The following is a 72,089-nucleotide window of genomic DNA, read 5'->3' as shown; positions in this document are numbered from 1 at the left end:
AATAAACAAGGCCCACACAGACCATTATCAAATAACCTGTTGTGAACAAAGACAGTGAAGCAATGGTTAGAGAAATGAGAATATAAGACTGTGCAGCAGCAGTGGTGACTGGACGAGAATGACTTATGCGAGCTAAGAACTGATAAGAAGAAAGATGCAGAATTCGTGGGGACTGTGGAGTACGAGAGAAAAAGACAGGGAGATATGGAAGTATGTTGGATAGAGAAATGATAAGACGGAGAATTAGTGGATTTCGCACGTGAGAATGTCACGAATGGGAAATGGAAAACGAAGTGTTTATTTGGGTTTAGGGCCAAATTGGCTTTGGGATTTTAGATTTTTAGTTTTACTCTTTTATTTGTTTTTTTAAAACCGGTTTTGGGTACCCTATTTATATTTTAAATATACCTCATACCGCCGAATCATCACCTACTAATACTACCCAATCGACCCATTTTTTGGGTACCCAAAAAATTCGGTTTTTGTTCGGTTTGTGGGTATTTTGTCCACCCCAATCCTATAGTGTAATATTTACGAATCAATTAGAGTTTACGACTAAAAGTAAATTGCTACCACAAAAAATTACCCTGAATTTATGTTCTCATATTAGCGAAACAACTCAACATTTGCTATCTACATTTAGATTAGTGCTTTGTATAAAGAATTGCGTATCTTCAATCAATTACACAAGTCTTTTTTTTTTTTTTTTGGTAGCCGGGTGTTTAGCCAAGTTGTTGACCCTCAACTATTCTTGAGATCCATATTAACATCCTACAGTCCAAAGGATCAGAGAAGTCACAAAATGGTAGTGGTCTCAAGGTTCGAACCCTGACTCAACTGAGCAAACGTCCTTGACCATCAGGCCCCCTTAGGATAATTCACAACAAAAGTCAAAGATTAATTTTTGGATATAATCTTCTCATCTTTGTAAAGCTTAGTTCTATATGATAATATTTTTCTCGTATTTGAAATGAACACGTTTATAAACTTTGATATCAAAATATCGAATGAGTAAGCTTTTGATATTTCAAAATCCTGATGTTTCTTATCGATCAAATAGGTGAGCAGTTCCGAGTACCCTGCATTTTTCAGGGGAACCGAACCCTAAAATGCAAGTTCCTTCCTTCCGCGGTACCCTATAAAAAGTCAATTACCCTCCTATTAGTTTAAAAATGACCAAATACTTAAAAGTTTACAAACACCCCTTAACAAATTTTGATTACTCTTTATTTGTGTCCAATGTATCATTAAACCCTAATCTCTAGGCAACACTTGAATTCATCAATTCATCACAATTCACATAAAATTCCTCAATCAAAACCAAAACTTCACCAAAATCATTCAAACAAACAATAATATAGAAAGTAGAAACTGTCACCAACTTCTTTGATTTTCCACTATCATGATACAAATGTAGTAATTTAAAGTTTTTGCTGACGCAAGTTTTATTTCGCCGTGCTAGATCTACTTTTCCGAATTTTGCTACGACGAAGGTTTTAATTTCTTTGCGGCCATTCTTTTTTCATCTTGCCACGGTGAAGTTTTTTCGCCACGACTAACGTCACAAAATAGTGAATCAGGCACATTAACGTCTTGTTTGCAATTTTTCACATATGGCATGATCCAACTCAAATCGAATGCGTAACACTTCGACTAGGACCACCAACCACACAATACACAGTTCATCACATTATTAATCAATTGATTATTAACATTCACAAAATTTTTCCAGATTTTAAAAAAAAAAAAAACACTTCAAATCTAGCAATAACATGTTATCAAACAAATATACATGTTATCAATTGTTGCAAACACCTTCACAGTGAAGATTAGTCACTGCCGCTTTCGATAGGTTGTTCAACACTAGTGATAGTCTACCATATTATTGTGTCCTTAGTTAGAAAATCATGGACGGACGTTTCTAGAATGGCCACCATATGGATCATAGGGTTCTCACTACAAGATTGGAAACACTTGATACCCTCGTCACTGTTCTACACATCAAAGTATATCTACATTACATACAGATATAGAAAATATGTCTTTTATTGACAAATAAGCTATTACTACAATCACTCTTACAATATTGATTGGCTTTAGGGCACTTACTCTAACATCATATATGTGGGTACCCGAATTTTCGTTTCGGTATTGGGTACCCAAAGTAAAACCTAAATTCTGCATATTGCATCCAAACAAAAATGCATATTTTCTCGCAAAACCATCAAAAGAAAAACAACATAACGTGTAAAAGTTAGTAAACCAATGAGCAAAAAAATATAAAGATAATTCTTCACATAAAAAGATCCCAACACAGACAATTCTCAATACCTTTTGTGACAAAAAGTGAAGCAATCGGTAGAGAAATGGAGAATAAGAACTGATGCAGCAGTGGGACTGGAGAGAACAGAACTGATAACGAGCTAAATGGAAAATGATGAAGAGTGCAAGAATCAATGGACTAGTGGACTGGGAGAATACAGAAAGGAGCAGCTTAGTGGAGAAGTTAGTGAGAGAATGATAAATGAGAGAATAGTGGAGTTTTGCGCCTTGACAATTAGAGAATGGGGAGAATGTAAAAACTAAGAAGAAGTTATTTGGGTTTAGGGCATGGATTTGGGATTTTAGATTTTTAGATTTTACTCTTTTTTTTTTTTTTTTAACAACCCGGGTTTTTGGTACCCTATTTATATTTAAATATAACTCGTACCCAACCGAAAAATCAAGTACCTACTTAACTACTACCCATCGACCGATTTCTTTGTCCACAAAGAATCGGTTTTAGTGTCGGTTTGTGGGTTTTTTGTCCACCCTAATCATTCTAGTGTTAATTATACAATCAATTAGAGTGTAGCACTAAAAGTAAATTGCTACCCACAAAATTACCCTGAATTTATGTTCTCATATTAGCGAAACAACTCAACATTTTGCTTCGACTACTTTAGATTAGTGCTTGTGATAATGGAAATGCGTAATTTCAAATCAATTACAACAAAGGTCTTTTTTTTTTTTTTTATTTGGTAGCCAGGTGTTTAAGCCAAGTTTGTGTACCTCAGACTAATTCTTGAGATCCATTAACACCTACAAGTCCAAAGGATCAAGAGTCACAAAATGGTAGTGGTCTCAAGGTTCGAACCCATGACTCAATGAAGGGAACAAACGTCCTTACCAGCAGCCAACCCCTTAGGATTAAGTTACAACAAGTCAAAGATTAATTTTGGATTAATCTTCTCATCTTGTAAGCTTAGTTCTATATGACATATGTTTTTGCGTATTGAAATGAACACTTATAAACTTTGCATATCAAAATAATCGAATGAGTAGCTTTTTGATATTTCAAAAATCCTATGTTATTCTTTATGCTATCAAATAGGGGGAACAGTTACCGAGTACCGGCATTTTTCAGGGGAACCGGACCTAAATGCAAGTTCCGGTTCCTTCCCGGTCCCTATAAAAGTCAATTACCCTCCTATTAGTTTCAAAAATCAAGAATACCTTAAGTTTCAAATACACACCCTTAACAATTTTGATTACCATTTTTTGTGTCCAATGTAACTCTAAGACCTCTAATCTCTAGGCAACCATTGAATCATCATTCCTCACAATTCACATAAAGTCCTCATCAACCCAAACTTCACCAACCATTCAAACAAACATATATATAAATTAGACAACGTCACCAACTTCTTGATTTTCCCCTACTTATATACTAATGTAGTAAATTACTGTTACGTATTATATGTTTATAATATACTATGTTGTGAATTAATTAAGCTGAAGTAATTATATTATTAATGTTCTAATTAATTAAGTAAATCAACTATACATTTATATTATAATTTTATTATTAATTTCTAATGATTTATTAACTCTTGTACTAATGTTTATAATCTATGTTAAAATTATTAGTAATCATATTATAAAATTTAAAAGTAATCGTTATCCATATGTAGATATTTTAACCATTTAATTAAGAATGTACTAATGACTTATAGTAAATTAATAATGTTGTATACTGTATTTTATAATTTATAGTTAACTGATTAATCATTTACTTGCTAGTTATACATATCTAAGTGATCATACTATAATGTATGTTTATATTAATTAAGGAATTGTTTTATTTAATTTGTATGTTATATTAATTACGTTAATCATACTCAATGTGAAATTAAATGTTATAGTTAATTAAGTAAATATGTATTAACTATAATGTAATATTATTATTAATTAAATTTCTAATCATTTAATTAAATATGTACTAATGGTTATATACTAAAATGTTATAATTATGATACTATACTATAAAGTTAATAATATGTTATATTAATTAAATTTATCATTTAAATTGGTATTGTTAATTATTAATGTTTTATATTATATGCATAATCAATTAATGTAATACTTCATTATTTAAGTTTAATTAATTATTTATGATATCTATAATTAATATTATTGATTAAGTAATCATACTATAAATCTATAATTGTATATTTTTAATTAAATTTCTAATCATTAATCAATGTACATGTTTTATGGATTTAATTGATAATAAATCATACTATAAATCTATAATTTAATATTGTAATTAATTAAATTTCTAATCATTTATTAATGTATTCAATGTTTATATTAGAATATTATATTGATTAAGTAATCATACTATAACTATAATTCTGTTATAATATACTGTGTTATCTTAATTAGTAATGTAATATTAGTAATTGCTAATGTTTATATGTATTTATAAATTTATAACTAATTATATCATTTAACAGTAATATAATTAAGTTAACGCTATAATATAATGTAACGTAATAGGTTAAAAATAAAAACAAAAAACAAAAAAAAAAAAAAAAAAAAAAAAAAAAAAATAATTAATTACGTAATATTATTAAGTATCATTGTTTATACTGAATGTTATAATTAATTAGTAATCTACATAAATTTAATAGTAATGCTAATATGTTATAATTATTAATTTATAATCATTTAATTAGTTTGTGCTAATGTTATGTAGTAATTACTAATGTTTATAATATAATGTCATAATCATTAGTATATTAATATATATGTTATAATTAAATGTATCATACATAATGTATGTGTAAAGCAAAAAATCTACCGTCATAAAATGGGGTCTGATCCCGTGAGATTAAGGCCACTGACTCCCTAGACCTGCACACATGAAGGGCAAGCGTGAAGCTGCTTCCGGAAAACACCGGGTGGTGTTTGCCGTAGGCACTCCGACGCTCAGTTAGCAACGTTGAAAGAGATTATTTGATAAGATTAAGGAGATGAAGAATTACCAGAGAGTCTTGTCGGAAGGTAGGACTACGGCGGAGGCGCGGGCTCTCGAGAGCAAGAACTTTAGGACAAATAGATGGTTTTGAGTAGTATAGATGCTATGAGAGTGCCTCCCTAATGAGAGGGCAAGCCTCTGTTTTTATAGTGAACTCAAGGGATTAGAATCTTAGGAGGACATTGAGTCCCATTTTTTGGGAGTAATCCTATCAGAAGATGTGATTTTTGACCTTATCAGATTAAGTTTAATAGTTTAAATAGAGTTGGAATCTAGTAGGACACTAAGTCCATTTTGGGAGATAATCCTATCATGAAAGATATGATTCTTGACCTTATCAGATTGTTATTAGTTTAAATAAGATTTAGAATCTTAGTAGACACTAGTCTATTTTGGAGATAATCCCTATCATGAAAGAGATATGATTTCTAACCTTATCAGATCAAGTTTAATAGTTTGACAAGATTTGAATCTTAGTAGAAAGAAATAGAATGGGATTGTTTCCTATTATTAGACTATTGCAGGCTAATGAGCTCAAACCTAGTTTAGCTTAACTATGGATGCCCAACTTATAGAGTGGGTGTCGCAAGGTGATTTTATAGCCCCATCAGGATTGGGTTGAGGCTTTGGGCCGTGACACGTTTATTTCGTTATTGGGCCTCGTCAGCCCAAGACGATTTTTCGCCCTAACATAATGTTATAATGAATTAAGTAATCATACTATATCTATAATTTAATTGTAATTAATTAATTTTCTAATCATTTAATTATAACTAAGTTTTTATAAGGAAATGTTAAATTGATAAGTAATCATACTATACTTATAATGTAATGTATATAATTAAATTTTTATCTTTTATTAAGTATGTAATCATATAGTAATTACTAATGTTTATAATGTAATGTTATAATTTATAACTAATTAAAAATCATTTAACTATGTTGTTATAATAATAAGTGAATCATATAATAATGTAATGTAATAATGTTATAATTTAATTAGTATATTTAACTAATGTAACTTAATTATTAAATTCTAATCATTTAATTAAGTATCATTGTTTATAATGTATTATAATTAATTTTTAATATATATGTCATAATCAATTAATAATCATCAAATTATGTAATTTATATATATGTAATCATACTATAATGAAATATTATATGAATTAAGTACTCAACTATAAATCTTTAATAATATTATAATTAATTAGTAATCATTTAATTATAATAAATGCTCTAATTAATTAAGTAATCGTACTATAATTTATAATGTAAGGTTATAATCATTTATTAATTATTGTGCTAATGTTTAGTAGTAAATTATAATTACTACTGCTATAATATAATGTCATAAATAAGTAATCATTTAATAATTATTATAATTAATTAGGTGATATAATATACTATTATGTGAATTAGTAATCATACTAATAAGTCTTTAATGTAATATTATAATTAATTAAATTTTTAATCATTTAATTAAATATTATACTAATGTTTATAATGAAATGTTATAATTGATTAAGTAATTATACTATAAATCTATAATGTAATGTTATAATTAATTATATTATAAATCAATTAAGTAATGTTATAAAATTATAATTAATTAAGTAATCATTTAACTATAATGTAATATTATAATTGATTAAGTATGATATTTAACTAGTAATTAAATTTATTAATGTTTACTAATTTATCATATGTAATTAATTAATTGCTAATTTACTATAGATATACTTAGAACTTGATAATTAAAGTAAATAACTAAATATATTATTTTATTCAAAAATAATTATTTTAATAACATTAAAACACTTTTAATTGGATCCTAATTCTAATTATACACTTAATTAATAAAAAATTTAATATTAATATATTATAATATATTATAGTTTTTAATATGGTGTAGTTTATATGTAATAAGTATAATTGTATATTTATTTGATTAGATTATTCTAAAAATTTAACTTTTTCTATTTTAATTTTTTTTATATGTAAAATAATGAAACCCCTCATTATTCACAAATATTTCATTATAGCCCAGGTTCCAAAATAGGTTCAAAAAATCGGTTCCAAACAGGTTCTATACCGGGTACCTGTTACAGGTTCCATGCAGGTTTCAAACTGGATACCCATTTCAGGTTCTTTTTCTAGGTTCCGGTTCCGGTTCCTCCACACATAAGAACCGGAACCGCACAATGTCAGTTCCAATAAAATGGAATCAGAACCCACCTGTATATTACCAGTTCTGGTTCTACTCGCAGGTTCTGGTTTTACCCGCTACCCATGTTCACCCCTGCTATCAAAGCCAAAATCTCAAACAAAAAATAAATAATAAAAAAAGGGTTCTTTTTTATGTTAAACTTATTTTTAGTAGGATAGTGATTAATTTTTTAGTCAAAAAAATGGCTTCTCAAATATCTAAAGCTATACATTGAATGTGCGCTGTCTAATCTATGTAGGTCATGGTGACCTCATATCATATGCACCTATAATTCAACTCATGGAGTCGTAGATATTTAATTGCAGCGGGGAAACTTTATTTCAAAATAAACACAATCCTGTAATGGAAGGGAAACAAAATGTTAAAATGATTTATAAACGGGGGAACACTTTCTATTGAGGTAAAATGCAAATCAAGTGGATACACACGTTAAAAGACAAAGAAGCGAAGCCCAACCCTATCTATTAATGCATCCTACTTGTCAGCATGTATAATATAAAGCACCTGTTCACATAGAAAACAAAATTGTTATTCCGTTTATTTATTTTCATTGTTTCTTCGAGTGAAAGAAATAAACTAGCTAATCAAGATGACCACCGTTAAACACTTAAACTACCATTGGTAGCTAATGGTTAAAAAACAAAAGAGGATCTAAGTTTACATGTCTTCAAGTTTGAGTCCCGACAACCTTAATAGGGTGACACTAGAGTTCGTACCGACGATAGTTCAGGATTATAAAATAATAAGGTACCGTAAGCTGTTCAGACACTCTGTAAAAAAAAAAAAAAAAAAAAAAAAAAAAAAAAAAAAGCACATGACCTTGTTATTAGTGCTGCTCAGCCATTGTATTAGTGTGTCTCAAGCAAATTTGGGTCCTAAGCCAAAAATAAAAAATAAGGTCTCTATATTTAATATAGTTTAAACATTAATAATTGTTTGAGTAAAAACAAAATTAGTTAAAAATACTTGATAACTATTTCTGAAAATTTTAGCAAGAATTTCATTTGGGATCGACGAAGTAGTTCTTTAGTCTTAGTATTTTCTTAAGTTTTTCAATCTATGTTCCTAGCTATTAAGATCTTAAATTTAAAAGACAATTACAAAAAATATATGATCATCAAACAAGAAAATCGTGATTATAATGGTAGTGCTAGGATTTAGCAGGGGCAAATCGGTCACATACTTAGGGAATACTCTAAGCAATCCCTAATTATATATATTGCTTAACAATATAATATATATTATAACTGGGTATTGTATCATATCACAAGGGATAAGATCAAGGGAAAGGTGTGATAAATATATCTTGGATTATATCCTAAATAAAGGAAGACATATTTAGGTTATTCATCTTGAAATTCTCAATTAGACTAAACACTTATACTAATTTTCGTCTCAAATATCTCATTGACTTGAATGTCAGAGTGTCAACGCCACCTATCGTGCACCCTTGACTCTGTTTCTCTATACGTTGACTGTTCTCTATCGTAGGATCATGCCAACTCCACAAACAATTCCCAAGTCAATCAACCACCAATCTGACCTAAAACTCAACCATCAAAAGAGCTTTTTGGGGATTCCGTGTTGGTGCAAAATCTTGTATCAACATAATAATTCAAAATATTTATAAAAGAAAATAAAGTAATAGAACGCGAATTCAAATTCTATTAAAAACGATATACAATCATTTGTACTCTGTAAAATTTAAGAGAATTCAAATATGAAGTGAAATATAAAATATACATAAAATTTGAGTGATATAATATATAAAGTTAAAAGAAAATGTAACTTAATTTTTAATCTTAAATGGTATAATATTTACTTTTGAATAATACAGTTATTATTAATTTAATAAAATCTCATTGTGCAAGAGTTTAGAATTAAGAGAATTATCATGATTTTCAAAAATATTAATAGAAAGATTGTTTTACATATTATGAAAGTTGATAAATGTTTAATGATAGTCATTTCTCCAAAAAGTGGTTATATAAAGCAAAACAATTAATAGAGAAATTATATATTTAGCTCAAATTGGGGGTGGGTTAATTGAAATAGCCCCAAAGTGGAAAGTGTCTCACAAATTAGCCTAACCCATTTTCCAAAATTTCAAGGATGAAATTGCCCCCATTCACAATTCCTTAAACCCTAAATCAAAAGTCATTCTTCAAATCTTCAACTCTACCAAATCTCGTTTAATGATTTGAATGAGGTGTATTAAACGGTTTTGTTTGCTATTGTGTTATAAAAGCTCCACAAGAGAGAAATTATGTTATGTTTGAAACTTGAAACATTTCATTCTTTTAACATGTAAATTTATGTCTGGGAAAGATGTAAAAAAAAAAAAAAAAAAAAGTATTTTTAGTTAGTTGATTGTTTTTATATGTTGTTTTAATTTATGTCTGACTGAGCGTGATGAAAATGAATGGATTTGAGTGTTTTTTCATGAAATTTAGGTATGAGTGTTGGTCATTTGGGTCAGATCAATAAAAAATGGGTCCTAAGGTTAAAAACGATATTTAACCGACAAGGGTATTAGTCACTATCGATCACCGTCGTTCACTATCGGTTCTTGCTGGTCACTATCGGTTCTTGTTAGTCATTGTCGATCATTTCTACTATATGTCTTGATGGGTATCATAAATCATCGTAAATCAATCGACACTTGCTAAATCAACCAATGCCATGATGTCCGTCACTTGACTAGAAGGCCAACATCCCTTATTTGATGAATTCCAATTAAAATCTAGTGAAGTTGTAAGCAAGTCAAATGATTTTAGAGATGAGGCAGAGAGTATTAGCGTTAGGAAGGGTTAGGAAGGTGACTTGGTTGAATGAAGCCTTTGTATGGGGGGGCAATTTTGTCTTTGAAAAATTGGAAAATTGGTTTAGGCTAATTTGTGAATACTTTTCACTTTGGGACTAGTTGGTAATTCACACCTCCGACTTGGGCTAAATATTTCTCTAATACATTAAATTTGTCAAGGAATACAATAACTTAACTATATTGTTTTTTATTAATAAAGACAAATTTATGGATAAATCTTAATATTGGGGCCTTCACTACTTAGAGGTGGGAAAAAAGCCTAGGCCCAAAGGGCCCGGGCCCAAAACCCGGTCCTAAGACCGGTCTTGGGACAAGACAAAACCCAAGGGAGGGACCATGCCCAAGCCCGTCCCTCCTCCAGGGCCAGGCTTAGGACCTCATTAATTTTTAAAACCCCCTGACAAATATTCAAAACCCCTTATAATATATGAAATATATAATAAATTTAGAGGTTAAAATGTAATTTTACAAAAAACAATTAAAAAAAAAATTCTAGGCCATAGGATCGGTCCTAAGACTGGTCTAAGCCCTAAGAAAACTCATGGGCCTAGGAGCAGTCCTTGAGGATTTGGGCCTGATCCTTTAAGGATCAGTCCCAATTTGGGACTGGACCTTGAGGGCCTAGGCCTTGCCTACCTCTATCACTATTATTGGGCCCTAGTGTAACGAATACCATATCGGAAGCATATTGGAGAGGTCTTGGGGGAGTCCCTCTACCTAATAGGTTAGCCTTTTGGGTATGAAACTCCCAGTCCGTGACAAGTGGTATCAGAGCAGACTCGATTCGTCTTTCGATGTCCCACCAAGCGTCTACGCAGGGACGTCCAAGTGTGATTGTGGGTCCACACGAGAGTGATCTGGAGGTAGGGGGCCCCACCTGTGACGAGGGTGTCACAGGATTGGGTGGGGGAGAATGTAACGAATACCATATCAGAAGTGTATTGGGGAGGTCCTGGGGGAGTCCCTCCACCTTATAGGTTAACCTTTTGAGTGTGAAACTCCCAGCTTGTGACACTAGGGAGTTGCCTAGGGATTGACTCGTCCTGACTGTTATTTTTCTTTTAGCAATTCCCTTCACACAATACGTTCTAATTTTGTATAACTATGTGCATATAACTTCATTCTCCCATTAATGTGGTTGGCATGTAAATCAACAACTATGTCATTTAACATGCGAAATTACTATATTATTTTATAAAGAATAACACTAACCATGTGGTATGATATAATAACAAAAAACTCCTTGAGATTTCAAAAATAACATATCTATTGATACTATTTCCAAAATACACGTTTGTTTCCCTATTCTAAAAATACTATTATATTTTATTCAACTATTTTTAAACCCCTTAAGTTTATTAATTTAACAAAAAACCCCCCAAAAAAGTTTAAAAATTGATAAAAACACCCCCACCCACCCACCCACCCACATTTGCCAGATTCTGGCTATTACCATCGAAAGGTGGCCAGAATCTGGTATAATGGTGCACTACCAGCTGGATCTAGCTAGTAGTGCGCCGATCTATCATTTAGCGACTAGATCCATCGTCGATATGGCCAAAAAAGGCTAGATCTTTGGCCATAGCTGGTCTTCAATGATGGCCAAGATATGGCCGTCGTTGACCATCAACGATAGCCATTTCTTTGGTCGTCGTTGACCATCAACAATGGCTATATCTTTGGTTGTTGTTGACGACCAAACATGGCAAGATTTGGCAGTCAACGGCCAGATCTGGCTGTAGAGCTGGCTAGAAAAGGTTATCTTAGCGCACAACTGGCCAGATTCAGCTGGTCGTACACCGATGCGGTGACTCTGGCCACCCTTCAACGATGGTGACCGGCTACCGATATCTAATGGGTGGGTGAGGGTGTTTTGTAATTTTTAATGTTTTTATTATAGGGGCGTTTAGTAAATTACCAAACTTAGGGGGTGTTTTTGATAATTTTTAAATCCTATCTCATTATTGCCACCCAACTCTAAAAATATTAAAAATACTATCCCAAATACTAAAACAAATGCACCCATAAATCCCCCTACTATTAGTGAATCGTTAAAATTTACACTGTTATAAGTTAGTAAATATTACCTAATTTTCCTCCTACCATTTATTTTAGCACCTAAAACTTAGCTACATGGAAATTTTTGTTATTTTTAAAACCTTAAGAGAATTTTTGTTATTATATCATAAATCAAGGAGATTAACTCGTTAACTCTTTTTATAAATAAAGGAAAATTTAATATAAAATATATTTTAAGTAACTTTTTCATTTCTTTTAATAGTATAGAGAAGCAGAAATCTGACTATTTAGCATAGATATAAGAGTGCAGAACATGGCAATAGTGGCAACAATTGCTAGGAGTAGGCCTGTTTTCGAGCCGAGTTTTTGGCTTAACAAGCTTTGCTCGTGAAAAGGGAGGGGGAAATGAGTCCAAGCTGAGCCACTGATTTCCTGGCTTGGCTTGTTGAAGGAAGAGGGGTAATTCAAGCTTGGCTCACAAGCCAGCTTAATGAGCCGCGTTCGACCCGGCTGCGAGCCAGGAAAAAAATGCAGTTTTTTTTTTTTTTTTTTTTTAATTGAATTGCAACTAGAATGAAGTTTTATTAAGAAGAAGAAAAAAAAAAAGTTTCCAATTAATAAATTCTTAGCCAATACTCATATAAGGTAACACAAACAAGACAACACTTAATAGCTTTATTAATTTTACTGACAGTTTAAGAAATTAAAAAACAAAAGCGTTGAAAATGATATAACAAACTTCCTGCTTTTCTTCCATCAGAATTTGGTTCAGACCACTAAATGTAGAAGAGTGAAAATGTCTAAGCAGATTTAGGCATGCAGCTGACTGTCCTTTTAGTTTGCCGCAGGTAATATTATCCCAAGTTTTATGACTTTGGTAATGAGTGTTGCTATAAGCCTCCAGGAATTACATTCATTGAATCTCAAATTTCTGGATACTGTTCTATTTTGATCGGAGAGAAGGTTTCAAAGAAGAAGAGTAAAGTTTCTTATTCAGCTCAAGTGAAAAATTAAGTACTATAAACCAATTTATTACACTCAGTTAACTATAGTTAATTGGTTAACTATAGTTCAGTCAACTAACTAATTACTCCTACAAACTAACTAATTTAGTCAACTAACTACATACTCTAACAAACTAACGAATTAAACTTTAACAACTTTAATAGCAGCAGTAACAATACAACTATATGCAAAAACTGAATAATCCTACACCCCCCCTCAAGTTGGTGGGTGATGAATGTCAATCACTCCCAACTTGGATAGTAAATGTCGATGAATAGGGCCAAAAGAGCCTTAGTAAACAGATCCAGAGTAGAAACATGAGTAGGAACAATCAACCCTTCTTTGATCTTGGTATGCACAATGTGGCAGTCAATATCAATATGCTTCGTACGCTCATGAAATATCGGATTGGAAGCAATATGAATGGTAGATTTTTTATCACAGCAGAGTGGAATTGGCAGTTGAAGTGGAAGAGCTAGGTCATTCAAAAGCTGTGTCAACCAAATAATTTCACAAACAGTGGTAGCCATAGCTCGATATTTTGCTTTAGAAGAGGATCGAGAAACAGTAGCCTACCTTTTTGATATCCATGAGAATCCAGTAATAGATTTACGAGTCATAAGGCAGGAAGCCCAGAATCTAGTAATAAATTTACGAGTCATAAGGCAGGAAGCCCAATTCGAATCACAAAAGGCTTGTAGCTGAAGTGAACCATGAGTAGGAAAGAATAAACTAGGGGTGTTCGGTTCCGGGTACCCTGCACTTTTTGAAGGAACTGGAACCGGAATCGGAACCAACAGTTCCTTGAAATTTGGAACTAGAACCAGAACCGACGGTTCCGGTTCCTAGGTACCCAGAACCAGAACTTGTAACAACGGTTCCGGTTCCGGTTCCGGTTCTAGGTACCCTATAAAATTACAATGACCCCCCAAAAGTTTTTAAAATGGCAAAAAAACCCTTAAAACTTACAAATACCCCCTCACCTGACACTTGTTAACAAAAATAAAATTACAAATTATAAATTACAAATTGCAAACTCCATTACTTTGTAAAGGTAGATTCTCAAAAGTCAAACTAACTTACTTTAAATGTTATGAAATATAAATATAAATGTAATCACATTATTTTTTCTACAAAAGCTTTTATTAACCCCCCTAATCTTTAATTTTATTTTATATTATTCTCGGTTCCTAGTTCCGGTTCCAAAAATTTGGAACCAGAACTTACCCATTGACGATTGGTTCTGGGTAGGAACTAGAACCAAACCCAGGGTACCCGCCAGTTCCGGTTCCAATCGGTTCTTTTGAACACCTCTAGAATAAACCCTAAACCAGGAGAGTGTTTGACATACCTTACAACCTTTAGAGTAGCCCGAAGATGAGACTCCTTAGGCTGATGCATAAACTGATTGAGAAGATTCACTACAAAACGAAGGTTAGGTCTGGTCAAACATAAATAAAGCAACTTACCAATGAGCTTTTGGTATATTGATGGATCTGGCAAGACAGAATCCTATAGACCAGGAAATTGATCATCACATGCTATAGTAGTGAATTTGAGATTTGGATCAAGTGGAACCAAAGAAGGTTTGGCAGTAGCCAGTCTTGACTCAGCAATTAACTCCAAAGCATATTTCCTTTGACATAAGCTAATCCCCTTGGAAGATCTTGCAACCTCAAATCCTAAAAAATATCTAAGAGCACCCAAATATTTCAACCTAAAATGGGAATGCAATAGATCTTTAGTAGCTTGGATAAGTGAAGAATCACTACCAGTAAGGACTAAATCATCAACATAAATGAGTAAAATGAAAATATGACCAGTAACCTTCTTAAAGAAGAAGGAATAATCTGATGGTGATTATTGAAATCCTCCTTTCATTAAAGCAGTAGTGAGCTTGGTATTCCAAGCTCTAGAGGCTTGCTTCAAGCCATCTAAAGACTTGTGTAGCCTACAAACCAAAGAGTTATCATGTTGTTTAGGAAATCCTTCAGGTAGGTGCATGTATATTTCCTCTTGTAGATCTCCTTGAAGAAATGCATTGTTAACATCCATGTGATAAAGTGGCCAATTTTTCATGGAAGCAATAACCAACACAAGCTTAACAAAACCAATCTTAACCACAGGAGAAAAAGTCTCCTCATAGTCAATCCCAGCTTATTGTGTAAAGCCCTTGGCAACTAGTCTTACCTTATACCTTTCTAGAGTGTCATCTACCTTATACTTCAATTTATATACCCATTTACAACCGATTGGTACTTTTCCAAGAGGCAGGGGAACTAAGGACCAAGTTCCATTTCTTTCCAAGGCCTGAATTTCCTGTTGCATTGCAACAATCCATTGGGGATCTTTGGATGCATGGGTGAAGGAAATAGGTTCTGTAAGAGCTGAAATACTAGATAGACATTTTTGGTAAGTGGGGGACAAGTGTTTATAGGATATATAGTTGTCTATAAGATATGGAGTGGCAGCTGTCAAATTGGACTGAGGTAAAGTTGGACAAACAAAATCTGTGGTCCAAATAGGTGGTCTAGTTGTCCTACTGGATCTTCTAAGTTGAGCAGATGAATAAGTGACAGAATCATTATGTGAAGGTAGTACATCAGGATGGGATGATGGCAAAAAATCTGTTGGTTATGTGTCTTGCAGGATAATTGCATTGTTAGGATAGGTATTTAAAATAGGATCAGAATTATCAAAATCTTGTGCCATAAAGGAATCCAAGAAAATAGGTTTGTTAGAAGGATGCCTAGTGAAAGGAAAGATGTGCTCATGGAAGACTACGTCTCTATTAATGTAGATGGATTTAGTGTGTAAATCGTATAAGATATAGCCCTTTTTTTATGGGAGAATAACCAAGGAAAACATAAGGTGTGGATCTTGGAGCAAACTTATCATGAACAGTCAAATTGGTAGCATATGCCAAGCAGCCAAAGACCCTTAAATGATTCAATTTAGGTGTAGTTCCATAGAATTTTTCATATGGTGATAGACCATCTGAGACTTTTGTAGGTAACTTATTAATGATGTACACGGAAGCCTTGACAGCATAACCCCACAAATAATTTGGGATACTAGACTGAAATTTAAAAGCTCTAGCTATGTTTAGTATTTGTCTATGCTTTCTCTCTACCACTCCATTCTATTGTGGAGTGTATACATAGGTACTTTGGTGTATGATTCATAAACTAGCCAACAACTCTTGACATTGATGATTAAAGAATTCTGACCCATTGTTAGACCTTATACATTTAGGTGTTTGGTTGAATTGAGTTTGGATCATGTGAATAAAGTCTTTTAATGTTTGGAAAACATCTAACTTATGCTGCATCAAAAATAACCAGGTAATCCTAGAGAAATCATCCACTACAGTAAGGAAAAACCTGACATTTCCTTGTGTAGGTATCCTATAGGGCCCCCAAACATCTAAATGCAGTAACTCAAAAACATGTAGGGAACTTGTATCACTTGATACAAAGGGCAGCCTAGTTTGTTTAGCTAAAGGGCAAACATCACAGTGGAAATCATGTTGTTTTATCATTTTGAGAACTGAAAGTGGTGCATGTCCTAATCTTTTGTGCCAAAGGGCAATATCTTTAATATGCAAGGCAGTAGATAAAGCTGATGACAAATAGGGGTTCTTTATTAAAGAACCAGTAGGTACATTTGATTGTTTACTAACAATTGTTTCAAGTCCTAAATCAGAAGAATGCTTACAAGCAACTTCCTTTATTCCTAAAATAGAATGCTTACAAGCAGCTTCCTTTATTCCTAAAATAGAACTATACAATTTTATTTGTGAACTAGGAACAAAATGGTATAACCCTTGGCATTGCTTACCAATCCTCTTCAGGTTGCCACTCCATAGATCTTGAATAACCCAAAAATCAGGATAAAATGTAACAAAACATCTACCTAATGAAGTCAATTTAGACACTGACAGTAGATTGTATTTAAAATTTGGTAAGAAAAAAACTTTATCAAGACACAAGTTTTCTTGCAATTTCACTGAACCAACATGTTTAATAGGGGTTTTTGTGCCATTAAGAAGTCCTACATAGTTTACTATGGGTGATTGGCTAGCAACAGTGAATTCAAGACTTTGAAAATTACGGGTCATGTGATCTATGGCCCCTGAATCTAATATTCAATCCTCATTATTAAAACTGGAGTATAAATAGATGGTTTTACCTGCTAAGTTTGCAGATGGTGTCAAGATGTTCTTTTTGCCCAACAATTGTAACAACTGTGCATATTGTTCTAGTGTCAGCACATTTCCAAGATTAGCTCCAGATTCTAGATTCACGGTTTGAGTTTGTGGAACAGATTCCTGGTTAGATTGGGCTTGATTAGCCTTAGCCTTTGTCCCCGATTTTCCTCTGGTGAATTGAAAATCAACTAGATATCCGTGTAGCTTATAAAAATTTTCCTTCTTGTGTCATGGAGCATGACAATAATCACACTCAATATAAGGTTTTTTTTCCCTTATATTTTGTGTTCTGAGTTTGATTCTTCTGGTTTCCCTGCGAGTATAACGCAGTAGTGACTTCTATGCTACAATTGAAACCAGTGAGGATCTTTTGACTCTCATCTTGACTAACTATTGAGTATGCCTGTTTCACCGAGGGTAGAGGAGCCATCAGCAAAATTTGACTTCTTACTAAACTGTATGAGTCATTTAGCCCAACCAAGAACTGCAGTAGCTTCTGCTGATTCAAATGTGCTAAATAAGCTTTAGCTGATTCACTGTCTGGTGTTGGTAGACTAACTAACGAGCTTAATTCATCCCATAAGGTTTTGAGTTTGTTGTATGCAATCGAGTTGGTTCCTTGCACCAAATTCATAATTTCTCTGTGAATTCCAAAAACTCATGTACCATTAACTTTGTTATACTGTTCCTTTAGATCCTACCACACTTGATGCGCACTACTCTAATACACAATACTATTGAATATATCCTTCGAGACCGTGTTAAAAATTCATGCTAACACTAAGGAGTTACATCGCTCCTATTGTGCATGTAACGCTTGATTGAAGATAGATTTCTCACAAGAACCATCCACAAATCCTAGCTTATTCTTCGCTCTTAAAGACACAATCATAGCTCTACTCCATATTCTAAAGTTCTCCATTCCAATGAGTTGTTAGGATGTAAAGAGGCGGGCTTGAATCTGTCGCCATTTTGCTTGCTCTAAATCACTTCTTTAAACAATTTACAGAGAACTTACTTGAATTAAGCAATCGTCGAATCTTCGATTGATTTGTAGAAGAGTAACCTAACTTGAGCAATTGTTGAATTAAAAACCAATCCTCAACTATACGATCTCTCCTTTCAACATTAGCTAAATTCTTGAAAAGAGATGGTGATTTCGCAGCTTGATGAACAACTCTGATACCATGTTCCATTTTGATCAAAGAGGAGGTTTCAAAAAAGAAGAGTAAAGTTTCTTATTCAGCTCAAGTGAAAAATTGAGTACTATACACCAATTTATTACATTCAGTTAACTATAGTTAATTGGTTAACTATAGTTCACTCAACTAACTAATTACTCTAGAAAACTAACTAATTCAGTCAACTAACTAACTACTCTAAAAAACTAATTAATTACACTTTAGCTACTTTAACAACAGCAGTAACAATACAACTATATACAAAAACTGAATAATCCAACAGATACAGGACATGACTAAATCGAAATGACTGGTTTTCATATAATATAGCAAAATGCAATTACTCCTACTCTTTTTTGACACCCAAAAAAAGAAAAAATTGAACATTTAAAATTTCTTTATCAAATCATATTTAGTTTTCAAATAGCATCACAATCAAACAACCAAAGGACTGTCTGTGTCACCTTGTATAGAGGAAAGGAAAAATTATTATTTGTAACAATACAACACCAGCACCGTCTCCAAAAAGAATGCATGTTCCGTTATCTATCCAATCCGTAAATCGAGAAAGAGAATCAACCCCAACAACTAAAACGTCACGAAACCCACCTCTTGTAATTTATATATCAGAGATGGTCGACGACGAAGCAGATGGGTTTCACAGCAACGAGACAAAAGGAAAACAAGTTGCAGCCAAGCGTCAGCGAGATTTGAAGGGGTAGATGGCTTTGACGGTGGCGAGTTTGCGACAACACTTCGGCGAAGCAAATGGGTTTGACAGCGACGAAGAAACACACCGGAGGCGGCTAAACACTTGGCTAAAATTGTTGGGTTTGGTTTGGTTTTACAACAAAGTGTTGGAGTCGACATTTTTAGGGCTTTAAAAATCTGGGGGTTCTTTTTCCTTTTTGTAAACTTTTTGTTTTGAAAATTTTAGTTTAATCCCCCATGCTTTAGAAAACCCCTAAAAAGCCCCTACTTATTCAAGCTATGCTTAGCTCGCAGCCTAACGAGCCGAGCCGAGCCCAGTCAGGCTCGAACTCGACTCGTTCATTCTCATGAATTGAACCAAGTTAGCTCAATTTCAGCTGAGTCGAGTTGTTATAGCTGGACTCAAGCCGAGCCAAGTCGAGCCGGCTCGCGAGCGGCTCGGTTCGTTAAACAGTCCTAGCTAGGAGCTTATAGATAATATTAGGAATCTAAGAAATGTAAAAACAATAACAATTAAGAAAAATTAACTGAGTGTAGTAGCATTTAATTCATCTAAACACTATGTTTCATATGTTATAATACAATTATAGTTACATTTTCATTAGATTTATGGTTTTCTAATTCCTATATATGTATTCCGATGGAATAACATAGAACCATTAAGCACATATCAACGTCATTGTGGTTAATGTAGATCATCTCTTCTTAATATATAACATTAATTAAATTGCCAGTTATTGTATCTTTTAGATTTTTAATCAAAATTAGATAGAATAATAAAGAAAAGTAAAAGACTATGTAGAAAGGGGAAATATGCATAAAATTTTTAAAAAATATACAATTACGAAGTAACTTAAATCAAGTAGCAAAATTCAAGTAGCAAAATTACAAACTAGTACGATGATACAATAAATCAAAGTACGATTAAATACATTAAAATTGTCCAAGACCAAGAGCTTACAAACACGCTTATACATATAAGATTAAACGACTGTTCCCACCCAAGGTTTGGCTAAATGGCAAGCTTCCACCCCTAGTTTCATGAGTTCTAGATTCCTACCCTTAACTAATATGTTAGTGATTTTTAGATTCTGACACATGTATAGAGAGTGTTATTACCATATTGCCCTTGACAAAGAAAATCAATAAACTATTTTTTAACCCCCCAATTAATAGAAAAGAAAAAGAACCCCATCTTACTTTCAAATTTATTTCAATAACACCCTCTTCTCCAACCTTCACATCATCCCCATCTCCAACCACCTAACCACTGTCACTGCTGCCACCACCACCTAGCCATAGCATTAGTTAGTAAATATGCGTATAAACGTATTTTATAAAGGGTCGTCGAATTATTCACGTATAATTGGACCAGTTGTATAATTCGCGAATTTTTGAAAAAAAAAAATAATTGAACACCCCAAAACGACGTTGTTTTGGGGTGGGTTTGACTCAAATTACTCACTCTCTTTTCTCATCTTCATCCTTGGTTCTTTGACATCTTCGGCAGTTCTCTTCTCTTTGAAGTCTTTGGCAATTCGACTCTTCCTCAAATCTTCTTTTCTAGCTTTCTTCATCTCTTAAATCTTGATCTCTTCTTTTCTCTTTAGTCTTTCTGTTTAACTCTCTTTTCCAAGCTTCAAGCCCAAGAGTAAGACTTCAAGGTACACACTTCTTCTCTTTTCTTTGAATCTCTTATGTTGGTTCATTGCTTGTGTTTGTGTTGGTGTGTGAGTGGTAGTAGTAAGGGGGCTGATGGATTTGTTTGAAACCTATTTGACGAAATGCTTGTGACAGTGAAATTACTACAACACATTGCAAAGAGTGAAACTGAAATTGAAAAAGAAGAAGAAGAGAGATTCCAAATTAAGTAATTAACATGAAATGCTCTAACCTGGATTTTATGATTTTTTAGCAAAGGATGATCAAAAGCTGGTTGTTTATTGATGTTGACGCAGTTGATAATATCACCTTCTTCAGTCTAGTAAATGATAAAAATTAGTCTGAATCTTAGATCAAACTAATTTTATAAAACTTAAATCTCGTAATAAGGAATTCAACTATAGGAATTGGAATTATGTTAATATCTAGCTATAGTAGAAGTGACTAAATACCTTGATACTTTTAACATAGGGCTTGTTCAATATCTTGAGTTTTTCATCTAACCGTTTCATAGCAGACTCAAATGAAAGCCTAGTTCGAGTAGAGGGCTCATAAAACAGAGTAGCCATTAAGTAACCCTTAAGTATTTGGCTTCCAGGTGAATTCTTCTCAATCTTCTCCATTTCACGTGCAATGTCAAATGTAGCACTAAGAGTATCCCTATCAAACTGTTGAACCTCAATCACATCACCCAGTTGAAACTTCTTTCCTATGGTAAATGGTTTATTCTCAATTTCAAGTGCTCGGCACTGAACTGAATTTTTTAAGGAAAACTTTGGGGTTTGCTTCCATTTCATTGATTTCTCATTTAGTAATAACAATCTTGATGGTTTATATCGGTAGTTGCAGAAAGTGACTTACAATTATATGAAGATTTACAACAAAAACGTGAATGATTGAATGTCAAAATGCGGTTAAGGTCAAATCTTGATAAGAACCACTGGTGATTCCTAAAGCAGCCATGACTTGATCTCTTGCTTTCTAGCTTCTATGCAACAGTGTCGGTTATATATGTTGTAAGAGATCTTAATTAAAATTTAAAACCACCTTAATTTACAGTAACTTCATTTTAACTTATTAGCTAAATATATATTACTTACATTAAATTTAAACAAATTGATTGATGCAAATGCTACTCTTATTTTAAACAAATTAATTCATATCACTACCCTTTTATTTACTTGTGGTTCTCTTTTATGTTCTTGTAAATGCATACTTAAATCAATATGGTACGAAAAAAAAGATCAAATTTGGGAGCATGTTGAGGAGCTCCAAGGGAATAAATGGAAATGTAAATTCTGTCAAAAATTATTTAGTGGTGGGGCTTACAGAATTAAAGCACACTTGTCGGGAATTACTTTTCATGATGTTAAGATTTGTAGTAAAGTCAATCATGAGACACAAGCAAGTGCATTCTTGGCTATGTCTGGAAGTGGAAGAAACCAAAAAATTAAAAATTTATATCGGTTCTTCTACCGCTTTATACTCTAATGATCATGAGGAGGAAACAGATTCACTATTTTCACCACTTTCTAAAGGTAGCCAAAGACGTCAAAGTCAAGCATCTTTACTAGAAATGAATAAAAAAAACAAGGAGTTTGTTGATAAAATGTTTGCTAAGTGTTTTGTGGTGAACAATATCGCTTTTAATGTTGTTCAAACCGGTGCGTTTGGAGAATTTGTTAAGGCAGTGGCTGAATATGTTGCAGCATACAAGCTTCCATCTTACTCAACTCTTCGAGCTAAGTTAATTCCAAAATCTAGAAAAGGTGTTGATGAGTATGTTTCTATGGTAAAGCGTTCTTAGGATACATCTGGATCTGGTTGCACTATAATGTCTAATATATAGACTGATATTAGGCACCGATCTTTCATTAATCTTGTGGCATATTCACCTGGCGGTCCAGTTTTTTTAAAATCATTGGATGGTTCCCGGGAAAGAAAAACTAGGATTTATTTGAAAGAAATCATTGTTTCTGTGATTGAATCAATTGGATAAGAACATGTTGTGCAATTCATAACTGATAACAATTTCACATCTACTGGTGACATGCTCATTGGATTGTATCCTCGAATGTATAAGATGAGGTGTGTTGCTCATGGAATTCAGCTTCTTTTGAAAGACATATATGAAGAAGTTAATTAGGTAAAAGTTGCCATAGATGAAGCAAGAATAATAGTTATGTTCATGACACGGTACACGGTTCTTTATGCAGTAATGAAAGAGTACACTAAAGATAGACAATTGAGACAACCTTGTGCCACAAGATTCACTTCAAATTTTTTAATGCTTCAAACTGTGTTGGATTTAGAGAATGAACTTCGACTCTTTGTTGCTTCATCTGAATGGAGGGGTTTTGATTATTGTAAGACCGAATCAGGTAAAAGGATTACTGAAATTATTCAGAGTGATTTTTGGGCTAGAGGAAGAGAGGTTATAAAAACTATTGAGCCATTGGTTCGAGTTCTTCGTTTGGTTGATGGTGATGGATCTACCGCTGGTTACTTATATGAAGCAATGATGAGAGCAAAAGTTGCAATTAAGGAAAGATGTAATAGTGAGGCAAGCAAGTATGAGAGAATTTAGGAATTGTTTGAGAACCGTCGGGTCAACAACATCATTCATCTGATACATGCTGTAGCTGCCTTTCTCAATCCATCTTACTTTTTTTCACAAAATTTTAGAGAGGATAGGGAAATGAAAGATGACATCAATTTCATTTATGAAAACTTGCTTCTATTAGAAGAAAAGCATCCATTTATGAGAGAGGTTCAGTTGTATCGTAGTAGGCCAGCTACTTTATTTACTGCAACGGCAAAAACGATGTTACAAACAAGTCATCCTCGTAAGTTTTTAAAAAAACTTGTATATTTTTTTTTATACATTGCTTCTCTCTTTGTATTTAAGAAAGCTTTTTATGTCATTTGTAGGAATATGATGATATTACAATGGGGATGATCTTCCTATGCTTAAGAAGTATGCCATTCGAATTTTGAGTTAACTTTGTAGTGGTTCATCATGTGAGAGAAATTGGAGTGCTTTTGAAGCTGCTGAAACAAAAAAAAGGAATAGATTGTCACATGAAATGCTAGACACACTTGTGTATGTGAGGATGAACATGATGATGATGGATAAGTTCACTTCCACGATAAGTCACGACTTAGAACCTATAGATCTCGAGAAATTGGGGGAGCTTCCAGACTATGAATATGAAGAAATTCATATGGACGAAGATGCTAATTCTACACCGACGGTTGAGGGTTACATGGATGACTTGATAGATAATGATGACATTTCTTGGTTGGATGATGCTTTTTTTTTTTTTTTGAGTTGTTATTGTTGTTTATGTACTTTGTGAGTTTTTGTTATAAACTATAATTTGAATCTTGGTTGTATTATTTGTGTATTTTATTTGTTTGGAGCTCTAATTTGACTTTGAATTTTGGTTTTGTTATGTGTTGGTTTGACATTATAATTGAATCTTGACTATTTATTGTGTTTAAGTCTGGAGACTATAATTTGAATCTCAATTATATATTGTGTATTTATGTTATATTATTAGGTCTAATTGTTATTAGTTAATTGAATATTTTGCATTTGAAATGCTATATTGATTTTAACCAGGTGCTCCATGAAAAGTGTTAAAACCAGGATTGATATTGTCATAGCAAAACATATTTTGATAATGTGCCGTATTAAACCTGTATATACCTGTACCATATTTTTCCCTTATCGGATTTTTATTGCCGAATTTTTACAAACATATTTTTCACGTTTTGTCGTATTATACCCGTAAAATTCCCATACCCTTTTTTTGCCATACCTGTATTTACTAACTAGGGCCACAACCACTATCACCATCCAATCCAATTAATAATATTTCAAGAAAATCTTATACATCTCAAATTCATTCACCAATACCCTCTTCAATCCAAACCCACCTAACCCTCTAAATTTCCTTTCAATCTAAACAAACTTCATCACCAACAATCAAATCCACAACACAACAACCACTCAACCGCACGAATGCACCACACACAGCAAAGGTGTGACTCCAAGGGCAACGACGATGCAAATCACGCTAGGGTTGCTTGCGGACGTGAAGCTGGGAGTGCCGATCTGGAGAAGAGGCACGGCGGGTCGCGCACTGGACTTGTGTACAGGTGCGCGCAACGCAACTGTACTAGGGATGTTGCTCAAGTGAAGATGGCAGCGGCTGGAACTAGGTGAAACCACGTCGATGTAGCTGAATCGGAGGGCTAGATGATTAAGGAGGGTGAAAGGAGGGGTGAGGGCTGTAATGGGCACCGAAAAATGTCAAAAATGACCAGCAATAGCGGCAACTATGGGTTAGGGAAGGAGAGAGGAGTGTGGCTGCTGGTTAGGGAGAGAAATGGGAGGTTGTGGCTGAGTGAGTAAATAGAAGCGGTGGAAGAGAAGTAGTTTGAGAGAAAAATTTGAGATGTAGAGGGTTATTTTGAAATTTTTACTTTCATTTCAAATTTAATTACACCTTTAATTGTTACATTAAATGATTTTATGTTAATTTAAGGATGAAAATTTTGAATTTATAAAACCAGTGTAAACACTTTCCATTTCGCCAAACCTTGGGTGGGAACATCTCGTTTACTCTTATATATAAATATTATTTGACCAAGCTAAAAATCTACCACTGAGTTCCCTCTCCCGTAGGTTCACCAGTTCCCTCACCGCTTGGAGTACCTGTACTCGTAGTGGCGGAGTACAGGTACCCTAGATGATCAGAAAGCAATGGTAATTATATTGAATAAAAAAGTTTCTTTAGATTGAATAAACGGCTAACACAGCTGGAAAGGCCTCGTCAGCTCCTTATCAGTAAAAGAAGCCTAAAGCTTGTTAATCCAACAACACGCAATTTCATGACAAGTACTAATTAAAAACAGCGATAATAATTCAAATCCCTAATTCAATCTCATTCTTCAAAGCTTGGAAACCTTATTTCTTACTCTTATGTCAAGAGTAACCATGCTTGAAACACTTTTAACTAAAAAGCTCCAATAATTTTTGTCATTTCATGGTATGATTATTTGAAGGGATTAAAACGTGTAATAGGGTAACAAGTAAGAGGAACTGCCATTGCTCCTGCAAATCCAGACCCAACAATTATATCAATCTGTTCACCGCCCTTCACTTTCCAATCAAAGCACTGGACTAACGCTCCGATCGTTGCATGCATCACTGAATGAGCATGTGCAGCACCTGAACATCCTCTTCTTCCACCACCATATGGAAGGTAACGAAAATCCTGACCCTTCATTTCCATCTCATTATGTTCATCAATATTGTTCTTACTCAAAAATCTCTCTGGTAAGTATTCGTCTGGATCATTCCACGAATCTGGGTCCCGCATGATGGCATATAAACTTACTAGGGTTTTAGTCTTAGCCTTTACATCGAAACCTTTGATCTTGCAATCTGCGATGCATTCTCTGAACATTATGGGTCCTGGAGGGTGGAGTCTCAAGGATTCTTTAACGATTGCTTGCAAATAAGGGAGTTTTGGAACGTCTGATTCTTTGACCAGTCTGCTCAACCCCACCACTGATTCAATTTCATCTCTTAGCTTCTTGAATACTTCGGGACGGTTGATGAGCTCTGCCATGGTCCATTGTATGGCAGCTGATGTAGTATCGACGCTCGCCATAAATAGTTCCTATGCATGTCAATTAAAAGCGATTAATTTAGAAATATTGCTTACAAGAAGTGAATTATCACTATAACAAAACTGTTGTTTTCCAACGAGCTTCACTCCAACGCTGAATTTTGCTTCATCAGTTTACTTCAATTTCTTATACTGTAACCAATTAATGTTAATTAATTCAATTAACATAGATATCATACTTTCTTATTTATTATGCAACGTTTTAGCATTATAAATTTAATACTAATAGTCTTAACATATAGTTAAATTTTCATTTAATTCGTTGAGTAAAGATAACAAACTTCAAAATTAAAAAGACCTGCAGCAATTAAGAACTCACCATGAAGAAATACTTGATATTATTTCTCGTTAACTTCATTTCAGCATTTGTGTCTCTATAAGTCTCCAACACAATGTCCATCAGATCTCTATCTTCATTATTTTCTTCACCGTTACTTAGATTGTCTTCATAATCCTTCATTATCTCCTCCAAAAATACATCATATCGGCAAATTGCTTCTCTAATCTTTTTTCCATTTCCGAAGAGATCGATATTCGTGAGAAAACCAAGCACTTCATTAGCACCAAACTTGGCAGCAAGCTCCATAATCTCCAGAATCAACATCCTCATCCTTTTAGCTTCACCACCATTTTCTGAGAATTTCTTGCTCATAGTCATTCTGAATGTCAAATTATTCATCAGGTCGGATACCTCAACCCCCAAATTGCAAGCCTCTCCTTCGTCACAACACTTCATTAATGATTTCATCAACTTTTCGAATTCTTGCTCTCGCATATGATTGAATCTGTCAAGCTGGGCTCCGGCAAAAAGCTTTGTGGCGCACAATTTTTTCATAAACCGCCAATATGGGCCATAAGGAGCAGTGATAAAACCACAGCCTTTGTATATGTTGTACTGGCAAGGACCAGACTCATACCTAGAGGAAAAATTAATATCTTTAGTTTTCAAGATTTCTTTAGCAACACTGGCATTGGAAACGACGACGTATGTGGTTGCACCTATACGTATTTGCATGAGGGGGCCATAACGGCGAGATAGTGTTTGGAGACACTTTGGCAGTTGGGTGCTTAATAGATGAAGGTGACCAATGATTGGTAGAGCTGGTGGGCTTGGTGGAAAACGGATTGTGGCTTGGGAATTTGTGAATGTTTTGATGAGCCAAAGCACAATGAGTAATGAAATTATCAAAACCGCAATCAAGAACAGAATGCAATTGAAGAACATGACGTTAAAACTCGAGGCCATTTGGCAAATGAGAATTTTGAACTAACATTTATAATGTGAATCTTAAAGGAATTTTGTGAATATTTCATAAAGCCACGAATTTTTATGAATTGACCATAGCTATCTCATATTGTAAGAAAGATGTCACATGGCCAATGGATAAATTGATTTAAGTATAACCTAAGAGAAAAGTGGCTAAATTTGCTGCTATATTTGTGATATATATAATGCATTGATTTGTTAGTACTATTGACTGGGAAGGTTCCCGAGGACATGATTCCTGGAGATGATTATTGGATTAAGTACAATAGTTTTGAGTTAATAAATGTTGAGAGCTTGAGTTGCGGGTAAATCTGGGATAGATTCAAGTAATTGTTGATAATTGGGTGAATAGTTTCCTTCACTAATTAGCATGTCTAGGAACTGGAGTTGCGTGTAAATTACTGTTGAATTTTAGCAAACTAAGTTACTGATAAAAGTCTTCATCAATAAACATTGTAACTTATAATTGACTATGCACCATTGATTGACTTAGACTTCTTCAGAAAGTTATAGGATCCAGAACAAGTGATTTTACTATTTTGTAAAATAAATGAGCTTTTGATTCCAGCTGATTATTGTAAAAAAATTAGTTAAATAAAAAAGAAAAAAATAAAAAGCAAATGTTGTTACCATAGTATAAGAAAAATATAAATTTCATTGACCTGCAAAGTGTTACAAATAATAGAATATTTAAATATAGAGAAATGAATAAGACAAAAAGGAAGAAGAATTAAAACTTTTACTGCTTTGCTTGCTTATAAAAGACTATACTAATGCTCTTTGTATAGAGCTAAAAGCAATGGCTAATTCCAAAAAATTAGTAACCACTTAGTAAAAGGTGAAGATTAGGTAAGCAAACTAATCAACCCATTCCTATAGACTAGGTTACTAAAGACTAAGTAAACAATAAACTAATCAATCAATTCCTATTGACTAGGAAACAACCAGCCATGTACAGTAACAGAAAAGACTAATTCAACAATCCCTCCCTTAAACTAAATGTTTTCTGAAACATCAGATTAATAAGAATCATATGAAGTGCAGACACCAAGAGCTTTCTTAACTTTTGTAACATAGGAAATTTGAGGGGCTTAGTTAGAATATCAACAATCTGATCCTCACTTCTATAGTATATTAGATTAATGACTCCATTATTTTCAAGATCCCTCAAGATATGATACTTCACATCAATATGTTTGCTTCGACCATGTAGAATAGGACTTTTGGAGAGTTTTATTGCTTAACTATTGTCACAATAAATTGTGGTGGCCTTCTCTTGCTTGAAATGTAGCTCTTCAAGAATTTTCCTTAACCAGATAACTTAACAAGCACATGAAGTTGTAGCTACAAACTCAACTTCAATTGTTGATAAAGTGACAATTGGTTGTTTCTTTGAAGACCGTGAGACAACTATTGAACCCAACATAAAAGCATACCCTGAAGTGTTTTTCCTATCATCTTGATCTCTAGCATAATCACTATCAGTAAAGCCCATCAAATTAGAATTCTTTCCCTTCTTGTAGAGCAACCCAAACTTAGTAGTACCTACTGATAAGACTTACGGCATATATTATATCAGGCCTTGTGGCAGTTAAATACATCAAGCTTCCTACAATTTGCTTGTAAAGGGTGTTGTCAACCCTCATCCCTTCAGAATCTCTGATGAGCTTCAAACCCACTTCAGTTGGTGTGCTAATAAAATTGTAGTTCTTCATTTGAAACATGTTTAAAATTTCTCGCAAATACTTCTTTTGAGAAATAAAAATTCCAGTAGCAGATTGTTTTACTTACCCAATAAATAATGCATTAATCAGAGATCAGTCATTTCGAATTCAACCATCATGGACTGTTTAAAATTTTCAACCATGGCTCTATCATTTCCAATGTAAATAAGAACATCCACACATAGGCACACAATTAGCATCTTTCCTCCATCACCAATCTTTGTAAAAAGTGTATGCTCATATGAACATTACTTAAATCTCTCGTTAGAAAAATAAGCATTTATACGACTATACAATGCTCTCAGAGCTTGTTTTAGTCCATATAGTGCCTTTTTAATTTATACACCTTATTCTCTTCTCCAATCTTAACATAACTAGGAGGCTGATCAATAAATACCTGTTCTTCCAAATCACCATGCAAGAATGCAAATTTCACGTCCAACTGGAAGATAGGCCATGAGTTATTTGTTGTCAAAGTGATCACCAACTTGATTGTGTCGTGTCTTGAAACCGGAGCAAATACTTCTTTATAGTAAATGTCAAACTCTTGTTTGTAGCCTTTAGCTAGTAACTGCGCCTTGTATTTGTCAATTTCGTCATTCTCCTTCAATTTTGTTTGAGCAATGCTACAGTTACCAAAGAATGCGCACCGAATGACGTGATGCCATCCTGTTTTCTTAAAAAAAGAAATTCTTAATTAATCGATGGTCAGGATGGCGCCACGTCATTTGGTGCATGAATTCGGGACGCATTCTTCGGTAACTGTATTATTTTCCATTTTGTTTTGTAAACCCACTTGACACAAATTGTCTTGTGCCCTTTTGGAAGATCAATCAACTCCCAAGTGTTATTTCTTTCAATGGCTAAAATTTCATCATTCATAGCCTTCTGCCATTTTGATTCTTTGACAGCTACTTTGTAAGTGGTAGGTTCACAATCTGAAAAACAAAGCAAAATATGTAAGTTAGTCCTCGGATTGGTCAATTCCAATCACCTCATAATCCATCATCTATGTTGGCCTTTTTCTATTATGTTGAGCACGTGTGTTGCTTGGTGTATTTGATTGTTCTCCCAATTGACCATTGTTTGTTGCACTTGTTGAGTGGCTACTAGTTGTTGCACATTCTCCATAGGCGGCTGCATTTTCTCATCACCATCAAAGTCTGTTGGAGTATGTTGTCTATTACTATTCTTGCTTCATGACCATGTCTGTGTAAGTAACTGGTGAACCTTGGCAGTAGAGTAAAACAAAATTTCTTGTTCATCAGTCACTCAAATCCCATGATCAGGGTAAGATATATATATGTTTTACATACAAAATAAATAATCCATACAAGGATTATAGATCATACTGGCAGTGGAGGCTCCTTCAATGTCTCTAATCTCTTTGCAAGTCAATCCAAGAAAAGGGTTGCACTTATGATATCCACACAAAGGTAAGAACACTCACAATTGAATTAATTGACTAGATCAATTCAATTGCCCTTTGGATTTTTACTAAAGAATTGAAAAACAATTCTCACAAAATAGGAAGGGCGGCTAGGGCTAAAGGAGCAGCTACTCTCTTTTAATTATTATTATTATTTTTTTTTTTTTACTTTTGCTAAAGTTTTGCTTTTATAGCAAAACCCTAACCCTATTACATTCCACATTGGAATAGGGTTAAACCTATTCCTAAGTGGAATAGCATTAAAGGTATTTTATTTAAATAAAAATATTAATATTAATATATATACATAATTATAATATGCAATTTGCTAAATTGAATTCCAATACAAAATTGGACACAAGCAACAACCTCATCAAATTTAATTGCACAGCAAATTACCAAAATAACCTTAAATTAAAATACATAATTTTGCTAATTAAATTCCAATATAAAATGAGACATAGACAACAACCTCAGCAAATTTAATTGCATAGCAAAATTACCAAACTACCCTCACATCTAGAAAGACGAAAATGCCCTTTAAACCAAAATCCTCAAACAACCTCATATGTGTGTGACTCATAGGCTCCCTAATATGCTGATAGTGAGTAGTATTGCGATTAACCACCAATTAATCGCCTCACTACACATAGATTGGCCTCTAGCCAAGCATCATGGTCACCCAACACATATGGACTAGCGAAGTATTGATATTTATCAACGGTATGGTTACCGTGCAACCGAATCCTTTCATCAACTGTTATCTCATTAAGGTTGAGGTACATAAATAGTGTCAACCTCAGATATCTTGATATCATGGTATTCGGTTACTAGACCAACAACCGGATAATAAATTAGATAGAGTGACAACTCAATTCCACTGTGGCCACAAATTTATTGTCGTTACCAATATAACCGAATTGCACAGTGAGATAACTTCTCCCATACCCGAGAGTGATGAATCCTCTATTGATCATCCATCATTGCCTCAATACACTTCTTGATGTAACCAATCACTACCGTTTTGATAGCTCTGAATATGACTATGTTAGGCTAGTGTCTAATTAAACCAATTGGTGTACAAGGCACTCCAATGATCTCAAGTCTAAGGATCACATACACCACAATCCATTAGAGGATTTATCTCATAGACACTAGGGTTACCATCTATGTGGAATTCTCTAGTGGGTCTGTCTAGTGAATTTGGTCACATAGCAAGCACCCATGTGTTGCATGAGGTTGTCTCCATGCAACCTTGACAAGTGAGATCTATCACTGCCTCTCGACAAGGTCGTTCAACACAATGATAGCCTTACTATATTATTTGTGTGCTTGGTAAAATAATATTAAGGCTATAGATAATTCTAGAATGGCCACGATATGTACTTGTAGGGTCCTCACTATCGAGATTTGAAACAATTAGTTAGTAGAGAATCGCAAAAAGTGAGCTGAAAAACAGAGGTGAGTTTGAGAAGAAGACTAAATTTTTATTAATTGAATAACCGTGGATTTTATACATTTATAATACAAAGGAAAGGTAAAATAGTAACTTCCAAAGCTTAACTACTTTAACAACTAAGTCAACTGAGTCAACTATTCTTAACATCCTAACATCCTCCCTTAAACAAAACCTCTACTACTACTTGTCCCTACTTCCAGTAATCTATGTTACCAACTATCCTAATATCCACCCTTGAACAAAACATCAATTCGTTCGTATATTATTCACCGATTGCTCTTTGGACTAATCACCAATTTTGGTGAGCTTCATCAGTTGCTTGGCAATTAAGAGTTCAAATAGGAAAGCAACCAAACTTTAATAAGATTGCAAACAAAAGTACAAATAAGATTTCACTAGTGCTACAACCAAGATTCAGTAAAACTACACACAAGAGATGCAAATAAGACTGCTCTAGAACTTCATCAAAACTTCAGTGAATTTGCACATAAGCCAAACTTCAGGAAAACTCCACATAGGAAGTGCAAATAAGTCTTGCACAAAAGTTGCAACCAAACTTTAGCAAAACTGCTCATAAGAAGTGCAGATAAGACTTGCACCAGAATTGCAACAAAACTTTAGTAAACCTGCATATAAGAAGTGCAAGTAAGACTGAATCAGAGCTCATCCAAACTTCAGTAAAATTGTACATAAGAAGTGCAAATAAGATTGCACTAGATAAGATTGCACCAGAGCTCATCAAACCTTCAACCCTACTTTAATAAGACTGCATCAGAACTATAATCAAACTTTACTGATATCCATCAGCTAACTTCACCATAACAAAACTGTATCACTCAGCAAGTTTCAAGTAAGTATTCCCCAGAACTTAAAGAAAAGCTCTACCATATATTCTTCAGCAAACAAACTCAAAAAAACAAAACAAAATAAAACAAAAAAAGCACCATACTTCACAGTTGTAGACATGACTGAATAGCTCTTGAGCTCAAAGTTTGTCACTGCATTAATTATACATTAGCAAGTGCCTTTATAGTAAGTTTCTCTTGAAGTGTTTCAAACCTAGAAGCTGAAAGTGATTTGGTGAATATATCAACCTTTTAATACTCGGTTGGAACATATTGAACCTTTTGTAACTTGTTCCCATATGTAGTGAGTATCTAGTTCAATATGCTTAATCCTGTCATGAAAGACAGGATTGGAAGCAAGAGAACCTGCATTTTGGTTGTCACACTAGATGACAGGTATTTCATTCAATTTCAAACCACTTTCAGAAAAGTGACTGTAGAACCAAGCTATTTCAGTTGAGTCTTGTGCAAGAGCTTTGTATTCTACCTCGATGGAAGAGAGAGCCACAACTTTTTGCTTCCTTGAATTCCACTAGATTAGGTTGGAACCAAGAAATACACAGCAGCCATTGGTAGACCTTCTGTCTAGTGGATTACAAGTCCAATCAGCATTCGTATAACACTCTAGATTAAGTCTATGCTTGGGACAGAATTGAAGGCCAAAATTTGAAGCACCTTAAAGATATGACAACAGCCTTTTACATGTCTACTAGTGTAGTTGTGTAGGGGCTTTTAAGAACTGATTGAGCTTGTTTACTAATAAGAGGTATTAGGCCTAGACAATGTTAAATATTGCAATGCACCCACTGTACTTCTATAAAGTGCTAGATTGTCAAAAAGTTCACTGTCCTCAAGAGCAAGTTTAGCCCTAATAGCCATTGGACTAGAATAAGACTTACAATCCACCATATTTGTTTTAACCAGTAGGTCTTTTGCATATTTCTCCTGATTCATATGAATTCCTTCCTTATTCCTTGTCACCTCAAATCCAAGAAAATACTTAAGGGATCCTAAAGTCTTCAATGCAAATTGTGTGTTAAGATCAGAAATAGTTTTCTAAACCAGGATGGAGTCACTTCATATGAGCACGATATCATCCACATACACTAAAACATACATCAATATGCCTTCTTTTTTATACATAAAGAGACTAAGATCTGTGAGAGAATGAATAAAGCCCCAACCAAGGAATGCTTTCTTAAGCTTATCAAATCAGGCCTTAGGGGTTTGTTTTAAGACCATAAAAAGCTTTGGTCAATCTACAAACATGATGAGGATACTATGTGTTGACAAATCATTCAGGTTGTACCATATAAACCTTTTCTTGAAGATCTTTATTTAAGAAGGTATTATTGATGTCTACTTGTTGTATATCTCATCCATAGCTTACTGCCAAACTCAAAATAACTCTAATAGTTGGAGATTTAACCACTAGACTGAATGTCTCAATGTAGTCTATGCTAGGGGTCTGCTGAAACCCTTTGGCAACTAACCTGGCTTTAAATCTCCGTATAAAACCATCAGGATTAGTTTTAATCTTAAAAACCCATTTGCAACCTACCAGATGCATCTCAGAGGTGGCTGGAACAAGCTCCCCAGGTTTGGTTGGACAGTAAGGCATCATACTTAGCCTGTGTAGCAGCTTTCCAGGACGGATGGGAGAGTGCTTCTGATACAGTGATTGGTTCTTTGGTAACTAGGGAAGATAATGTTAGTAGGGCAATATTATGGGCTTTGGCTTTTGCTCTAGTTATCAAAGGATGGGTATTTGTTTCAAAAGGTAAAGGTGTTGCTAACGGTAAGTTCACTATAAGTGGTATAGTGTCAAATGAGTTATTAGAAGATATGGTTACAGGTGACATTAAGGACTCTTCAGTTTTAGAGGTTGTGGACACAAGTGAGAGTTTAACATTTTTAGGGACTTGAGAACCATTAGACTGATAGGTTATAGAAGATTGAATTGAACTTGATTGAGATAGAATTGGAGTAGAATGTGTCCTGGTTGATGTGTTCAAATGATCATGTGCAGGAGGATAGTGAGAGTTTGTAGATAATATGGGAGAGGAATCAAACACAGTAGTAGGTACACGCTAGGTTGAAACAGTAGGGTAAGGTAAATATGACTCAGAATTGAATGGTGAAATAGATGAAACTGGGGATGAAGTAGCACAATTTTGAAATGGAAAGTCTGATTCATCAAACTTGACACTTTGGCAAATATAAATTATTCCAGAAGGAGCTAAGCACTTATATCCTTTATGATGTAGACTATAACCAATAAAAGTACATTTGATAGTATAGAAGTTAAATTTGTGAGTGTTATAGGGTCTAATAAAGGGGTAAACAGCACACCAAACACTCTTATGGCAGAATAGTTAGGGATAGTATGGAATAATTTTTGAAAAGGTGATAAATTGTCCAAAACATGTGTGAGAAATCTGTTTGTGAGAAAGGCAGTTGTTTGGAATGCATGCCACCAAAACTTTAATGGCATACTAGCTTGGGCAAGGAGAGTTAATCCTTGTTCAACTAGTGTCTATGTTTTCTCTCCACCCTCCCATTTTGTTGATGAGTGTGTGGACAAGGGTATCTAAAGAGAATATCATGATCTTTTGAAATAAGGAACTAGACTGCTATATTCAAATCCCCATCCATCATACGCCCCCCCCCCCCCCAAAAAAAAACTCTCTCTCCCAATCAATTTGAACATAATTTAAGGATGTTCAAATTGTTTCTCAACAAGCCTAGGAAATTGAGTGAAGATGGTGTAAGTTTCAGACTTTGTTTTTAAAGGAAAAATTCAAGTGAATCTTGTGTGATCTACCCAAAAATTGGATGTAATATTTAAAACCTTCAGGTAAGTGGACAGGTGAAGGTTCCCAAGGTCTGTTATATGAGTTCAAGAGGTTTAGAGGCTTGAAAGGTAGACTTTGGATAGGTAGATTGATGCAACTTGCCAAATTGGCAAGCTGTATAGAATGTGAGGCCAATTTTTGTATGAAAAGGAATCTCCAAAGCTTTAAGAATATTAGTAAGAACTAAGAAATAGGGATGACCTAGTCATTTGTGTCATATCATAATATCAGTTTTCTAAACAGGAAAAGATTGAAAACCATCTGTTTTAGTTCTAAAGAATTTATCAAGAATAGAGGATTGTAAAACAGTACTTTATTGATAACAGGTGCTACATCAATAGAGGATACATTGCTTGGTATAGAAAGAACAGTGTATTCACTACAATTTTCATCCTTATTGAAAGTAAAATATGCAATACATTTATTGAAAGTTGAAGGAAACACATGCGATTGATGAGACAATGCAAGAGAATCCTTATTCGAATAACAAGGAAATGAGTCAGGGCTTGTGCTGTGATGTTGGAAATTGTGTGAAGAAGACAATGAAAGAGATAAAGCTGCGATAGAAGTAGAAATAGAGCAGGCTAGAACTTGAAGTTGATACAAGCCAGCCTTAAATACTCCTTGAGGAAGGGTTGCTTTGGATGATTTGTCCTTGATAACACAATTATCATTGAAAAATTCAACCAAGACATTACTATCTCTAGTTAATTTGGAAACACTAAGTAAGTTTTTTGTAATGTTAGGAACAAATAAAACATTTCTAAGACATAAAACCCTACGTGAACAGGCTAACAGTGTAGAACCAGTATGTGAGATAGTTAGCAACTCACCATTGCCAACCTGTAGCTGCTCCCCTCCTACGTAGTTGGAGTTTATTGTCAGTTGGGAAAAATTAGAGGTAACATGGTCTATTACTCCAAAATCCATATACCACGCATCATCTTTTACAATTGATGGTGTAGCTATGTAATTAATTGCTGCAGGAGTCTGATTATATGCCTGAGATTGAGCCATAAACACCTTATTAGACACATTTGAAAAACCAACATTAGGCTGCACGCCAGTGTTATTAGAGGAAGATCTAGAAGTTGTTGGAAACTGAGGCTGTTAAGACTAATAAGCACTATGAAATGGCAGTAATTGGCCTGTATTAGCACTTTGTGAGTAGTGCTGAGGAGGGATAGAAGAATAGAAACCTCCATGATAAGGTTCAGGTGCTCTTGCAAATCCAATTGGATTAAAATTGTTCCTTATCAATGAAGGATTTCCTGAGAAGTTAACATCAAAGCGATGGTAGCAGTTCAAGGCCAGATGACATGTTTTACGACACACATGACAAATAAACTTGTTCCTACCTCCTATACGATCTTTCCCTCTGCCACTAGAATAGCCTCTAGAGAATTGCAGTGTAAATAATTGATTTCAAGATGGTATGAATTGATTCTGAGAGGGTGCAACCATTGGTAAATTCTGATTAGGTGCAGAATAGGATTGGTTAAAAGTTTAATTGAAATTGGAAGGTTGTGAGGTAGGAGTTAAATTAGCAAGGAACTATGGTATTTGTACAGATTGCAACTTCTTTTGTTCATTATTCATAGAAAGGCTAGCAACATTAGTTGGGCTACTATGAAACTCAGTGTGAAACATGGAATTCATTGTATTATTAGCTTTTTCCAGCCTAAGTTCAAGCTTCTGTAAAACAATTGAAGTTTCTTGCACCATTATAGGATCAACCTTAGATTCAAGCCTAGTGGTTATGTTAACAACTGCCGCATCATATTCAGAGTCTAACCCATCCAATATATAGTTCAATAATTCTTCATTAGTGATAATAACACCACTAGCAAACAAAATCTCAGCATGACTCTTCATCTTTAGGAAGTAATCATGCATGCTTAAGCTATCCTTTTTCGTATTTTGCAGTAAACTCCTAACACGCACTGTTTTAGCTTTCGATTCAGTAAGAAATTCCTTTTCCAATGTTAACCATACATCGGTTGCAAATTGACACTTAGAGATCACAAGAAACATAGACTCTAATTTGAAGATAATAACCAACTCACCAACAATTTATTAGTTCTCTTCCAAAGTATATACTCTGAATTAGGTTTTTTTTGTACCTCTAAGCTCAAGCTATCCAATTGAACTTGAACAAAGGGAGTTGGACAAAGTATGAGTCCAGTGAGGTATTCTTCAAGTCCATAAGCTCCGACAGCAAAAAGAATCTGTGAATTCTAGAAGCAATGGTTATCTCTTGTCAATTGGTGAGATTACAAGAAGTGTTGAAGAAGCAAGAGAAGAAGAATTGGTGAAATTGACATAGTCAAAAGTATGTTTGAGACTTGAATCTTTGTTTGTTTTGTCAAATAAGGAAGAAATTGGTAAGGAATCGCCATTTCCAACGTTGGTCAAAGGCTCTAATACTAAGTTAGTAGAGAATCAAAAAAAGTGAGTTGAAGAACAGAGGTGAGTTTGAGAAAAAGACTGAATTTTTATTAACTGAATAACCGTGGCTTTTACACATTTATAATACAAAAGAGATACAAAGGATGAGTAAAAAAGTAACTTCCAAAGCTTAACTACTTTAACAACTAAGTCAACTTAGTCAACTATTCTTAACATCCTAACATCCTCTCTTAAACAAAACCTCTACTACTGCTTGTCACTACTTCCAGTAATCCATGTTACCAACCATCCTAGTAGAAACATTTGACACCTTCGTCATGATTCTACCACCCTAAGGACATACATCACAACATATAATGAATACGAATTACACGATGTAGAAAAATGTCTTTTATTGATTATAAACATGATATTACAATAAGTTGATTGGTTTTATGGCACCTATTCTAACAGTTTGATCTTAATAAAAAAACAACATCACGACTTATTACAATTTTCTTAGTGTGAGGATTGAGAAGCTTATAAGCTTTTGATTGATCACTAACACCGAGAAAATGCATTTCTCTCCCTTGTCATCGAGCTTTTTCCTCTTTTGGTCTGAAATATGGGCATAGGCAACACACACAAAAATTTTGAAATGATCTACCATCGGTCTTCATCCGCTCCATGCTTCCTCCGGTGTTATATTTTGAAAAGCAAGAGTGAGACTTCTATTCAAAATATGAGTGTTCTAATTGATTGCTTTAGGCTAGAAATTCTTCGGAATCTTGCTTCTTGTCAATAGGCTTCACACCATATTCAAAATACTGTGATTCTTCCTCTCGCAAACACCATTTTGTTAAGGCATATAAGCTATTGTAGTTTGCCTCTTGATGCCATGTGTCTCACAAAAATTTGCAAAATCATATGAGTGATATTCTCCACCACGATCTGTACAAATAACTTTTATTAGGTTGCTAACTTCTTTCTCAACAAACGCTTTATAGCTTTTAAAGACTACAAATGCTTCAGATCTTTCCTGCAAAAAATAAACCCAAATTTTCCGACTATAATCATCAATGAAGATGATTATGTATCTTTTACCTCGATGAGAAGATGGAGTTATTGGCCCACAAATGGCAGAATGAACAAGCTCCAATGCCTTTTTTGCTCTCTATGATTTTCCTTGCGGAAATTAATTGCGATGTTGTTTGCTAACAACACATTCTTCACAAACTTCAAAAGGAGTTATGATTTGAGGAAGACTAGTCACCATATTTTTTCTACTATAGAGTCTTCAATCCATCAAAGTTTAGGTGACCATAACGAAAGTGCCATAACCATGCCACATCCTTCAATTTTGCTAAGAAGCATGAATAAGTGGTATTGTGGAGATAAAGCGAAAACATCCAATATGTCGTCATATTGACTTGAGCAATTAAGCCCAATTTTGCATCTTGAATTTGGCATACTCCATCTTTGATAGAAATCTCGTATCCCTTCTCTTGAAGCTAACCAATGCTCAGCAAGTTTGTTTTCAAATCTAGAACAAACAAGACATTAGAGATGGGTTGAATAACACTCCCATTGGTTTAGATTGTTACCTTTCCTTTTCCTATTACAGAAACTTTAGAATTGTCTTCCATTTCACATCATCTCAGAAAGATTCATCTAAAGTGGAGAATATAGATTTGTCTCCACACATATAATTGTTGTAGCCCGTGTCTAAATACCACAAGTTATTGTTTGTCTCCTTCTTTGCATGGGAACCATCAACAAAGATATCTTCTTTTGTTTCTGCAAAATTAGACTTCTCTCTATGTCTTTTAGACAAATTAGTTCAACATTCCAACTTATAATGGCCATAATTGTGGCATCTGTAACACTCAACATTGGATTTGTCTGTTGGCTTCGGTCTATAAGTGGTTGATGGTGGCCTCCTCGTCCTTTGCCTCTTCCTCTTCCTTGAGAATCATGAAATCTATTATCTTGCTGTTGGTGTGGTTGAAAATTTGCATGATCTTTATTTCCTCTACCCTTACCTTTTCCTCTATTTGATGTTGGAGAATGGTTGTCAGTTGAGACCTTCAACACTTGCTCTTCTTTCTCCTATCGGTTAATTTTTTGCTCATGTACTTGCGATGAACATTGTAATTCAAAAATTAAAAGCTTTTCAATATCTTTGGATTCTTCTGTAGCACAAACAACAAAATTGAATTTTGTTGTCATGGATCATATAATCTTCTCAACAACGGTGACATCTTCCGTGTTGTTGCCATGGATTCACATCTTATTAACGATTGCCATCATCCTTGAAAAGTGATTTGTCACAGAATCTCCAGATTTCATTCGAAGCATTTCAAACTCTGAACAAAGTGCTTCAAGTTGCTGCCTCTTCGCCCTTACTGATCCTTGGTACTTCTTTTTCATATAATCCCAAATCTGCTTGGAGGTGTCCTTGCAAAGAATTGTTTCCAAGATTGAGTGATCAATAGCTTGGAAAAGAAAATTCTTTGCCTTCAAATTCTTCAGCTTAAGTGCTTCTAACTCTGTCATCTCCGTCAACATCATACCGTCTATTGGTTTGCTACTCCAGAATCAACAACCTGCCCAATACTCTTTGGATCTCAAGAAGTTTTCCAACAGCATGCTTTAATGGTTATAGTGGCCATCGAAACAAATGATTGGTTGCACAAAAGTTTCAGATGCCATTGTTCTCTTTTACGGTTGGCAAGCAAAGCAAGAAAAGCTCTAGTTCTTCTTCCTTTTTGTGTTATTCATTTCTCTATATTTAAATATTCTATCATTTGTAACATTGGAATCAGAGCAAGGTAAAGGGAGAGTGTGTAAAAAAAAAAGAAAGTAAAGTTGAGACTTGAGAGTGCCAATAAAAAACAGAGTTCGTGAGATAGAGTGATATAGAAGTAGTATGTTTTCTATTTCACTATTTATATAGAGCTAAAAGAAGGGACGTAGCCCCGTAGAGAGTTGTGGGTTCAATTGGACCCACTCAGATTTTAAAAAATTCAAAAAAGTATTAATGTTTTATGAATTTTATAATTTTAACCTCATTTAACTTTATGTTGACCTCACAAAAATGAATCATTAATTAATATTTTTTTAATTTTTCTCTTTTCTTCATTTCCTTTCATTTTCTCTCATGTTATTTTTTTTCTTTTGGTTGGATATTCAAGAAAGTCTACTTCTTTGGATTACAAGGTAAGATAATGCTCATTTTATTTTTATTTTTATTTTTTACTTAGAATTCTTTTCTTTTAGCTTTCTTAATTGATGAAAGATCATGAGCTATGGGTTTTTGTTGAATTTAATAAATGAGTTTGAAATTGGAAGATTAAATTCCTAGATTTTGATGTGGGTTTTGATTTAATCTTGTTTATGCTGAGATATTGGTTAATTAGTTATTGTTTTAAGTTGGGTTTGATAAATTTTAGTTAGTTATTGAGTTAATTTTGAATGGTTTAAAGAATTGATGAAACCCTAAATTGTAGAGATTTGGGGATTTGGTTTAATTTTGATATATTGGTTAATTGCATGATATTTAGAGTTTGATTTAATGAGTTTATGAGTTGAATTTTATTGGATTAATAGAAATTGTTTGAAAAGCCTAACTTATGAGTTGAATTTTGATCAATTAAGTTGTCATTGTCGTTTACATTGAGGAATTGGAAGGTTTTACAGGTAGTCCGTGTTACTTCTTGAAATATAAGTTGTTTTTTTTTTTTTTTTTTAATTGTAATTGCAAATAAATTATATTTCTGATAATTTGGTATGTATAACTTTTAAAAATGTATTTTTTATGTTTATTACTTTAATATATATTTTATTATAAATTTATTAACTTTGATGTTTTAAGCCCACTGACTAAGAATCCTGACTAAAAACAACAGCTAATTCCAAAAAATTAGGAACCACATAATCAAAGCTAAAGACTAGGTAAGTAAACTAATCAACCCATTCCTATAGACTAAGTTACTACACAGACTAGTAAACAACACAGTAACAAAAAAGATTTATTCAACACAAAGATCTTTTCAACAGCTGGAAATTGGAGGGCTTTTTTAGCTCACGAGAAGAGTCTGAAGACTCCCTTTTCTTCATCCTCACCATACAATAATATTATTAACTTATGCACGCATGGAGCACGAGCCAGTGAGCAATCGGTATAAATTTCAGTGTAATTATGTGTAGGAATATATAGTTCGAAATATAAATTATATAGTCCGAAGATTGGATTCTATAGAGTGGGTAACATACTTGTAAAAATACATATAAAAGATAGAGTACGATTCGTCTAGATAAGATAAATTATCCTATAGAATAGGTTTAGGGTTGGTGAATAAAAAAATATTGTATATATATTTATTAATAATCACAATCCTCGTGATAATTCAATAATTGAGCACTTAGGGTGATTAGGGGTGTTCAAAAGTAGTTAACCGAACCGGTTAACCGCTTTCTTGAACCGAACCGGTTTTTTCTTCCTAAACTGAAACCGAACTGATTTGGGAGGGAAAATCGGTTTTTCGGTTAACTGAAAACCGGTTAACCGCTTTGAAAAAACTGGTTTTCCCCTTTTTATTGGATAAAACTTTTTTTTTTAATTTTTTCTAAATTAAATTATAAACATCAACAATAAATATCCAAATAAAAATTAAACATTCATACATATCCATTGACCACAACTAACAATGCATTAAAAATTGATACAAATAAAAGTCTAAAATTAAACAAAAATAAAAGTCCGTAATGAAATGTTCATAATAAAATAACTAAATAAGTTCTAATGGAAAACAACAAAAGAAATTATGCAAATTTAGAAATTAAGATTTTTTTTTATTTAATATATATATAAACTGGTCTAAAAAATCGGTTTTGGTTAACCGGTTTTTATTTTACCCAAACCGAAAACTGAACCTAAAATCTAATTTTTTGAATTCTTTGAACTGTAATCAAACTGTTTTTCTAGTTGACTGATTTTTCAGCTCGAGTCGGTTTTTACATTTTTTTTGAATACCCCTAAAGGCGACAACATGAAGGCCTGTCAGCGGGTCTGTAGTATTTTCAAGCTAACAATTAAATCTAAAACTTACTTTAAATCAAATAATTAACAATAGATTTTCATAAACGGAGAATGGTTATAACCATTGGACTGCCTCCCAAATAAAGTAAAGAGTAATCAGTGGCTGACAAGGTGGGATAATTACATTACTGAATTTGTTAATAGCTTAGCCGTAAAAATTTCAATACTAAAAAAGCAAGAGGAAAAGAGGAAAAGAGAAAAAGATATTACAGTATATGCAAATGTGATCTAAACTTCACAGTAAGTAATTAAACACAGTAGTTCGTACCTGAAAGCAAAACAAACAATTTGCATTATTATTTCCCAAATAAAAAGGAGCAAACAGAGGACCAATAAACACAAAAAGAACTTTGCTTAAACACACTTTAAATAAGTAACAAACCCCAAATAGAAAAAAATAAATAAATAAATAATCCACTTATCTAAACATTTATACTAATGACTCCAAAAGGTTGATGTTTTTAATCGGATACACACAAGTGATTTGGCCATTTCTGTTGAAAATCCTGGCCCTTGGATCAAATCAACCTCCTCCCCATCATGAAGTTTCCAATCAAAACACTGGACCAACGATCCAACGGCTGCATGTATCACCAACATGGCAAGTGATGCATCAGCCCACCCTCTTCGCCCACTCCCAAATGGAAAGTAACGAAAATTTTGACCTTAAATTCCATTTAGTGCTCACCAATTTTCTCAGAGCTCTCCAAAAACCTCTCGGGCATAAAATCATCAGGATTAGCCCACGAATCAGGGTCCCTCATGATGATATATACATTAATCACAACTCGATCCTTGGACTTCACAGTGTAGCCATTGACCTTGCAATCTCCAGCGCATTCTCTGATTATCAATGGCGTTGAAGGGTGAAGTCTGAGTGTTTCCCTAATGACCGCTCGGAGGTATGGGAGATTTGGGATGTCTGATTCTTTTACCGGCCTGTTTGTTCCCACTACTGAATTGATCTCGTTTCTCTGTTTCTTCAAGGCTTTTGGATGGTAATGAGTTCTCCCATGGCCCATCGCTTGGCCGCTGATGACGTGTCTGTCCCCGCCATGAATATGTCCTGGTTTAACAAGCAGCTTGTTCAATCAGTGAATACAGTATAATTAATAAGTAGTTTATAATATGCTTCTTTATGATATTTCTAAAGATTCCTCTAGATATGGTCTTGTCTCATCTGATAATTTAAGCTTCGTAAATACTTTTAACTAAAAAGCTCCAATAATTCTTGCTATTTTCATGGGCATAATTATTTAAAGGGATTAAAACGTGTAATAGGGTAACAAATAAGAGGAACTGCCATTGCTCCCGAAAATCCAGACCCAACAATTATATCAATCTTTTCACCGCCCTTCACTTTCCAGTCAAAGCACTGGACTAATGCTCCAATCGTTGCATGCATCACTGAATGAGCATGTGCAGCACCTGAACATCCTCTTCTTCCACCACCATATGGAAGGTAACGAAAATCTTGACCCTTCATTTCCATCTCATTATGTTCATCAATTTTGTTCTCACTCAAAAAAATCTCTCTGGTAAATATTCGTCTGGATCATTCCACGAATTCGGGTCCCGCATGATGGCATATAAACTTACTAGGGTTTTAGTCTTAGCCTTAACGTCGAAACCTTTAATCTTGCAATCTGTGATGCATTCTCTGAACACTATGGGTGCCGGAGGGTGAAGTCTCAAGGATTCTTTAACGATTGCTTGCAAATAAGGAAGTTTTTGAACGTCCGATTCTTTGACTAGCCTGCTAAACCCCACGACCGATTCAATTTCATCTCTTAGCTTCTTGAATACTTCAGGACGGTTGATGAGCTCTGCCATGATCCATTGTATGGCAGCTGTCGTAGTATCGACGCTTGCCATAAATAGTTCCTATCATGCATGTCAATTAAAAGAAATTTAGAAATATTGCTTATAAGAAGTGAATTAACAGTACAACAAGAAAAATGTTGTTTTTCGACTAGATTTACTAAAATATTGGACTTTTCATTACATACGGAGTGTCTTCCGACTCAATCAATTATCGTCATCATTTAATCATCTCATCAACATATCCGACGTTGTTTCATTATTTCATTTTATCTAAGCCTACATAGTAGGTCTCCAGTCTCCACCAACAACAATTTGGCATTGGAATTGTAATACATATCTTACACCGACGCCACATTTTATAGCTTCATCAGTTACTTCAATTTAATGCAGTGTAACCAATTAATGGTAATTAATTCAATTAACATAGATATCAAACTTTCTTATTTATTGTGCAAGCGAGTTAGCATTAGAAAATAAAGTAAAATAATCTTAACATATAGTTAAATTTTCATTTAATTCATTGGGTAAAGATATAGAAACTAAATTAAAATGACCTGCAGCAATTAAGAAATCACCATGAAGAAATACTTTATATTATTTTTCGCTAACTTCACTTCAGCATTTGTGTCTCTGTAAGTCTCCAACACTACATCCATCAGATCTCTATCTTCATTAGTTTCTTCACCGTTCTTTAGATTGTCTTCATAGTCCTTCATTATCTCCTCCAAAAATACATCATAACGGCAAATTGCTTCTCTAATCTTTTTCCCATTTCCAAAGAGATCGATATTTTTGAGAAAACCAAAGACTTCATTCGCACCAAACTTGGCAGCAAGCTCCATAATCTCCAGAATCAACATCCTCATCCTCTTAGCTTCACCACCATTGCCCGAAAATTTCTTGCTCATAGTCATTCTGAATGTCAAATTGTTCATCAGGTCGGCTACCTCAACCCCCAAATTGCAGGCCTCTCCTTGGTCACAACCCTTCATCAATGATTTTAACAACTTTTCCAATTCTTGCTCTCGCATATGATTGAATCTATCAAGCTGGGCTCCTGCAAAAAGTTTCGTCGCGCACGGTTTTTTCATAAATCGACAATAAGGGCCATAAGGGGCAGTGATAAAACCAAAGCCTTTGTATATGTTGCATTGGCAAGGACCAGACTCATACTTAGAGGAAAAGTTGATGTCATGGGTTTTCAAGATTTCATTGGCAACATCGGCGTTGGAAACCACGACATATGTGATTGCACCTATCAAGGTCATTTGTGACCCTAGGCAAAAGTTATTTTGGGAGTCTTCTACTAATATAAGCATATATTAAAAAAATTATTTCAAATTTATTTTTCTTGCCTTTTGAAATGCAAAATCACTAGGAGAGGTGAACGACGATTGATGGGCTAACAGGGTCAGGTTGGTGGGGGGTTTTGGAGAGCAGATGCTGGAGAAGCGATGGGTGGTGAAATGGGTGATTTCCAATGCCAGGATTGACCGGAAAAGACTTGAGAAGTCACTGCCATAAAGGTATCGGTGGTTGGCGATTGGCAGAGTAAACGGATAGGTATGATAGGGGTTCTGGGGTTTCGGTGAGAAGGCAGAGGGGAGGAAGATGGTGGTGTTGGGGAAGGCCAACGATGTCAAGTACATGCCGAAAAGGCCGGAAATGGCTGCCATATGCGATGGAACTAGGTTGCGAGATTTGTAAAAAATGACCAAATCGAGGGCTATCAAGGCTGGAAAAACACTTGGAAAACAATAAAGTAATGGTTCTGATCGATTTTGGTGAAAAAATTCGACCGAAATCAGCTCCAAATGGCCAGCGGCGGAAGAGGGGTGGAGATGATTTATGTGAATGTTAAATTTTGGGATTGAATTGGGGGTGAGTAATTTGAGATATGTAAATTACCATTTTAGCCTTTCATTGTTAAAAGAAATTTAATGTGTTAATTTAGGGGTGTAAATTAAAATATATGAAACTAGAGGTACAAACTTGTCATTTCATCAAACTTTGGGTAGGAATTTATGTAAAAAGTTAATAATAAATTTGGGCCTTTTTGGTTTTTTTTTAGACCCCTTGGATTGGCCTAGATAAAAAATTATATACTTTTTTTATTTTTGTACTATATTAAAAAAAATTATAAAAAATTTGGCTATTTTCGACCTTATTTTTTGGGAGCCCTAGGCAGGTGCCTCACCTGCCTACCCCTTGAGCCGGCCTTGGCACCTATACGTATTTGCATCAGGGGGCCATAACGGCCAGCTAGTGTTTGGAGGCACTTTGGCAATTGGGTGCTTAATAGATGAAGGTGATCGATGATTGGTAGAGCTGGTGGGCTTTGGGCTTGGTGGAAAACGGATTTTGGCTTGAGAATTTGTGAATGTTTTGATGAGCCAACGCACAATCAGTAATGAAAATATCGAAATCAAGACCAAAATGCAATTGAAGAACATGACGTTAAAACTTGAGGCCATTGGGCAAATGAGAATTTCAAACTAACATGTATAATGAGAATCTTTTAGGAATTTTGTGAATATTTCATAAGTTATGAATTGACCATCGTTATCCCATATTTTAAGAAAGACGTCACATGGGCAATGGATAAATTTAAGGATTACCCTAACCCTAAGAGAAAACTAGCATAATTTGCTGCTGTACTTGTGATGTATATAACTAATTCATTGGTTAATTTATTAGTACTATTGACTAGGAAGCTTCCCGAGGACATGATCCATGGAGTGATGGAGATGCTCTAGTAACATGCACAAATTGGATTAAGTACAATAGATTTGAGTTAATAAATGTCTTTAAGAGCTGGAGTTGCTGGTAAATACGGAATAGATCCTATTAGAAAAAAGTCTTCACCCATACAACTTACACAATCTCATTAATGTCCTTGATTTGCTCCTCTATATACTGTAGTTGTATATATCCATTGATTATAGAACCAATTAAATTAATTGTATATAAACATGCATTACTAAGATAGAATATACACTGTTGATGCGTGATTTTGACACCAACCAAACGTACGTGTGAAATACTGAACAGGCCCAGAAGACACACGTGAATGTGAAAATGAGAGTAAATGCAATGAAAAACAGCGTTTAAAGTGGTTCGGATGCTAAGGAAGCGAATCCTACGTCCACTGATTCTTGTATTAATGATAAAGGTCAGGTCGCGTTAGTGAACTGACTTACAAATGATTGTACAAGAGAGAGAATGTTACATATTTTTGGGAGAGAGTAGCTAATTCCATAAATGAGAGAAGAGCTTTCAATTTATAGTGGGATGGATTAAGGTTATCATTACTAAAGCTGCGAGTTGGCGGGATTATCCGTGAAAATCCTTCTTTATGCCACATTACCCACCTTCTAAAGTGATTTACGCGATTTAGTGCAGGGATTAGACACGTGGAGTCACTACAGCTTCTAGCAGGTCTGGCGCGCACCTATTTTACTGACAGGAGTGTGCTGCCCTTGTCACCACGTGATGTGGCTGCTTCTAACTGGCTGCAAGCCTACCTAAGCTCTGACTTTTTATGGTGACTGAGTCTTGCGTCAGCCCTATATTTTCAGGCATAACAGAAGTCCCCTAGTTTTTAAGGTTTGAGAATCGAACCTTGAAAACTATAAATGCCTCGATCTAATGTGTTTGAAAAGATGTTGGTCGATCCGACCTGATTGTAAAGGAGATCGAGAGGACATCTTTCCATAAGAGACCTAGGATGACCCGCGACCTCAGGGTTAGCGACCTGGTCGTGGTCACCCAGTGCTAGTGATGATCCCGTCCTGAGGAATTCCCGACCTGTCCCCACTTGGCAACTTTTTAAGATATGGCTATCCTGCTTCATGGTCAGTAATATTGCTTCGCGATTGACATGAGAGGAGGTCGAACAATAACGTCGTTTCGCAACTAATAAGAAGTCTGAAGAGTCACGTCACCTCGCGATTGACGAAAAGTTCGAAGTCGCGTCGCTTCGCAACTGATGATGAAGAGTGTTTCTGGTAATGATCTCTTCAGATATCCGTTGCACCTTTTGCAGCGGGTGCATTAAATGAAATGCTCCTTGCTCTGACAGACGTGTCTTATGTGCAATAAGTGCCAACTATGCACATTAAATGCAAGCCATGTTGAAACGACATTCCTTATCAGAGCAATAAATGCAGCTATGGGCACATTAAATGTGGAGGAAAAATGTGCCGTCGCTTGAGCGTTTCAACGGAAAGGGGGTGACGATCTGGTTTCTTGAGGCGTGACGGTCACTCTTCCTCATTGATTCGTGACATATGGTCGCAATCAACGGTCAGATGCGTTTATCGCCCAAACGTCGTTTGATTTCAGGAAACCAAAGCGTCATTTCCTTCACTATAAAAACCCCAAGCTCCCTTCAGGCAAAGCCATAGTATTTTCATTCTCAGAGAGCAAGAAACTTTTGCTAGTTTTGGTTCTTTGCCTTTCAGAGTGGCGTTCGCTTGATATTTGAAACAAAAGAGTCAATCTTTCTCATTCCTAGAGGTAAAGATGATTCTCTTCTTTTATCTTCAATGTTTTTTGCTTTCAACAGTTACTATGCGATAACTGTTCGTCGGTAGCCCATCGGGGATGAAATATTCTCCGTGGGTTGGGGCCATTGGTGGTGGCTCTTTTAAGTATTTTATTAGGGTTTTTCTGGGTTTAGAGAGGAAAAACTTTCTTCCACGTCATCGTACGAAAATGTACGAATACTGAATGGTACCCTTTTGTCACCTTTGCAGATTGCAAAATGGACCCCCCAATGAACAAGGCCGATGAAGGAGCTAGCTCGCCCGTAGAGGATGCCCTTATGGGCCCCACTAGAGAGATTTACTCGGCGCTTACCGCCGACGAGCTGCAAAGGGTGGTTAATCAGTTCGCTGTCAGTGTAGATGTTTTTTGCGATAGGGTGCATACTGCCCGGGATCCGCCACGTGGGATGGCCGCGATCCCAGAAGATATCTTCAAGGGTGGGGGGTTGATCCCTTTCTACCCTTTCACTAGATCAGTCCTTGATCACTTCGGGATCGCACCGATGCAGCTCACCCCGAACGCATACATGATCGCCATTACCATGTACATCGCATGTCGGGAGAACCGATTGGGCCAGCTAACCGCGGTTGAGTCGGTTGCTCGTACATCTTAAAAAAGAGCAAGGACAAGGATTCTTGGTACTTATCCACGCGAAATTCAATACAAGCGAGGGTACATAGCTATCAGAGCAATGAGGGAGCATACGACACAAAATTTTTCTTTTTTAGTTATGACAGCATCAACCGCTTTCGGGATCCGAGTAGGTTCTCTTTCCTTTTGAACTCGCTCGGTTTTCGTTCTTCGCTAACGAGCTATTTGTTTCCTTGACAGTTAATAGAATGACCAGTTTGAACTTGCTCGCGGACCCGGACAGAATTGTTTCATTCGGTTTTCTACCCAGGGAAAGTCGAGATGCGAGGTTGCTTGTGTCAATTGAGAATTTACGAAGGTACGGCTTCTTCAACGAGTACGCAGCCTTAGAGCCCCTATCGAGTAAGCTTTTAGACTGTCCTTTATAATTTTTCCTACAGCTAACTGTTTTTACTAACGATGTTCGCATGCAGAGACCATGCCTCCTCGGGTGTCCAAGTCGCCACGATCAAGACAATTCTCTTTCCCTAAAAGCCATACCGCCGGGCCAACTAGAGCTGCTCCCAGCGGTCCCCCTGCTGAAGGGGCACAGACGGGTGCTCCAATTCGATCTGGAGAGCTTCTCCTTCCTCGGCTACTCGCCAGAAGCAGAAGACTACGGCTTCGAGGCTTAAGAAGAGGCGACAAATTCGGACCAAGGAAACGGAGTCAGAAGAGGAAGGCTTAGGCATTCAGCCAGAGAGGTCACAGCCTTACCGAGCATTCAACTCGGGAGGGCCACTTAGAGGCGCGACTGACATTTCCACCAGCCAGCTGACGCGACCTGCGGTCGCAGTCCCCGGGAGGAGGCCAGGCAAAGAGCTCGCGAGACAGGCTTCACCTGTCGAGGGCGTCAGAACGCCTGTGCTAGACTCGATGGCCCAGCTCCCAGACCATTTATAGTCAGTGGTCCTAACATTGTTGGAATGCGGACTTGCGGAGTCATTCGAGCAATTCCTGGCCTCCAGTCCTGCCGAACTACTGTCCACATCGTTCCAACTTTTTAGCCAAGTAAACGAGCTGTCCTAAACAAGGACCTTTGTTCGCTTTTTTGAGGGAAGTAGACTAACTCTTTACCTTTGTCATGCAGGATTTGGTTTCCCTGCACATGTCTCAGCAGAAGGCCCAGTTGGGGTCTGTCGAGAAATTGGTTGAGCTACGGGAGGAGAATACGCGGCTTATGCAAGAGCTGGAGGCTGCACGAGCAGACAGAGACTCGTCCATCGCTTAGGCGGACTAGTACATGTCTAAAAGGGATGATGTTCGCCGCACAATGGACTTTCAGAAGATCGAGTTGGACAAACGCGGCGAGGAGGTGAAGGAGCTCCAGCGGACCGTGGCCAGACTTTCCAAGGAGGCTGGTGAGAAGGATCAAGCATTGTAAAATACCTCCGAACGAGCCGTGCGAGCTGAGCAGGAAAGGGGCAACATGTGGGAAGCTACTGAAAAGCAGCGAACAGAGCTCGGGGCTGCGCTCCATTTCGCACAGGGTCGGATTGCCTCGCTGACTGCAAAAATGCAATAGCAGGAAGCGAAGATGGAGAACAGAGTTGCAGACTAGACGATCAGGTCCATCTTTGCTCTTCAGGCGAAGAACGCTGAGATGGATCTGTTCGATCTCCCTAAAGAGTATCGAGACGAACTGGCTATTCTGGCACAAGCCGAGGCTGAGGAAATGGCTTAGGGACCTAATCTAGGAAAACATCCTAAGTACGTTCCAGAGGCGGTTGTACCTGAAAAGGAAGTTGGCGACCAGCCTGGGGATGTAGAGGTCGCGCCCGGGGATGAGGATCAGTGATCCGCCTTTGTAGCCTTCGCCCTGCTTGATTATGTACTCTTTTTCACAAATGAATAAAGATCGCTTTTGATAATTTTTTCATGAGTACTTATAATTTTTGGTACCCTCAATTACATATGAGATCTCATAGTAGCTTTATAATTACACTAGAATAAGTTTATGCGAACATAATTATACATTTTATGCAAACAGAATTGTACATGTAAAGCGATTACAAGAGAATTGGATTACATCCGTTATTTACAAAGGTTATAAAATAAAAGCTTTACAAGGAAAAATGAGTTCGGAATTACTGATAATAAGGTCGAAGGTGTTCAGCATTCCAAGCTCGTGGTACTATGGAACCATTTAGCCGTTTTGGGTGGTAAGTCCCCGGTCTTATCACCTTGGCGATGCTGTATGGGCTCTCCTAGTTCGGTCCTAAAACTCCCGCACTTGGTTCTTGAGTACCGAGAAGAACTTCCTTCAATACAACGTTGCCGACCTGGAAATCTCTTCGTCTGACCTTAGAATTGAAGAACGTTTTTGCGCGTTGCTGATAGGCTGCTATTCTTAGCAGAGCCTTGCTGCGACGTTCTTCAATAAGATCCAGACTTGCTCTCATAAGCACTTCATTGTCGGCTTCATTGTACAAGTCCCTCCGTAGTGAACCGGTTCCTACCTCCACAGGGATCATCGCTTCGCAACCGTATGCTAGTGAAAAAAGGGTTTCTGAGGTAGAGGTTCTCGGAGTTGTCCTATATGCCCATAGGACTTCAGGAAGGTCGTCTAATTCCCTTTAGCTGCGCCAAGCTCGGCCTTCAGAGTGTGCTTGATGGTTTTGTTGACAGCTTCAACTTAACCATTTGCTTGCGGTCTCGCGACTGAGATGAATTTTTTATGAATACCTAGCTCGTTGCAAAATTGCTTGAACTCCTCGTTATCAAACTGTTTACCATTATCTGAAATAAGGGTATGAGGAATCCCGTAGCGGCACACAATGTTCTTAAAAATATGGTCCTTGAGCTTTTTGGTTGTGATTGCGGCTAGTGGCTCGGCTTCTACCCATTTGGTAAAGTAATCAACCGCGACTATGGCATACTTTACTCCCCCTTTACCAACTGACATGGGATCGATGAGATCGATTCCCCACATGGAGAATGGCCAGGGGCTGGTCATGGTTATCAGTTGGTGGGAAGGAGCTCGCGGTATGTTCGCGAACCGCTGACACTTATCACACATTTTGACAAAGTTGTAGGTGTCTTCTTGGATTATGGGCCAGCAGTACCCTTGACGAACAACTTTGTTAGTGAGAGATCGTGCAGCGGTGTGATTACCGCAGATTCCTTCATGTATTTCCCTCATGATGTAATCTGCTTCCTCACCGGTTACACATCGGAGGAGGGGGGCGCTAAACCCTCGCTTGTACAGTTGGTCTCCGATGAGAGTGTAATGAGCAGATCTTGTTCGCAAAATTCTTGCTTCGACCTTATCGTTAGGCAAGGCCCCGTCCTTGAGGTACTAAATGATGGGGGTCATCCAGGACTCTGATTCTGTTACATTCACGACCTGTTCGATCGAGCTGATACTAGAGGCCTCAATGAATTAAACAGGAATGCTATCTGGTGCATCTGAGTCCAATGACGAGGCTATCCTTACCAAGACATCTGCCACAGAGTTACTAAGACATCTGCCATAGAGTTACTATCTCTGGGTATTTGACTGATCGTGAAGTGCTTGAACGGCTCGAGCGCCGTCTTAGCCTTCTTCAGGTAGCTGACCATATTTTCTTCCTTGGTTTGGTACTCCCTCAAAATCTGGTTAACGACCAGCATGGAGTCTCTGTGGATACTGATCGCAGTTGCGCCCATTTCTCTGGCCAACTGTAATCCAGCGAGCAGAGCTTCATACTCGGCCTCATTATTGGTTGCCTTAAAACAGAACCGAAGAATGCCATAAATGCGAGCCCCTTCGGGACTCAAAAGGAGGAGACTTGCACCAGCCCTCTTTCTGTTCAATGATCCATCGACATAGAGGCTCCAGGTCGATAGATTTTGAGCAGTTCCTTGAATGACTTCGCTGGGCTGTTGTTCCGACTCACTCGTCGGAAGATATGAGAATTCTGATATGAAGTCGGCAATAACCTGCCCTTTGATAGTTAACTTCGGTCTGTACTTCATATCAAACTGACTTAATTCTATAGCCCATTTAAGTAGTTTACCCGACGCCTCTGGCTTCTGCAGGACCTGCCTGAGCGGGTAACTAGTCATTACATGGATCGTATAGGCGTGGAAGTAAGGTCGCAACTTTCAAGAAGCGATCAGTAGGGCCTAGGCTAATCGTTCCATTTTTTGATACCGCATCTCGGCATCCAACAGACGCTTGCTCACGTAATACACTGGCCATTGGACCTTGTCCTCTTCCCGAACTAAGGCTGCATTGACCGCAAACTGAGAGAGGGATAGATACAAGAGCAGGATCTCTTACGGGAGAGGCTTGGACAGGAGAGGTGGCTTCCCGAGGTGTTCTTTAATACTTTGGAATGCCTGTTCGCACTCGAGAGTCCACTCGAACTTTTTATTAGCCTTTAGAACATTGAAGAACGGTAAGCAGCGATCTGTTAACCTTGATATGAAGCGACTTAGCGCCGCTATTCGCCTATTAAGGCTCATGACCTGCTTTTTGCTGGTCGGGCTTTTCATGTCAAGGAGAGCTTGGATTTTCTCGAGGTTGATCTCTATTCCCCGTTGGTTAACCATGTATCCTAGGAATTTTCCCAAGGATACTCCAAACGAGCACTTAAGGGGGTTTTAGCTTCATTCTATATAGTCGAAAGATATCAAACATCTCAGTAAGATGCGCTATGTGATCCAAGGCGACATGGGATTTGACCAGCATGTCATCTACGTAGACCTCCATTGACTTTTTGATCTGTTCGGAAAACATCCGGTTAACCAACTGTTGGTAGGTTGAGCGTTCTTGAGGCCGAAGGACATAACTCTGTAGCAGTACAAGCCCCGATCTGTAACAAAGGATGTATGTTTTTCGTTTGGCGCGTACATTAGAATTTGATTATATCCCGAGTACGCGTCCATGAAACTCAGTAACTTGTGCCCTAAGGTGGCATTCACGAGCTAGTCGATTTTGGGTAGGGGAAAGCTATCTTTTGGGCATGCTTTGTTGAGATCGGTGAAGTCGACGCAGGTTCGCAATTTTCCATTAGGCTTCTTTACCAGAACCGGGTTGGCAACCCAGGTCGAATAAAGCACTTCTCGAATGGATCCGTTTCGAATGAGGTTATCCACCTCTAATTTTAAGGTGGCATATCACTCCGGATCCATCGCTCTTCTTTTTTGGTGAACCAGCTTAGCTTCACTGTCAATGTTTAATACATGGCAAATAATATCCAGGCTGATCCCGACCATGTCTGCATGCAACCAAGCGAACACATCGATATTTTCTCTCAGGAAGCTGGTCAGCTCGGTAGCGACCTGGGGATTGAGATTGCTCCCAATCCTTAACACTCTGCTCGGCTTACTCTGGTCAACCGAAACTTTAGTCAGATCCTCAACTGGCCCACTGGAAGGGCATTTCTGAATACGAGGATCCATATTATCCTCGATTTGGCTAGGCTATGGCTCGATCCAACTGATCGCCATAGCCTATCGGGGAATGTCGCACGAGATGGATTTCCCTTTGCACGTCATCTGTATTGCTTTTATGTAACAGTCATAAGCTACGCGCTGAGATTCGCTAACTTCCCCTATCCCCGTCGAGGTGGGGAACTTCATCTTCAAATGGTATATCGAAGTGACTGCTCTGAAGTTTCTCAGCAGAAGTCGCCCTAGGATACCATTAAAAGCGGATAGGCAATCCACTACCAAGAATTCAGTTACCTTGTCACTTCGTCATAGTCACCCAGCATGACTAGACGTAGGATCGTTCCTTTGGGGATCAAGTGGTCCACGGTAAAACCATACAGAGGGATCGAGGCGGGCTTTAGATCGGTCTCGTCCAAATTCGTTCTTTCAAAATCTGTCTAGAACAAAATGTTCATAGCGCTTCCATTATCCACCAACATTATGTGGATGTTATGGTGCCTTACGAGGGGCGTGATTACAAAAGCGTCATCATGGGGATGATGCAAATGAGCCGCATCCTTTTCAGAGAAGGTAATTGCCTCCTCCTTGTGAACTTTTTGTGGTCATGCTCATCACACTGATAGGGTCGTGATGGGCTGCACGAGCATATCTTTCATGGGCACCTCGCGAATTCCCTGCGAGGTGCGGCCCTCCAAAAATCAGGTTGATGCTGCCTATGCCTTTGCGATCACGACACTTCTTTCCTGGTTTCTCTTGATTTTTCTCTTGTGCGGGAGTGGAATCATCAATATATTCCTTGAAATGCCCCTGCTTGATAAGGTCTTCGATTGTCTGTTTGAGAGCTCGGCACTCATCGGTGTGATGCCCATTATCCCGATGAAAACAGCAGTAATTTTTACTATTTCTGGCTAACGGGGGATTTTTCATGGGCTCAGGCTTTCCGAGTAGGCTGGCTTCTTCTGATTTGTCAAGAATAGCCGATACAGATGCATTCAAAGGCGTATATTGATTTCTGTCGTGATCGCGATGAGGAACAGGAGCATAAGACTTTTGGGGCTCATAGTGCGGTTTCTTTCATTTTCGTTGATCGTCAGTAGCCCATCTATGATCAACACTCATGTCCTCCCGACCAGTCGCACTACCCGAAGTGAAGTGGTCGCGGCGGCGAAGCGCCGCCACGGAACTTTCAATACAGAGGTATTTCTCCGCAAGGTTATAAAAACGGGTGAGGGAAACATCATCCTCAGCCTGTAACTCTTTCCACAGGTCAGTCTATAGGCAAACTCCCGCTATAATGAGAGTCCGAACAAACTCCTCAGGATTGTGAGCTACCTTGTTAAGCTCTCTGTGGAATTGATCGATGTACGATTAGAGGGATTCATCCCTCTCTTGCCTTATGTTGCTGAGGTAGATCAAAGGCATCGAGAACTTTCGATTTGCTTGGAAATGCCTCGGGAATGTCGTGCTCATTTAAGGCCACGAGCTGATCGATCCCGCTAGGAGTGACCTGAACCATCGTTTGGCATGAGAGGTTAGAGTTACTGCCAAACAACGGTACTTTGCTAGATCTGAGACCTGGTGAAGCTCCATCAGGTCATTGAATTCATATAAATAATCATGTGGATCAGAATTTCCATTGAACGCCCGCATGTCGAGCATTCTAAATCTTGATGGGAGCGGGGCGGCTAACACTACCGAAGAAAAAGGGGACGCAGACGCAACCTGCCCCTACTCGTTTTGCTGAGCTCTTAGCTGGTTCAAAGCTCGCTGCAACTCCTCAATCTGAGGAAGTGGAGCTATCTGGGGATTGCTTTCTCCCATGCGAGTCTAACCCTCACGGTTGCGGTTGAGAAAAGTCTCGAGGTCGGATTCCGCATCACCTTGGCTAGCTGTTCTGGCCGCTCTCGACACACGCTCACTAGAGTCGTGCGACGGTGATGGATGGTGTAGGGAATTGTCACGACCTCCACGGTGGTACGAACCACCCTGCGAAGTGTGGGAAGCTCCTGCACGATGACGATCAAGATCATTTTTCTGGCGGTGATAAGAATCGCCCTGCCCAGCACTTTTATGGGGGTGTGCATGCGACGTGGCATGGGACAGCTCGGCTTGTGACTTTTCACCGAGTCTTAACGCCACGGGTATTCTGCTCGGGACGTGGTCGGTGTTCGCCGGCCCTTTGGAGCCCTTAGGCCCATTTTTCACCACTTGCTTGCCCTTTCTTCGATGAGTTGCAATACTCGCGACATGGGCTATCGCCCTTTGCTGCGCTTTCGACCGACCTACAGGCGTTTTTGGCGGTTGCACCGCCCCAGCTGATTCGGGTGACACGCCCTGGTCCAACCTTCGGTTGACCGTCTGGAGGATATTGTCGAACCTCTCCAGGTAGCTTCTAATGGCAGGTTCAAGTTGTGAACTTGACGGAATATTCCCCGCGACATTTTGCGGAACCGAAGGTACCTCGGAAGAGGTGTCTTGGACTTAGGGGATCTCCCTAGCACCCTGGTTAGTTCGCTCTGGTTCAAGTTGGCGGGCCATTTGCTATTGTAGGACCAGTAAGTAAGAGATTCTCCTGATGAAGGACGAATACTGAATCAAGCCCTCCTTCTAACGCCAAACTGTTGATACGTGATTTTGACACCAACCAAACGCACATGTGAAATGCTGAGTAGGCCCAAAAGACACACGTGAATGTGAAAATGAGAGTAAATGAAATGAAAAACAGTGTTTAAAGTGGTTCAGATGCTAAGAAAGCGAATCCTACATCCACTGATTCTTGTATTAATGATAAAGGTCAGGTCGCATTAACGGACTGACTTACAAATGATTGTACAAGAGAGAGAATGCTATATATTTTTTAGAGAGAGTAGCTAATCCCATAAATGAGAGAAGAGCTCTCAATTTATAGTGGGATTGATTAAGGTTATCATTATTAAATCTGCGAGTTGGTGGGATTATCCGTACAAATCCTTCTTTATGTCACATTGCCCACCTTCTAGAGTGATTTACATGATTTAGTGCAGGGATTGGACATGTAAAGTCACTATAGCTTCTGGCAGGTCTGGCGCGCACCCACTTTACTGACAGGAGTGTGTTGCCCCTGTCATCACGCGACGTGGTTGCTTCTAACTGGCTGCGGGCCTACCTAAGCTCTGACTTTTTATGGTGACCGAGTCCTGCGTCAGCCCTATATTTTCAGGCATAACATACACAATTGCTATTCAAGCAATTTCTCTCATTATATTCTCTTTGTTATAGTATCAGAGCATTCATAACTCCAATGAGTTTTTTTGTTTTTATATCCTTCTCACTTCCCCATGGATGAAGAAAAACTCAAGAACCTCATCTCCCAATCAAACAGTTACCATCTCCTCACAACCCAGTCTTTCACAATCTCCTCAACCAAAGGAAATTCCAACTTCCCAAAATCAACTCCCCACCCCACGTGAAATAAATTAAATTTACTGAACTTGTTAATAATTTAGACGTTCAAAATTCAATTCTAAACAAGGAAAAGGAGAAGAGAACCAAATATTATAGCAAATGTGATCTAAACTTCACAGTCCGTTATTAAACACAGTAGTTCATATATAAAATTACACCCGAAACCAAAACAAACAATTAATTTACGTTATTTCCCAAAGACAAAGGAGCTACTTCAAGACAAGTGATCAAAAACCCCAAATAAAATTAAAAAAAAAAAAAAAAAAAACATATATATCCTCTTATTTAAACGTTCATACATAATGACTCCAAAAAGTTTGCATGTTTAATAGGATAACACACGAGTGGTTTGGCCATTTCTGTTGAAAATCCTGGCCCTTGGCTCAAATCAACCTTCCCCATTCTGAATTGTCCAATCAAAAATTGGACCAACGATCCAACGGCTGCATGCATCACCAACATGGCAAGTGATGCACCTGCGCACCCTCTTCGCCCACTACCAAATGGAAGTAACGGAAATTTGACCTTAAATTCCATTTGATGCTCACCAATTTTCTCATCAGAGCTCTCCAAAAACCTCTCGGGCAGAAATTCATCAGGATTAGCCCACGAATCAGGGTCCCTCATGATGGCGTATACATTAATCACAACTGCGTCTTGGACTTTACCGTGTAACCATTGACCTTGCAATTTTCAGGGCATTCTCTGATTATCATGGCGCTGAAGGGTGATCTGAGTGTTTCCCTTATGACCGCTCGAAGGTATGGGAGATTTGAGATGTCTTGATCTTTTTACTAGCCTGTTTGGTCCAACGACTGAATTGATCTCGTCTCTCAGTTTCTTGAAGGCTTTTGGATTGTAATGAGTTCTCCCATGGCCCATTGCATGGCCGCTGATGACGTGTTGTCCCCGCCATGAATATGTCCTGGTTCAACAAGCTTGTTGCAATCATTGAATAACATAAAATTAAAACATAGTTTTGATATGCTTCTTATGTGTTGCTAAAGATTCCTCTAGAAAAAAGACGTCTCATATGATGTGCTTTTTTCTTTTTCTTTTTTTTTTTTTTTTTTTTTTTTTTGTGATTCTGTCTAATTTTCGAGAATATTGAAAAGATATAAAAAATGAAAACATATTCAATATATTTATCTGAAATTAAAAAAAAATGATAAATATGAAATTTATCAACTTTACAATCGATAAAACTACTTCACATTACCATTTATTTTGTTAACTTTAAAAAGTTTATCTTAAATATGTCAATTATTGGTTTTCATTAGCAATTTCGTGCTTAAAATATTGATTTAAAATAAAAGATTTTATTATATGAAAAAATATATGAATTTTTATTTATAAATGAGCCCAAAAATCTATTTCTTAACCTCCATTCCTATGTACTTTGCAAATCTAGAGAAGATAACTGAAGGTGTATTTTTTTTCATTTTTATGAAAACAAAAGGGAGAAAACCTACTGCGTAATTTGTTACAATTTTAAAATCACAATTAAAGGTACTTAATAATATTATAGTAGGGAAGTTTGAAAAACTTACAAGCAAAAAAGATTTGATATCCTTTCGAGTTAATTTCATTTCAGAATTTGGGTCTCTATATATCCCCAGCAAAATATCCATCACATCCATCCTTTGATCCGGAGCGAAACCCTTCTCGGCTTTCTCTTCATGTTCCTTCATGATCCTCTCCACAATGCGGTCATACTTAAGCAGTGCAGACATAAGCTTCTTCCCATTCCCCGAGAAATCAAGAACTTTCAAAGGACCCAAAACATCCCCTATATGTACCTTTCCTGCAAGGACCAAACAAGTCTTTATCAACCTCTTAATTTCCTCCGCATCGCTTTCATTCCCAGAGCAACTTGTGCTCATAGCCATCCGACAAATGGTGTTATTTGTCAAACTTGTTAATTCACTACTCAAATCACACGGTTTCCCTTCTCTGTAACACTTCATCACCGACTCCACAAGCTTGATCTTCTCTTCGTCGCGTACAGAAATGAACTTATCGAGATGAGGGACAGATAACAGCCTGGTCATGCTCAGTTTCTTCATGAACCGCCAGTAATCACCGTACTGCGCGAGGATAAATCTTGATCCTCTATATATGAAGTACTCTGACGCACCAAACTCAGGCCTAGAGGAAAAGTTGAGTTCTTGGGTTTTCATGATTTCTTTGGCAACAGCAGCGTTTGATACAACAACACATTGGGAAGCACCAAGACGTATTTGCATGAGAGGGCCATAGCGGCGAGCTAGGGTTTGGAATGATTTTGGGAGGATTTTTCCGACAAAGTGAAGGTGGCCGATGAAGGGCAGTGCCGGTGGGCTGGGCGGAGGCAAGATTGGATTTTCAGGTTTTGAGAATTTCTTGATGAAATAGTGAATTAGAAGGGCAGTGATGAACCAAATTATGAACATTAATAAGTAGTAAAGCAAATCAGTAGCATATGTGATCGCCATTGCAATTTTGGTTAGTGAATTGTGAGAAGCATGCTTATATAGAATTTTGAAATTTAAGATTACATTAATGCTTACGTAAATTATTCATAAATTATTTTATGGTTTATGGTAAAGTAATTTGTTTGGGTGGTAGAACATGTCAATCGTAATCTAATTAGAGATCTGACAAATAAAAGAAAATAGGTCATTGATTGTCGCATATGTTAACAATATTTGTAACAAGTCCAACTAACAATTAGATATATAATTTTATTCATTGATATTGATGTAGAACTAGAATATATACCAACTCTATCCAATACAAATCAAATCTCTCAGATATTCTTCCGGAACTTTTAGTGGGGTTATTTTCGTATATTAATTAAGAAATGCTATTGTCGATTGATTGAAAAGCTTCAAAATCTTGGGTCTGATTTGATGAAGCACGTAATTGAGAGTGAGCTTCGGGTGGTCCAGCCAAATTATTGGGTTACCTATTAATATTATCGGATGAAAAATATAAAGTTATGTCCTAATTAGATTGCATTTGAGACTGATTGCAACCACCATAGATACTGAAAGCACAAGAGTCGTTCTACTGAATTGAATTTAAAGTAAAAATCATATCACCACCAGAAACTCCCGACGGCGTACAGTTAAGTTACAGACATCTGCGACATCAGTGTATTGTGCTTCCTCTGGCACAACAAAAGATGCGACGATCGTCGATACCAATTCGGTGTCGGTGTCGGTGTCGATGTTGTGTTCTAAAATCATATATATTAAAGTAAATAGATAGAAAAGGGTCAATGTCAAACAAATGAAAGTATTCAATTGTAATAATCATCAAATAGCTTTTATTTTTCAATTATCACCAATAATCCGCCCTATGGATTCCGAATCCGAACTGTATAATGAGGACAAATAAAAGGTTGCGTTTTGTTAATTAAGTTTGTTAGAACTTAGAACACGGGATTGGGCGTAGGTGTGGTCCTGATGCTGACACATCGAGAATGACATTTTCATCCCTGAGGTTTGGCAAAAGCATCAATTAGGTCCAGTAAAATAAAAACAAAAAGTCACTTTAATCCCTGTCACTGTCAGACCAAGGCTATTATATTATATTCCATTAAATGATAAACAAAATAACTTGATTATTGAATCTTAAGAATTATAGTTAAAAATTTCATAAGTTATTTATATGACAAAAATACCCTTATATTATTTGATGGAATGAACTATGAAGTGACTTTTCCTGATTTTATTATTCCTAATTAATACATTTGTTAAATCTCAAGGATGAAATTGGTGTTAACTCCACGTTGAGCTGTTGGAATCTTTTGATTTATTTTGGAATTAGGTTAATGGCTAATAAAGTATACAATACGATGTTAAAAATCCCGATTACCTTATTGAATTCAAAATTTCCAAAATAATTATAAGATGTGTGTACGTGATTTGGGGCCAACTCACTACAGAAAGAAGTTGGTAAATTTCGAATCTTGATCCAATTAAACTGACCTCTCAAACAAGATTTCCTTTCTGTTCTTAATTCTAATGTATATTTCGTTGGGTTATCCATCCCATATATGGGCATGACACCCAGAGCCCAAAAGCAATTAAAATAGGGAAGTGATTTTAACCCAAGTGAAAGTATCCTTCTTCTATACTTCAAACTTTAAAGCTTTATAATTACAGTCATCAAAACTAAAAGTAAAATTAAATCAACAAAGTTAAGCGTGGGACAAATTATTTTGATGTTTTTATAGGTTGACAATTCTGTATTTTGATTTGGATTTTATTTAGTATTTCAAAGATTTTAACAAGGGAGGAAGAAGATAATGTTCATTTTGGAATATGATTATATAAATAATTTATTTAATAATTTTTAATTAACTTGCGGCTTGAAAAGAATTTGAATGGATTCAAACAACATCATCACTCAAGAAAGAAAATGTTTTTTTCCTTAAAGAGCTCCTAATCTATGTCCTTGACGGTGATCTAAGCTTGACATTATCGATTTTAGAAGACAAAAACACAAAATTTCATCTCTTTACAATTTTAATCAAGCTTTATACATCCATCAATTTTTGTTTTTACAAGATGTCATCAGAGGATGACCAATGTCTACAGAGATAATAATGATCACCAGAAGATGATCATTTTCACTGCAGGGCCCAAATCTAGTTTGTCCGGTTTCTGGCTAGTGCTGTCTCCGAAATATATTTGCTGAGAAGATGAAGAGTAATCACCGCATTGACATTAATGTGAGAACTCTTTTCTCCCTTTCAGCGTTCCTGGCACTTGGGGTCCTCTTCAGTTTATTCAATTCCTCCATTACGACTTCACCAACTTTGTCAATTGAGTTCAAAAGTTTCTTCTGAGGTGTAAGAAACTCTAACTCTTCACCAGCCTGATTAATAGAGGGTGGACAATGCTTCTTATGGAAAGTTGGATTTGGGGACAGCACTGAATTATTGTGCTCTAGCTGAGCACCTGACAGTGGCTCAGGGAAATCAACTACTCTTTGATCCTGAGGCATTGGACTTTCCATCTGTAGGGCTTCAGTTTCTCGTAAGCGAGCTCTTTTCCTTTCAATCGCCTGATGAAAGCAAGAGTTAGAAATCTCTATATCTGGACTTAGAAAGCCCCAAAAAGAAAGGGGAATTATAACAATGAAATGCAAAAAGAATTTTACTTTTGACTCAAATTAAGGCCAATGATATCTCTGACTCCAGCATTTATGAATAAACACAATGGCTCTATGGCACTTCAAACAGATTGTCAGCAGGGTGTCATTTGTTGAATGCTTAAATTAATCAATGCAGAACACCAACAGGAATGCATTTCACTTGAATGCACAGGACACCGTGAAGATTCTAATGGCCAAAAAACAATACAGAACAACATAAAAACGCTCTGACACCATCCAAATAGAATTAACCGAGCAACATCCATGCAACTCAAATATAGAAAATTAAATATCAGAACAAAGTTCGCATTCTTGTACTTTTGGTGATAATAATGAATAAGCACAAGCAGTCAACTTCACTGTGGCAAGAAATGAACCGAAAATCATCAGCGTTGTCAAATGAATTTTAATATCTATGGAATTTATGACGCAAGAACTCAGCATGTCATTTAATTCACTAACAAAAACACATGATTAAGAGAATGAATCTCGTTGAAACAAGGATAACACAAAGAAAATACAAGCTCAAAATAATACAAAACTGTCTAAATAGCAATTATTTAATCAACAACTCTGCGACAAATCAAGGGTCGATACACGACAGAAATCTTCCCCTAGATTTACCAGCATCATAAACCCAAATAATTATTAAATAAAAAAGAAATAATTAACATATCCCTTTAATAACCAAAACGCACAAATCGAATCAGATGCAAACAAAAGCAAATGGAAAAAGAAAAACCCTAATTCACGAAGCTTTAAGGAATATTACCAAAATAAGTCATAAGAAAAATTATCAAATGTCCAAAAACTTAAACACTAAAAGTCAAGATTCAGTTCAAATCACAGCAACATAACCAAGATTGACAAACATACCAACTAACAAGAGAATAAAGATTATAAGAAACTTACTCTCATTATAGCAGTAATATCACCTAGAGGCCTCCTGGGGTACCAAGAAGGCAACACAGAACGTCCACGTGTCGCCGACACATTTCTTCTTCCATGGCCGAGCGCGCTTCTTGGGGTCCCCAACCCACCACCTCTTCCTCCACCTATCAATTTTCTTTGTCCACGCGCCACCGTCGTGTTAGCCACTTGAGTGACCGGAGATTCCATCTGTTCTGGCCTTCTCTGAGCGAAGAAAGTCGCAATATCGTCTCTGACGATTCCCAGAGTTCCAGACCTTCTCTGAGCAAAGAGGGTCGCAAAATCAACTGCCGTCACAAGTCTATCACGTGACTCCGACATTTTTCACCTTGGAGGGGACAAATGAAAGAGATAGAACAGTGAAAAAAAGGAGACTAGGGTTTGGGTGACGGTGAGTGTGGCCTCAAATGAAAACATGACGGTTTTAATAAAAAAAAAAAAAAAAAAAGAATCAACGGATCTTCAAATTTCAAAATTTGTCTAAGAGCGGGCGTTTTAGAAGGGCAGCGTAATGACTTCTTACCCCTTATGGCGCTTAGAAATTTTAGGTTTATTTTGTAATTTGTATTATACATTTATCTGTTTAGTTTAAAATTCTATACAATTATTTTCTTATACATTTACTGTTAGTTTAAGAAGAAGAGTGGGGAGTTTTAAATTTAATTGATTCAGATTTTCATTCTTGAATTTAACAATTAGGTTGAAAAGTGGTTCATGACATGAATTAATTTAAAAAATGACAAGAACAAATATTAATTTGAAAAGTGGGTTAATAATAAAATGCGCTGAATTCATTCATCATCAACAAACTCGTTTCAATAAAAATAAAAATGGACACCATGTCCAACCTCTCAATCGTACACTTCTTTTCTACATGATATAAGATTCTGTTTCTGTGAAAACAATCAAACCCTAAATAACATCATCGTTCCAAAAATTAAAATAAAACAACAAAAAAAAAATGCAGTTTCAAAATATAAGGACAAGCAACACCCACTCTTCCCTGCAGAATTCTGCTCCGGCTAGGAACAATAATCCTAGTTCCCTTCAGAAGCCCCAAGTTTCCTCCAGATTCATCTTCATTTGCCGTAGGGACTTCTTGCTAATTATCCTGTATATTTCTGTTAGCACTGTTAAAAATGCTGTTTCAACGTTTGTTGCTTCCAGAGCTGACGTCTCCCTAAAGAATAGGTTTTTCTTTGAGCGAATTCTTGCGCATCCTCTATTGGCACTGCTCGAAGACTTCCCAAGTCACACTGTTGCCGATGAGCATAATCACGATATCTTATCAGCATGCCCCCTCAGTTCTTCCAGCACCTTGCCATGGGTCAAATGACTGACGCTTGGTCACGTCATAAACTACACTTGCCCCAACTGCTCCTCGGTAATATGCACTTGTCACTGCCCTGTACCTGCGGAGACACAATTGAGGATGACTTCAAGAACCACAAACTAAACTGATTCAAGCTCCATGTCTCTTGATATAACAAACAACCCATAAAAAGCTTGCAATTCTGCTCGGGAACCGAGATACCTCTAGCATATAGGATCAGTTTTTATAGGATTCAAATGGAACATGATCATAAAACTTTCTCAGCAATTTCAGTAAGAACAATGAGCTAACTGGAGCAAAAGTGGGATGTCACCAAACTCTTAAAGCAAGCCGATTGTTATGCATAATAGGTAAAAACTACTTAAAGCAAGCCGATTGTTATGCCTAATCAGTAAAAACTTCTTAAAGCAAGCCGATTGTTATGCCTAATAGGTAATAGCAGATTAACTGTGTCGTTCCATTCTCATTAATATTTTCAAAAAACTCATTTCCTGAAAATAATAACATAGAAGTGAAGAATCAGGTAAACCAAAGCAGTGGCATGAAAGTAAAAGTCGGTTCAGTCATAAGTTGCACAGTTTTGAAGAACTATTTAGCCAATTTGTATATGGAAACTATTAAGTATCTATCTAAGTAGAGGAATTGTTTTCCTTTTTTTGAATATCAAGATGCCAAAAAAAGACATTGTTCATGTGACTCTAACCTGGATGGGCAGGTTTGTTATAGTTGAAAGAATTGGGAGCTTGAGAAGATTGTCACTGTCAGGTTTCTGAGGTTGACAGCCTACTCTGAAATTACTTCATTGGCTTTTGTCGGAGAACGCACATTTGATGGTTGCTGAAACGAAGGACCAATGAAGAGATGGTTCGGTAGAATGTGGGAATGAATTTGGGTTTTCAAGACTGAAAATATTTACCTCTCATACGGTTCAAAACCTTACACATTAATCTTGCTTCAAATCTATTAAAAACAGTTAAATAGATATGCCTCCAATGTAACAAAAGATTGGAGAATTTTGATTAGATTAATTATCGAGAAAAACAGATTAGCCCTAAGATACAAGAAAAAATTTAGCCTTCAATATAGGACAAGGATTATCATATACTGCTTTGTGATGGAGACAAAAGGACAACAGAAAGGATAGCATCTCAAATGTGGAACGAGACTTGAAAAATGCAGAAGACAGAAGGAAGAACAAGTTTGGACGATAAAGTTTGGAGTAAGCCAGGGTTCCTTGCCGGTAACAAAGTTTATCAAGAAAGGCAAGATAAATTGTTCAACATGCAAAAAGAGAGAAGCAGGTATGAGGTATGATATCAGGTAGCAAACTTCCACACAGAACCAAAAAACATATGATAATCACGCTGCTGATATACAGCAAAATCAGTAAGAGCTAGAAGCTAAATAGTACTGCTTTTGTTATGCCAGTTGGGTTACATGACCAGATCAAGCATAAATTTTAGGCAGCATTGCACAACAAGTCAATCTTAATTGAGAAATTAATATTACGAAGCAACAAGAAGCCTTCTAATGGTGCCCAAATCACACAAAATAGCTGTCCCCAATCAAGGATCAATCTGCATGCACATTCTAATTGTGGATTTCACTAAAAGGCTGAAGACATTTAAACATTGCAGCTGCAACAAAGCCCTTTTAGACCAAAAAGCTATGCAAGGTGAACCATATCAACAAGCTTTTTGAGACTATTGGGAAACAAGATATTTGTGCATTTCCCAACATGTCTTATCTTCTCTTTATACTGCCACTTGTCAGAACTAGATCCATAATCAATGCACATATTCATGGCTTGAGCTTCAAGAAGAAATGAGAAATAGTTCTTCTGTAACTCTCAAGCAGGTTGAGGGAATTAACAGAACAAAAACTTTGTTTCGTCTACAATAACGGCACCATTCCAGAAAACCTTAGAGAAGAAAAGCACCTGACAGCTTTAACTAACTCCTCATATCAGACTCCTCTTGAGCCACCAAATTATAACCTAAACCAACCATTTGCTTAGCAATGCCACACTTTACCGTATAAAAGGACTGCTTTTGGCCCCTTTAACACAAAGCCATTCCTATGCTACCCACTTAGCACCTCTTCATTCGGGTTCACTGAGAACCAACTGATCTTTTTTTCGAATTCCTAAAGCATAAACCTAAATTGCAATTTAAAGGACAATCATTTGCCAAAAGATATTAAAGGCATAACTTGTAAAATCCAATTTTAATGTGACCCCGTTTGAATCCGAAAACAAGAAATTAAAATGGAAGATAAGAATGAATACCTTTCCTGGCCAGCAGTGTCCAAATCTGGCTTTAACCGTTTTGTGATCAATAGCAAGCGTTTTGGTCTGAAATTCGACACCAATTGTTGCTAGAATCGACGCTAAATCATTCTAGCGAAACGTGCGAGGAGCTGAGATTTTCCCACGGCGGAGTCCACAATCAATACCACTTTGAACACATAATCAATCTTTGATTGTAATCTCCATACAAATTGACATTGTAATTACCACAAACAATATCAAATCTCCTCTCAAACCCACAAATATGGACCTGAAAAACAACACAATTTCGTAAGATCAATCATGTGTAGACTACATCGTTGAACAAGATCTGAAGCTCAATAACGATCAAATGAGATTGGAATTGTTTTCTGTGAAGAGGGAATTATGAGACCAACGGTCAATGCGGGGGCCATTAACGGTTTGCTACTTTGCTTAGCATTGGAATGTTTTGGTGTACAGGAACAGCTTAGTTTGGTGCTCTTGCAACTTATGGAATGATTTATAATACAAAAATTGTACATCTTGCAGTCTTAGTTAAAGAAAGAAATCATTGTTATCTTTGTTCTTAAAACATTATTATATGCTAGAAAACATTAATATGCAGTGATTTAAACATATTTGAGAATATGATAGTTGTTGTTGTATAAAGCCAATTAGATATTACAGAAAATGACTACTGTTATTGGGCTTGATCAAGGCCCATGAAAATATTATTGGGCTTTGTTTACACTGTCACCAGGTGGACACTTTAGGGAGCACTGATTTCTTCTGGAATTCCAGTAAAATGATTAAAAATGACATTATCAATTCAAATACAGTCGTACTTTTTATAAGAGTAATGCTACAGTCACCGACAGTAGTACACCAAATTTATGACCGAATAACTTGGTAAAATTTGGTGCACTACCGTCGGTGGCGTATTATTTTCTTTTACCACGTCATTCGGTGCACAAATTCGGTGCACCACCGTCGGTGGCTGATTATTTTCCTTTTCTATATTTTCTTATTTTTAACCTTCAATTTTTACATAAACACCAACTTTAATTTTTCATAATCATAGAAATTTTTTTTTTGATATTTGTTTGTTTGATGAGATATATTATTAAAACTTTGAAGAAAGTTTCAACAATAAATATGAATATAAAGAAGAAAATTCAAATTTGAACTTGAGAAAAGATAAAAGCAAAAAACATAATTAACTTTTAAATTAGAAAAAATGGGTGTAAAAACACATAATTAAGTTTTAAATTAGGGAGACTGAGTGTAAACCAAAAACATAATTAAGTTTGAAATTAGGGGAAAATAATGCTAACAAAAAAACCGTAATTTAGCTAAAAGACCATTTTCGATATTGGTTAGGGTTTAGAAAGAACTTTTTAACAACACACACCCACACTTATATATATATATATATATAATATATATCTATATATATATATATATATATATATATATATATATGATGTTTTTACTCGAGCAAGGGGGGAACCAGAAATAAGTTTATTTAGAAATAAAAGATACCGATAAATTAGACGGGACTGGAAATCATTTCCCAACCTCAAATTCTGTCGTATACTTATGAGTTCGTAGCACAAAGATAAAAAAATAAAATATTGCTAATCAAATAACGAACTCCTGGAGTGGTGGGTTATTTGAGAAGAAATGAGCTTGCAAACAGAGAGTTGTTGGCTCAAAGTCAGAGCTAACTTTAAAACATTGAAATAACAAAGGCTTACTTGAAGCCTTTTTAACTTCACAATATTACAACAAATGTTACTGCTAAAAATGTTTTATGTTATGAAATTTTCCTTTTTAGTTTCAATAATATGTCATATGACCTTATACCATGTTTTACACCAATTTTACCCTTTCTAAGCATGAATTCTTACATTTATCACCTGCAAAGTCAGAATCTACAAAATCAACCAAATCAAGTGAAATAACCCTTTTTCCATATTTTAATCCAACCCACAGTGTACTGTTAATGTATTTAGCACCCATTTTAAAGCAGTCCAATGTTCAGCCCCTGGATTGAATATAAATCTACTTAACATGGATATGGCAAAGGACAAATCAGGCCTTGTACTAATTATTGCATACATAACATATCCTATAACATTAAAATAAGGTACTAACTCCATTTTAATCAATTCAGCATCAGTTTTAGGACATTGAGCTTTACTCAACACGAAATGGCTGGCTAAAGGCATAGAGATCAACTTTGACCTAGACATACCAAATTTATCAACCAATTTCTGCAAATATGAATGCTGATGTATTTTCAATGCAAAATTCCTTCTATTTCTATTTATAACCATACCCAAAATTTTCTTAGCAACCCCTAAGTCTTTCATGCTAAATTTAGAACTAAGTTTGCCCTTTAGTTCAAGTATTTTATCTTTAGACTGACTTAATAATAGCATATCATCTAGATAGAGCAGCAAATAAATGGGCATGTTATCACTCAAAGAGAAATAAAAACAGCTATCATAATTGCTTCTAGTAAACTCTATGCTTACAACAAATGAGTCAAATTTCTTGTACCATTGCCTAGGGGATTGTTTAAGGCCATACAAAGACTTGTGTAAGAGGCATACATGGTTAGGCATTCTAGGATTCACAAAACTAGGGGGCTGACTCATGAATATC

The 72,089-nt window shown here is 36.2% G+C and overlaps 3 protein-coding genes and 2 pseudogenes across 3 annotated transcripts; all 5 read right to left on the bottom strand.

Moving 5' to 3' along the window:
- Positions 1-26,199: 26,199 nt before the first annotated feature.
- Positions 26,200-28,095, bottom strand: LOC116138698 (3,9-dihydroxypterocarpan 6A-monooxygenase-like). The gene is made up of 2 exons (XM_031424383.1): positions 27,169-28,095; positions 26,200-26,840 (listed from the first exon to the last, which is right to left on the bottom strand). The coding sequence occupies exons 1-2, from the start codon at positions 28,093-28,095 to the stop codon at positions 26,211-26,213; spliced, it is 1,557 nt and encodes a 518-aa protein (XP_031280243.1). The 3' UTR covers positions 26,200-26,210.
- A 16,057-nt stretch (positions 28,096-44,152) lies between these two features.
- On the bottom strand, positions 44,153-48,215 carry LOC116138697 (3,9-dihydroxypterocarpan 6A-monooxygenase-like). Its single transcript, XM_031424381.1, is given in 8 exon segments — positions 44,153-44,185; positions 44,395-44,582; positions 44,853-44,983; positions 45,177-45,441; positions 45,444-45,801; positions 46,317-46,996; positions 47,968-48,085; positions 48,087-48,215. Coding segments are annotated over 8 exon segments (1,902 nt in total).
- An 11,690-nt stretch (positions 48,216-59,905) lies between these two features.
- Positions 59,906-62,216, bottom strand: LOC116138640 (annotated as a pseudogene).
- A 2,033-nt stretch (positions 62,217-64,249) lies between these two features.
- On the bottom strand, positions 64,250-66,199 carry LOC116138750 (protein POLYCHOME-like). Its single transcript, XM_031424435.1, has 2 exons — positions 65,800-66,199; positions 64,250-64,797 (listed from the first exon to the last, which is right to left on the bottom strand). Exons 1-2 carry the CDS (start codon positions 66,136-66,138, stop codon positions 64,444-64,446), a joined length of 693 nt encoding a protein of 230 aa, XP_031280295.1. The 5' UTR covers positions 66,139-66,199; the 3' UTR covers positions 64,250-64,443.
- A 469-nt stretch (positions 66,200-66,668) lies between these two features.
- LOC116138696 lies at positions 66,669-69,853 on the bottom strand (annotated as a pseudogene).
- Between the last annotated feature and the right edge of the window lie 2,236 nt (positions 69,854-72,089).

This window comes from Pistacia vera, unplaced genomic scaffold, assembly GCF_008641045.1.
Source record: "Pistacia vera cultivar Batoury unplaced genomic scaffold, PisVer_v2 Contig343, whole genome shotgun sequence".
Classification (NCBI taxonomy): domain Eukaryota; kingdom Viridiplantae; phylum Streptophyta; class Magnoliopsida; order Sapindales; family Anacardiaceae; genus Pistacia; species Pistacia vera.
This window is presented reverse-complemented; position numbering and strand designations above follow the sequence as displayed.

What these genes read in the sequence shown, in the direction of transcription:
- LOC116138750 (XM_031424435.1), bottom strand. Translation starts at nt 66,138, where the DNA reads ATGTCGGAGTCACGTGATAGACTTGTGACGGCAGTTGATTTTGCGACC. An exon ending in ATATTACTGCTATAATGAGA is followed by an intron (nt 64,798 to 65,799) that starts GTAAGTTTCTTA and finishes TGCTTTCATCAG; the next exon opens with GCGATTGAAAGGAAAAGAGC.
- LOC116138698 (XM_031424383.1), bottom strand. Translation starts at nt 28,095, where the DNA reads ATGGCCTCGAGTTTTAACGTCATGTTCTTCAATTGCATTCTGTTCTTG. An exon ending in ATATCAAGTATTTCTTCATG is followed by an intron (nt 26,841 to 27,168) that starts GTGAGTTCTTAA and finishes TGACATGCATAG; the next exon opens with GAACTATTTATGGCGAGCGT.